Source organism: Dreissena polymorpha, unplaced genomic scaffold, assembly GCF_020536995.1.
Source record: "Dreissena polymorpha isolate Duluth1 unplaced genomic scaffold, UMN_Dpol_1.0 chrUn037, whole genome shotgun sequence".
Classification (NCBI taxonomy): Eukaryota; Metazoa; Mollusca; class Bivalvia; order Myida; family Dreissenidae; genus Dreissena; species Dreissena polymorpha.
Genome location: NW_026273351.1, coordinates 192,144 through 246,429, shown reverse-complemented (window position 1 = coordinate 246,429; position 54,286 = coordinate 192,144). Strand labels below are relative to the sequence as shown.

Below are 54,286 nucleotides of genomic sequence, written 5' to 3'. Positions count from 1 at the left end.
ATTTAAGCAATATAGTATAATACATGCAAAATGTGCTTTTACCTAAAAATATATATAAAAATATGTTTACTATTATTATAAAAAGCTCCTACAACGGTGTCATGAGATATATAAAACACTTAAAGGTTAATGCAAGTATACATAAGGTTAAATTGGCTGAATTTTAAATTTTCAAAAATAAAAAAATAATTAGTTTAGACAGTGTTATTTTTATTTTGTTGGTAGACTGCTCACTTTTCATGCTTTTATTTTTATTTTTATTTATCCCCCCCCCCAACTCAGTTTTTTTGAAAAATTTCCCGTAAAACAAATTAAATAAAAATGCTGGCCCAAAAGGTAGAGGTCCATGCAAGGTACATACATGCCAAATATGAAAGAGATCGGTTAAGTATTGAAGGTGCTATGAGAAACTGTAACAAAAGTGTGACAGAAGAATCTATTATTAGCCTCAGTGACCTTGACCCCAGTGACCTCAAACCTCATCAAAAGGTAGAGGTCCATGCAAGGTACCTACATGCGAACTAAGAAAGAGATCGGTTAAGTTTTCAAGGTGCTATGAGAAACTGCAACAAAAGTGTGACGGAAGTAAGGAAGGACAAACTGGCAACTATATGCTCCGCCGAAATTTTATTTCGGAGAGCACACAAACTAATTACTAGAGAACATTATATTTACAAAACACAACAACATTAACCTAACAGTTTTTACCATTTAACATGTAATAATACATTAATAATTAATATTCAATGCTAACACAAACCTAGTCAAACATCATGTATATTTACAAAACAAACAACATTAACTTAACAGTATTTACATGCACACAAACCCAATGAAACGCGTATACTTTTACATAACACACAACATAAACTTTCATGTAACCCATCACCCTTCAATCCCGTGAAGATGCTTTTCCGTTATCCAGCATTATCCAGCATATATTGAGAGTGAATGCATACAGTATAAAGTAATATTACAACTCAAGTAAGCGACTATCATGTAACTCATCGTTATAACCGACAAAATCATTTAATTGGTGAAATCGGAAAGAAAAATAGTTAATTCCACAAATATTTTTCCAACCAAGGTTTCAACAGGTTTCAAAGTCATTCAATATAGAACTCGCAAGCTTTATATGCTTAAATGCCGTTTAAAGTCGCTCATCGTAAGTGAGCATGCGCATAGCGGGGTACTGTAAAATTCACTCGTAAATATTTTACTACTACTTCAATTTTCCCGCGCCGGCGAAAAGAGTCACGGGAAAAACCTTCTATTATCATTAAAATACATCATTTACATAAGATGTTTAATACCTATGTCTGTGTATTTAGAAATCATTTAAAATGTTCTTTTCAATGTGTAAATATATTTCGGAAAGTAAAATGCTATACTAGCCATCGATATTGCCTTAAATATTTGTGTAAAATTCGATGCAATCTTTCTGATATAATGTATACTGAATAAGATTAGTTATGCCTCGAATAATATTCGAAACCTCTAATTAATGACAATTACACTAATCAGCAGGGCAAGTGCCACCTTAACACGCAGCTTCGACTCTAATTCCTTTAAATCAGGTGATTATATAATAAGTAGGGACATTTTTTTAATTTCTTGCTTTTCATGCTATCCAAAATGACATGGGACACATGCTATGACATCTCTGTGTACGTGGAATGCAAATTTCGCATGCTTATTTTGCTTCTAATCTCAATTGTATATATATGCAAATTCTGTTGAAACTGATTTCACTAGTAACAAATAAATGAATGTTGATGTTCGTTGACAGTATTTTTTATATTCCATTATACACATCGTTTGCGTTTTTGGTTATAAATAGTTGTTTTCAAAGAATAATATCGAACCTGTCGATGAAAAACATGTCAAATGCATCGCAGTTTGTGCATTATCCATTTTGAGTTTGGTTATTATCCACATAGATGTTATTATCAGTTTGGATTTATCCATACACTTTTTTACCCTTCCTGCAAACACATGATTTTAACACAAAAACATACTAGGTGTTAAATGTAAACTTTTAAAGGACATTCATGATATAATTTTGCATATCTCTGTTACAGTTTCGTTCGCTCTTTTGTCAATTAACTTGTAAATAATTCAACACATAGGTCGCATTTCATGAAAATAAGCTTTTCCGAAGACAAATATATCGTTTTTTACTAGAAAACTATTAAATCATTGCATAACTCAAAACGCATTTGTGTGTCAGACATTCACTAACACATGTGTAGAACAGTAAGGTCCTTATAGTTACTAAATTAGCAGAAATGATAAAATAATCACCTACCGTTCAGTTTCAGTTTCAGTTTCGGCCGAAAAAAATTTTCTTCAGTTTGAATTATCCAAATTATCGAAGTACAGGGGGTGTGCCATGTGGTTACGAATAATATTGTATCAAATGTGTTATGAATGACTCTGGGACAAGTGTGTGGTATGGAACCTCTTCACATCGGTTTACAACCCCACTGCTGTGATTTTGCCGTCAAAATATATTACCACAGAGTGTCACCGTGTGTGTGTTTATTTCGTGCTGGTAAGTCCAAAAGGCTCAATATATTTTATAAAGCATATTATTTATGTATGGTTTATTTACATAGGAGCAGATAACGGCCAGGGTCTTGATAAAGTATCACAAAGAAGGTGCGCGTGGATATTAGTTATTTGCGTAGCTATCTGCTTTGTCTTAAAAAAACAACATGTGCTTGAACTTGTGTTAATTTATACTTAACATGAAATTCAATTGATGTAACAAATGAATAATTGATAACATGAAAAACTCAAAAGAGGAATGGATATGTAATGTTGTATCATGAATATGAACTAGGATTTTTAAATATGCATTTATAATATAATATCTATTGTAGATGGCGTGTAAAGTATTATTAACTAATTTCCGTTTTATACACTATACACATGTTGGAAATAACTGAATTTTTATCTTCGTTAGTTACACAGCCTAATTTCATTTCATTGTATAATGCCAATAAGTATGTGGGAAACAATTGCAACGCTTATGTTATACTGCAGTATTTTAAAATAAATACGTCCGCTTTCCTGAGCATACATCTTATCTCGACCAATATAATCATGATGTAGAGTGCACATGAGCACGATATCATAAAACTTGTCGTTTATTTGCCAACTGGTTATCGGCAAGTCGTCTTAGCTAATAGCGGTAGACAATCGAAAGCATGTGTCATGGAGGGAATCATGTCGAACAATGAGCAAAGGACATGTGTAGAACTGATAAAATTATTAAGGTAAGATAATATTCATATGTATACGGTGCGGGGGATTGACATTAATCAGCTTCAAAACAATTTTAAAATGTTATTCAAGTATGTGGCTGGCTTTGTTAAGTCAACAGAGTGTTTAATGTGGCTTATCGAGGCCCAAACAGAACAGTAAATTTATGTGCATGTCAACATACATACTAAATTTCTTTGATGAGAACCTCGTTAAAATAAATAAAGAAAAACATTGCAAACTTATTTGCAATTCAAATGATGTCGTTTAACATGCACCGGTTCTCTCAATCCGAATGCCGTTAAATGAATCAAAGAATTGTCGGTCGATTAGTTGTTTAACTTCGTTATGTGTTTAAACAACTTTTTACATTATTTAGTGTGTGGCGTTTGTTTGTGTGGGTGCTTTGTTGTTGCGACACTGTTTGACAATGTATTGCTCAATATTTATGTATTATAACAGGTGTTAATTACTGCTGGTCCTTTCGAGCTTTTATGTTTAATTAATTTATTTATATGTATATAGATGAGTGTATAGTTTAATTATTAATATACTTGACCGATTTGCGACATAAGGTCACCGTGTCGTAATAAATATAATGTCCGTCTAGTGTCGATAAAGCCCCCTGTTTGATTCCCGCTCTTCTAAATATTTAATTTGTAGACACTAAAAAGTAAAAATAACTTAATACGTCTCAGGTAACGGAGCTGAAATAAATACTAGGCTTGTGGTTGTGCAATTGGTCGATTGGTTTCCGAAGTTAAAATAACTTTACAGGGATGTTCAACCTCATTGGCTAAAAAAGAAAAGTGGTAAATACCGATTTTTTTTTACAATAATTAGTTTATATTGATTAAAATATTACGACTGGTATATTACATTACTTGAAAGTGTTCATGCTTTTATTATATTCGGTAATAAAATTTAAGTGAGTATAACTACCAGGTAACTACCACTTAACTATAAATAACGCAAGATATATATAAATAAATATATATATATATATATATATCTCTATATATATATATATATATATATATATATATATATATATAATATACAACTCACTAACCATGAGCAATTCGAATTCCTGTGTATAACACGTGACGATGTTTATCAATCTACTCGCGTTACCGTAATAACTATATGTTTTCAGACACTTAAAAATAATTAATTTGTTTCGTGTCCGAAAACTTAGATACGAAAAATATTCACAAAATAGAGGTGTCCGAAAATTTAGCGTCGAAAATTGAAGTGTCCGAAAATAGCCTCAATTGTTTCAACGACTACCGGTAATAGCACACGCTTGTAAAATACCATGCTGTAAAGTATAAATACAGTTATATATGTTTGCACTGCATTTTAAATGCTTAATTTATTTGACAGAAAGTTACTACAAGGTGGTACTTTTACCAACGAGTTCAAAGATTAGCATGTATGTACCGATACTCGCTAGTATGAACCTGTAATTAACGCAATAACAAATTCAAACTATGAATTGTTTGTTTTTTCCTTTCCGACAGTTGTTGTCTAACACCCTCTATTGTTCGTAAAACTTGTAATAGGGTGCATCACATTGTGAAGCGTTTAGTATTTGTCACAGTTATTTTACTGAGAAGTGGTAGTACCATTGCGGTAGATAATTTAACTGTAATTTAATTGGCGCTACCCCTGCCAATTGTAATCAATTCGGGACTTTCAGTCAAGGCAGTCAGGTACCTCCGATGTGGGCATCAGAAATGATGGAGGACTTGAAGAAGATCAAAACGCAAGTATCAAAAATCGATAAAATTGAAGGGTGCATGAACAAAATGATCAAAAGAGTTGAATTTCTCGAAGAAAAAGTAAATTCCATTGAAACAAGTCTAAATATCTTTAAAGAACAATTTGAAATGACAAAGAAAACGTTAACAGAGTCGAAATACCAACTCAAAGATTTTCATGAAAAGGTGACGAAAATCGAAGATACACTACACACATATGACAAGAAAATCACCCAAATTGATGAAGCTACCGACAAACTTGAATTTCATAGCTTACGTGAAACTCTTCTGTTTCATGGTAGTGCGGAAACGTCAAGCCAAGAAAACTGTGACGAAATGATTAAAACGCTCATTAAAGAAGTTCTCCACATCGACAAAAATATCATCCTTGACAGAGTTCACAGAATAGGTCAGAGTAAACCATCTAAAACGAGACCTATTGTAGCAAAATTCCATCTTTACGAAGATCGAGAGCTCGTGCGAAAAACAGCAATTGAGCGGAGTCAAGACCTGAAAGCACTCCATCAAGGCATCGGTATCCAACAAACGAGAGGGACCCTAGAGAAAAGACGCAACAAGCAGCACTTGGTAGACCGGGAACGAGCAGCCGGTAGAACAATAAAATGGGCGGGACCAAAACTACTATCCAGAGTAGCGGACGGGAACTTCCGGGAAGTTAATATGTAGGACACTGAGAAGTTCAAAATCATCTCTTGGAATGTGAACGGACTCAATAGAAAAATAAATGACTGTGATTTTTCTACAAATAATCAGCGATTACGACCTTGTGGTATTAAGTGAAACTTGGACAAGCAAAACGCAATCATCAAAAATCGAAATTCAAAACTATCAAAGTGAACACATTTATGGACATAAATCATATGGGATTAAAAAAGGTCGTCAAGCCGGAGGTATTTCAATTTATTATAAAACAGCATTTAAAAATAAGATAACTGTTGCAGGAAAAGATAATTATGGAATAGTATGGTTGAAATTAGATCAATCACTGTTTGATTTTGATACAAATGTATACTTATGTTGTACATACATTCCACCTATCACTTCAAAAGTATTAAAAGACAAAGACTTTGATTTTTTTTGAGGAATTAGAAAAAGGCATCGAAAAATATTGTAATTTAGGCCTTACATACATTGTTGGAGATTTAAACATAAGAACTGGGAATTTATCAGACATATTAGAATATGACAAACATTTAGATGGCGATACAACTTTAAATACAAACAACTCTTACTTCACGCCCACGAGTTTTCCTAAACGCACGAGTCAAGATCACGTGATTGACATTCAAGGACGCGCTTTGATCTCCATGTGCAAAAATCACCAGTCACATAATTGCCAACAGTCGATTAGCGCAAGATAAACATGGGAATTACACGTTTAGTTCATCACGTGGCCTCAGTGTAACGGATTGTTTATTAATGCAAAATTTTACGAGCATTTCAAGATCATAAATACAAATACAATTGATGATGACCGTTTCGAAAATGATTTACACACCACGAATGACTCAAATATGTACCTTAACGCGCCACTCACTGAACATGAAATAATTAAATGCATAAATAACCTAAAAAACTCTAAAGCCTCAAGCCCTTCAGATAACATTCTTAATGAATATATTAAATCAACCAAAGAAATCCTACTACCCCTTTATTGCAAACTGTTTAACTGTATTATTGATACTGGAATTATTCCCCAAACATGGCTTGAAGGTACTATCATCCCAATTTTCAAAAACAAAGGTGACTCTAAAGATCCCAATAACTTTCGACCAATAACAATATTAAGCTGTCTTGGAAAACTGTTCACCTCTGTACTAAATCAAAGATTAACTCAATTCTTGGAAAACAACAATCTTCTAGATGAAAACCAAGCAGGATTCAGAAAAGGTTATTCTTGCAGCGACCATATTTTTACACTACACTCTTTAATAGAAATACTAAAAAAACGGAAACAAAAACTCTATTGTGCATTTATTGATTTCTCGCAGGCGTTCGATAAGGTATGGAGAGTAGGCCTCTGGCACAAGCTTCTAAAAACCTCAATAAACGGTAAATTTTTTAACATCATTTTTAGCATGTATAGTAATATTAAATCCTGTATCTCACACAATGGCACTGTCTCTCCTACATTTATTTCAGAAATTGGAGTCAGACAAGGAGAAAACCTTTCCCCACTTCTGTTTTCTTTGTTCCTGAATGATATGCAATCATCTTTAAATCTGAATGGTTCTGTCGGTGTAGAGTTAAACGACCCCTTAGACCTAACATTGTGGCTTAAACTCCTTATTTTACTCTATGCTGATGACACTATATTACTTTCCGATTGCCAAAATGACTTCCAGAATAGCCTTAACACTTTCCATGAATATTGCAACAACTGGCACCTTAATATTAATTATAACAAAACTAAAATAATAATATTCGGAGCAAGACAATTACAAAACTTCAATTTTTACATAGGTAATACACCTATTGAGATAACAGACAACTATCATTATCTTGGTCTCACTTTCTCAAGCAATGGATCATTTCTTAAAGCACGCAAACATATAGCAGAACAAGCAACCAAAGCCATGCACTTACTTTTCACAAGGGCAAACAATGCCAGCCTCCCAATCGACCTCATTATAAAGCTCTTTGACCACACTGTGCTCCCTATTCTGACCTACGGATCTGAAATATTTGGATACGAAAACATCGATATACTTGAAAGAATCCACAATAAATTTTTAAGAAAAATCACATATGCTAAAACTTCAACACCTATATCTTTCTTACACGGAGAGCTTGGAAGGTACCCAATATCAATTACAATTCAAGCAAAAATGATATCTTTCTGGACTAGAATACTTAACGGGAAACAAAATAAGTTTGCAGCGCAGATATATAACTATATGATGATTCTCCCTGACAATAACTTCAAATGGATAAATAAAATAAAAGAAATTCTCAATGCAACAGGTTTTATAGACTTATGGCACAACCAACACCAATTGAATACTACTATAAAAACAAATAAAATCATTAAAAACAAATTAATAGAGCAATATAAAGCTACATGGCAAAACAGTCTCACTACCTCAAACAAAACCAGAACATATAGAATATTCAAAGAGAACCTTGAACTGGAAAAATACCTTACACTTTTGCCTCAGCGTGAGCGAAGTAGCCTGTTCAAAATCAGAACAGCTAACCATAACCTCCCAGTCGAAACAGGTAGATACGATGGCACCCCATATGCTGAAAGAAAATGCACAAAATGTACAAATGACCAGGTTGGAAGTGAAGAACACTACATTTTATTTTGTCCCTACCTTCAAACACAAAGAGAACAGTATTTAAGTGTATTCAACACACCAACTTCAAACCTTACTCTTAAAACAGTTCTATCAACAACTTCAACAACACAACTTAAAGAAGTGTGCAAATTCTTAAACATAATCCTTCAAAGTTTTAAACAACAGTAATGTCACACCACTCCACTACCATTTCATCCCATTACTATCATACATGTATTATTGTCGCATTATATGTCCAACCCAATGCCTCCTGATCTTCCCAAGTTGACAAATGACAACCATTAACATTGTATTATATGTTTATTGCTGTTCCGTATTGCTTCTCCAGTAACGGATTCTTTATCGTTTATTTATTTCATTGTTTTATCTTTATGTCAACTTCAAGGGAGATAATTTCTTTTTCTGCTTAACAAAGACAGTTAAATAGTAGACTATTAAATGATACCGTACACCAATTTACTTACTAAGCTTAGTTAATAAATAAATTACCTGCTTACCTGGCGCTTTAACGGTACGTTCCATCCTTCAGCTTAATTTTATCCGATAATTGCTGTCACGAGTTCGTCTTCAGGTGTTCTTTTTTTTGCACTCGTTACTCTAAAGCGCGAACGAACAAATCAATTATTCCCGGAACGGGCTATACGCTACTATACTGCCTTTCTATGTTTATGTTTTTGCGGCTGTATTTAAGTTATCCTTTTTTTTCTTAGAATCAAACTGTATGTTTGCCAACATCGGATAAAAATGTACATAATAAAAATAGCTAATGTAAATAAAATGAAAGCTATCCATAAATGTCGGTGTTAATTGCTATTCACAGCAAATGTTATTTTGCAAATATGCCTCCCGACAATATACAGTATAAAAATCTGTGTTGTATTGCATTGCTCCGTGTATGTAAATTGTTTATTATGTATAGTGTACATATTATTCAAATATCGCAACGGTGGACTTTTCTCTCTCTCTCTCGAAAAATAAACTCAGGTTACACCTGACTACGACTACTAATGATTGACATTGAATTAAATCTACTTATAAAGCCCAATACCTAAAAAAGACTTCCCATTTTCTGTTTTCTTCATTGTCTGCCGGATTCGTCATCTCGATATATAACTATTGTATATATATATGTAAAGACATATCCACTCCCCCCTCCCAACAAACTAGTTAAAATTGATTGTGTTTGAACACTCCACTCAATAGTTTCCCTTTGTATTGTGTATTATAGTATTGTATTATATGTTTACATTATGCATGCTATAGCTGATCAACTTGAACCGGATAATACTGTTAAAACCTGTTTTTGTCATGTTTCCCTTATTGTATACCTTGTATACTTGGGTGAAAATAAAGAGTTGTTCTGTTCTGTTCTTCTGTATTAATGCAAAAGGATACGCTCGATCGCAATTTTGTTAAAGAATTTGAAGTTCTAGACTGGACAGAATTTTCGGACAATTCAGCTCTATATTTTAGTTTAAATATGAAAAATCACACATAAAAGACACCATTTAATATTAATTAATCTAATACAACAGAAACTATAAAAATAGTGTTTGACAAATCTAAAATTAATGAATTTAATACGTTAATAAAAAATACAATTCAAAACTTAAATACAGTGTTTGATGAAAATAAAACGGTAGATGAGAAAACTGGTATTTTGACTAAATATCTTCAAGAAAACAGTGCATGCATATTCGGCAAAGTAATAAAAATAAATTCGCACAACAGGCAAAATAAAAAACCACATTGGTTCGATTCAACCTGTAAAAATGCAAAAGACAATTTCAAACACGCAAAAAATGCTTTCAATAAAATAAAACTGATGCAAACAGACACAATTTTATTCAGCACAGAACAAAATATAACGATGTAAGACGAAAAGCAAAACACCGCTATAGAGTCGTAGAGAGAAGGGGCACGGTTAACCAATATAGCTAAAACACAGCCTAAATATTTTTGGAAAAATATTAAAAAATGTCATAAACAACATACGAGTATTCCCGACAACATCAATAAAGAAAAAATGTATGAACATTTCAATAATTTATATAGTAATGATATAAACGACATGTCCATTGAAAACATTGACAATATCCATGACAACACTAGCAACAGCAAAACAAATGATTTTCTTGACTCCCCGATAACAGAGAATGAAATACAACAAGCATTATCAACACAACACAACGGAAAATCAAGCGGGCCGGATCAGATACCAGCTGAAAAAATCAAACCTTCATACACCATCATAAAACCACATCTGACACATATATTCAATATCATATTTGAAAGTGGACATTACCCGAAAGATTGGGGACTAGGTTACATTACACCAATTTATCAAAGTGGTGACCCAAATCAAGCAGAAAACTATCGCGGAATAACCCTTAATAATATTATATCAAAGATTTATTCACAAGTGTCATTAAACCGACTAACCAAATGGTGCGAATCGAACAAATCAGTATCTGAATACCAATACGGTTATCAAAAAGGCAAAAGTACTGTAGATTGTATTTTTTATATACTTCACAGTCTAATAAATAAAGTACTCAATTCGGCCAAAAATTATACTGCATTTTCATTGATTATGCTAAATGCTATGATAGCATAAACCGTGCACTATTATGGCAAAAACTGATATCGCAAAAAATTAGTACCAAACTTGTATCCGCGTTTCAAGCTATGTATACTTCTGTTAAGGCAGCCGTTAAAATGAAATCACAAATATCCGATCATATAATATCTAATACAGGAGTAAAACAAGGAGACCCGTGTTCAAGCATACTTTTTTTAATGTTCGTCAATGAGAACATAAACTCAAACATCGAAGGAATTATAACGATTAACGACATAAAGTTTTTCTTGTTATCATACGCAGATGATCAAGTTCTATTTTCGACATCACCAGCATCATTACAATCAATGTTGAATGATATTGAAAATTACTGCATATTATCTCAACTTAAAATTAATACACGTAAAACAAAGGTCTTGATCTTTGAAAAAAGTAATCGCCATACAAATTATAACTTTATCCTCTACGGGGAATAATTAGAAATAGTGACATCTTTCAAGTACTTAGGTATAACACTATTTAGGAATGGTAACTGGTATAAAACAGCCCAAACACTAGCAGAACGCGGAAATAGATCTCTACATAAACTTTTCACTATAATTAATCAATACGAATTCTCAACACGCGACCAATTAAACCTATTTGATAAACTAGTCACCCCAACTCTACACTGTTCAGCAGAAGTATGGGGATTTACGAAAGATAAAGAAATCGAAAAAATACATACAAAACTACTTCGAACAATCTTGAAAGTAAACAAATCTACAAATCTAGCTGGTATTTACGGAGAATTAGGGCGATACCCGCTATACATAATACGCAAATTACAAATATTTCGCTATTGATTAAAAATACTTAAATCAAGTGATAACAGTATCACAAAAACAATATATACTGTGATATTTAACGATGCACAACCAAATAAAACATACAACCATTGAAATTGGGCGTCACACATAAAAAACACTATTGACGAGCTTGGGTCAAGCAATATATGGGCGGATCAAACAACTATCATAAATCAAACCGATCAAACATTCATCTACAATACAATTAAACAGCGTTTATTAGATAATTACAAACAAAGCTGGAATAGTGAAATAAATAATTCCCCTAGAAGCATGAGCTATTGTAAATTTAAAAACACTTTTGAGTTAGAACCATGTCTTGAATTTATAACAAATAAGAAATACAAAACATCACTTACACGATTTCGATTATCGTCACATAGTTTAGAAATAGAAAGAGGTCGTTATAATAACATACTACGCGAAAATAGAAAATGTAAGTTTTGTAACGGACACGCTATAGAAAACGACTATCACTTTCTACTTGTTTGTCCTTTATATAGAGAAATTAGAAAGAAACATTTGAAATCATATTTTCAAAGGTGGCCTACGTTCAATAAATTTGATTTTCTAATGCAGTCGGCAAATAACAGGGACATAATAAGCCTTGCTAAATATATTTTCAATGCTAATGAAATGCGTAATAATATAGACAATCAGTTATAATTGTTAACTTCTACAAGACATAGCCATGTTATTTTTAATTTTATTTTTTCATTGAATATGTTTGTTTAATTCAAATAATTCTACATTTTCCTCGTATTACAGTTGATGATATAATTATATTGATTAATGCTGTACAACGTTTTTTGTAAACTTCTCTTATTGAATATTGAATCAATGTATTTTTAACACACACACTGCGTAATTTTCTGTTTTGTGACAAAAAAAGCATTGTATTATGCTTATATGCTAATAAAGGTTGTTGTTGTTGTTGTAATAACGCTTATGCTATCTGGCGAAACCATGTTTTAATACCGGTTTACAAGGTTATTTATCCAATTACGCAAATATAATGGTCCGTTGCCCTCAGGCGTGCACCTGCCATGTTTTATGATGTTAAACTGGTTGTAAAACCTCATGATCAAAGTGTCATTAGATATCAAAAACAGGATAGAAATTGTGTAAAATAGCGCTGTGAAATATACTGTCCGAAAACTAAGAGACATTAATTATGGACGAAAACTCGTGTGTCCGAAAATTAAAAGTCACGAAAAATAATTATTTTTGCTAAAAAATGGTTGTCCGAAAACTTAGAGTGTCCGAAAACATAGAGTAATAACGGTATTTATAGTTAACTGGTGGTCAATATAAACTAATAATTGTAAAAAATACGGTATTCATGCACTGTCCTTTTTTCGTCAATCTGGATTACCATCCTTTTAAAAATAAGGAATGCGTCTCGCTAAATTTGGAAATAATTGCTAGATTGAGTTCTGTTTAGATGCAATTAAACGAGTTCACTGTAGTATTGTAAAGTAATATTCAAGTCTAAATGTACGTGTATTCTTTATAAAACTGACATCTGAAACTATTATTAAAAATACAATAATACTCGTATTACTATTAAAACCAGCTTTTCGCATCGATTGCAAACATCGGTCGGCGAAAACATAATTGACTATAGATAAACGTTGATAACACAGTATTGCTTTAAGATGATTATGTTATTATTCCAGGGAAATTCATCATCTAAACTCTTTTACAATGTAAATAAACGGTAAACAAAAACATGCAATTATAAGAAAATGTGTTTGATTCGGTGGATATCGATTTTATTTCACCCGTGATCATAGAAAAAATATAAACAAGGATATAAAAAGGGAAGTAAATCTTGATATGATAATCTAAAAATAGAAAAAGGAATTCCGAAAATTTGTTCTTCTCACCGGTAAAAATAACAATTGTGTTATTTTCACTGCTGTTATTTTACTTCAAATATGTCATATTTTATGATAAAGTATAAAATAAACTACAATATATGTTAATGGTAAAAAAAAACTCATACTAAGCGATGTGAGGACCCATATAATGTGATCCTCCGTAGTATATTTATTATTTACGAACAACGGTGGTTTGAATATGAGTTCACTTAATTACACGCATTTCCTGCGATGAATATGCGACTACAAGTGACATAAATCAACAACAATTATAAAATATTTGTACTTTTTTTTAAATCTTTTTTTCCAATTTTATTTCAAAGTAAGAAATAGTATATGTTAGCGTGTCCGATCTTCAAAATCACCAATAGCGATTGATCAACTGGCGATTAAAAGTGAAACTGTAAAAGAAAAAGGTGATTTTCAAAAGCTCAAGTGTTTTTCTATACATTTATCGGTATTCCCTTCTTTAAAGAAAGCGTTCGGTACCTTATTCAACGCTTAATCGCATAAAAACTCTCCATTGGGTAATACATAAGCCGCTAAAAGAAACAGCATGAAGTACGTAGCGAATAGTCAAGCCAAACTACAAAGTAAAGAATGCTGACACAGATGCGTCATGAGAAATTCTCAGGTAAATGTCTGGTCGCCAAAATATTATGTTCACCGTCAAAAGCTACAAGAATGGTTTTAAGGGGCATCATCATCATCATCAATCAGTCATCATATCATCATGCATAGCATCAGCAGCAGCACAGCAGCAGCAAGCAGCACAGCAGCATCCAGCGCAGCAGCAGCAGCACAGCATCAGTCAAGCACCCAGCAGCACAAGCTCAGCATCATCATCATCATCAGTCATCATCAAGCAGCATCACATCAATCACCGCATCAGCAGCAGCATGCATCAGCATCAGCATCATCAGCAGCATCATCAGCATCATCACCACACCACCACCACCACCACACCATCATCATCATCACATCATCATCATCATAATCATTCAACATCATATCATCATGCTCATCATCATCATCATCATCATCATCATCATCACATCATCATCATCATCATCATCATCATCATCATCATCATCATCATCATCATCATCATCATCATCATCAACATCATCATCAATCATCATCGTCGTCATCATCATCATCATCGTCGTCATAAGTATTACCATCATCATCATTAAAATCATCAGCAGCATAATAATCATTATCATCATCATCATCATCATCATCATCATCATCATCATCATCATCATCATCATCATCATCATCATCATCATCATCATCATCATCATCATCATCATCATCATTATCATCATCATCATCATCCACACTTTTGATGTAGTTTGATATTTCTACCGTAACACTTCATCGCATAATTTTGATAACACTGTTTTTTTATGGTATATAGTCAATGCATATCTTAAACTCAATCAGAAAATTCATCTGTTCGAAATAAAACCAATTTCATTTTGTAATGAAATACAACTTTACTTGAGATATGAAATTTTGAAAACAGGCGCGTGTTATGTTGTATTTATCGTGAACTCGTAAAGGACTGTGATATGTCAAATGTTATATTAACTTAATTTATTATTATTAATGTATTGCGCATATGAAAATAAAGTTACGTTAGTTCTGTGTGTAGTTATATATTTTCGACAATTTGATAAAAAAGATGTTTAAACGGGAAGGTATAAACACATGTTTTCCAGTTTGCCATCACATACTGAAGGTTCAACTTGCACACGGCACAAACATTACATTTAAACATATCCTCATTTAAATCAGTTGGTGTATAAAGCGTAAATACATCCTTTCACAAACACAGACATGACTTATTCACAAAAGAAATCACCCTTTCAAGTTTAAATTTCCTTCGGAGAATACATCTACACGAAAACTGCACACCAATGATTAAACCACAAGCGCATTATCTTTAGAATTGTTTGGTTACAAAAGACATTCAAAGCAAGTGTGTTTAATTTTTGGATCAGAGTTTATTTACAGGTCCTACCGGCCTCTTCACGAGGTCTTTGAGGTTCGACCTGGCAAGTGTGTTTAATATGCTTTAAAGTGCAATATATATTGATTTTATCTGCATGTATCGATAAGTACATGGTCTTCTAACCAAATAATTTGGAATGTAATCGATCAACCACTCAGATGTGAGTGCAATTAGTAATTAGCAATCAAAATAACCATATTTAATGCAAGGTGTTTAAATTGTGTATGAAGAATTCTCTATTCGCTTAAGCATGAAGTTTCATTAACATAAATATCGATTGTTAAAAGCTACGCGTCGTTCTACTACGGCGGAGAGTTCTCTTTTCTATTGGGCGCCCAGATAAACGCGATTTCCCATCGACCAGACGCTTGTTTAGCTTACATGACCATATCAGGTAAAACAGTTTATTTTTTTCGTCTCAAAGATTTCGTTCACCACACAAACATGCAATTTGTTATTCATTTGGCAATGCAATTTGTCCCAACGTGCGTACGTACGTCCACATATCACGTCGTATAGTACCTGTAGTTCGCAAACCCAAATTTTGCCATACATTTATAATTTGTAATACAGATTAGATTAACATGCGTTATAATGTGTAAGTATATTAACGGTTACTTAAAAATAATGTATCCAATGATGTGTATTTTGTATTTGTTTATAAAGTGCGTTCTGTAATAAAGCGAAATCTTATCAAACCAATACAATTAGTGCGGTAAGCGCAGTTCACATTGTTAATGGTTTGCTTGCGTTGTTTGTAACATTAGTGATTGACCATTCTGTATTATTATCGTTTTTATAATCCCTGATATTTAGCTGGTTGATGCAATACATCAGTGACAGCATTATCGTATATACTGGTATGCATGATAGACATTATGACATGGCACCGAGCCGTCAAAAATGTAATCAATATAAGAAAAGAGTTATTGCTATGTGCAATGCTTTCAGCTTTTACCGTATGTGACAAAAATAATTGTCGACGTTTTTTGTCGATGATAACCGGGTATTTGTACATTGTGTAGTGTCTGTGTACTGCCTTGGCCTCGAACTGACGTGTCGGTGGTTGTATAGTGTCGAGCTAGCGGGTGGGGGGTCGTGAAAGGGCCATTTTTGTCACTAGTGCTTGAAATAATGAATCATGTTGTTACCACGTGACACTGGAGTGGTATATGGTAAACACATACACTAAATACACAAAACATTAAACCTGTCTTACTCAATTGTGGCCGTTAACAATTTCACAAGTTTTAATTTAAGGCATTTAACACTAATTTATTTCACGATAAGATCGATAATATATGCTTTTATTTTTTAGTAATGATTTTAATAAATAATATTCATGTATTTACAAGTGTTTTATAACTTTTCAATTTATAAATACAATTTAATCCCATTTTATTGAACCCGTATACTGTCTGAGATTGTCTTTCTTTCTTGTTTATCTATATCGTATGCGATTCGCAATGCGTGTAAGTAAGCGCAATGCAACGCCATCATACATACATACAGTGACGTCACTTAGTTTGATATGAGCCGATTTGAACATAATTCCCTAGCAAGTGGACTTCTTCGTAAAATTCATATTAACTTACTTTCGATTTCACGCGCGACTTCATAAACAAACGCGAGTTATTGAACAGAAGATGAGCGACTCGATTATTAAACGAAAACTAAACAATTGATATTGTAATTAGCTGAAATACTTATGCAAAACAAGTCGGAAAACCCCAAACAAGTCTGCGTTTTTTTGAAATCTCCGCAAAATCTATATCAACTCATTTTCGATTGTAAATGCGTCATTGAAAATCCCCGTAAAATTCATATTTACTTACTTTCGATTTCAATTGCGACATCAACGGATTGCCACAATACATTCGAATAAACAAGAAAGTAATTATATTTCCCAGTGGGCATCATACGTTTTACGAACGTTGCTGAAACGCAATATTTAGGTCGCAATATCGGCAACCATTTCCGGACGTTGCCATAACGTTGCATACAAAACGTTACCAGAACGTTTCATCATAGCGTTTCAAGGACGTTACATAAACGTTGCCTACTAGCGCGACATTAGTCACACTACTTCCGAACGTATCTAGGTAATTGAGCCATCTTTTAGCGTCTGCAGTTTTTTTTCTTTATTTTTTCCATTGATATCAGTATCGACGCCAGTGTTTCGCTTGAATTTAGTATCGCCGCTAGGTGGAATGTATGCCCATTTTTTTTCTAATAATTATTTTGCTTGTAGGATAACATAAACATTTGTCAACTATCGATCTGTGAAAATTGAATGACATAATAATAATGAATTAAAAGAAACATTCAAACCACTTTGTTTAATCTCGCAAGGTAACGCATGCGCGAGGCGTCGATTTCAGGTCTTTGTTTTGTTTATTTGTGGATGAACTGTCGCTTTAGGCATCAAGTCCGTAATATGTTCCAAAGATCTATACGTGACGCAGGTACATAACTACTATCACATCAAATTAAAGCAATTTTGTTGAGGACTGAAGATAAACAAGATCAGTAGAGCTTGAAGTAAAACTTTTTTAAGTGCCAACAAGCTTGAGACATAACTATGGCGTCTAATACCATTTATTAATATAAAGCTTTACTGTGAATAATAGCATTCACTTTAATATTTAATAAACAACTCTGTGCCAAGTGTGAGAATTAGACCTCATTCAAACTGGTTAACAACCCCAGATACTTGTTGTGTGTGTTTTTTATTTCTTTTTGAAACGGTTGATTATCGTTTATCAAGCAGATTATTTATATATGGTTATTTTTAGAGAAGCAGATAACGACCAAGGTCTCAATAAAGTTAAAGAATCACAAGGTAGGTGCATGTTGATCTCAGTTATCCATCAACTATACGCGTACCTATCTTCTCATTCCTTAAATAAATACAATGTTTGCTTGCAATTGTGTTAATTAAGATTTGAAGTGAAATTCGATTGATCTTACAGATACATAATCTATAACAAACATACCGTTACGCATGATCTAACAGATACATAATCTATAACAAACATACCGTTACGCATGATCTAACAGATACATAATCTATAACAAACATACCGTTACGCACAAGATCTTTTTGGAGAATAATTATCTGTATAATTATGCTTTCATTTACCAATTTCATAATGCTCAGTTTTAAGTAAAAAATGGAACTCTTCGTTTATAATTTAAAAACCGTTTTTTAATGCAATAACGTTAATTATTTAAAAACATTTGAAAATGAAATAACGTTGATTACATAAGAGCATTTTTAAATTAAAAATGGCCAGATTTTTTTTAATAAAATGATTTTCGGACCCGCATTTTGACGAAAATAAATAAATAAAATCTGTTTTTTTCGGATGCCAAAAGGTGGCTTTTAAACACGAAACGCTTGCCGGGTTTTAGAAAAAGTTCAAATGAGTTATAAATCATCATAATAAACCCAGTTCTAATTACCCACATTAATACGCGAACCTCCGTCATCGTGCACATGTGCTGGAATTTACCAACAGCTAAGCTATCATTGTTTGTGCAAGAAGTTGATGAACGCTAAAACGCTTTCATCAGCAAAGTCTGCTAATTTCCCGATAATTATGCAACCGTCAAATAAAATCCTGAATGGAATCGATTTGTAAGTAAATATTTTATTATTTCTTTACAATTTTATAAATTTGATAGTATTAAAATGACTAAAAAATATTATGAAAGCAACAAGAGAAGAACGATTTTAATTTAACAGGTGCTCGAAATGCGAAACCCATTTACGCCTATCAACTTTAAACATTCCATTTTTTACGCACAAATACGGTCATATTTTAGAGAATAACATTTTATGTGTTGTTTAATGTAGTTGTAGTGACGAATTTGAGCATATAATATGTGTTTTTTCGTTATGTTCAATGGGTACGAAACTTTGGTTTTGTTCCGAACAGGTTCGTACCAAAAGTTTAAAAATCGCAAAATCAACAGTTTCTAAAACGATTTCAAACCGTGAATGTCCAAATAAAATAGTCATGTTTATGGGGGTTATTATCGAATTAACAGCTTCTTTATGACATTGAACTACCAATTATGTTATCCTGGGATAAACTGTCTCGACGATCAATAATTATAACGATTATTAGGGACGCTATTTCTTTAATCAATACCATGACAAAAACACATGTTAACTTGTTTCAACAGGCATTTGTGTTTAACAGTTCCATTATTAAAATGTTCTGGGAACGATATGTTTTAATTAAGATACCAACTATTTTAGAAATCAAAAGTAGGCCCTTCACTCGATGTAACAATTTTGGATATGTTAGAATTCGGACATATATAAAGATAGTGTCTTCTTCACTGCTGAGACTGCTGTCTTCTCCAGGATGCAGCGGATCTGACCAATCCGCTGTTTTTATCGAGAGTTCGCCTGCCCGTACCGGTCCAGAGGTCCCGTCTGTAGAGGGACGGGTACGGCGGGACAGCAAGACCACCAGTGGAAGGACATACGGGACGGACTCGGAGTTCCTTCTGCGGGGAGGGAACCCATGGACATCGAGGGGGTGGCTTTAAAGAGGGACCCCGAGGCGGCAGTACCTAGTGCGCTCAACGCGCTGGGGAAACCGTCTCGGGGATAAAGACGACAGCCGGTGACAGCGAGAGGGGCCATAAAGACAGAGCGGTGCTTGCACTCCCTTGGCGGAGGCGTACAGACAATTATTTGTCTTTGAAATGTCAACTACCAGTGTACATTAAGGTCTCATTGGCCACCGTGCACTGGTTTATTGGATCTAAATTATATCTTTGGCGAATACCCGGGAAGCCGGGGTAAATTTGACCTACTTTGGCTCAAAATTTATATTTTTCCCCTGAAAGGTCACAGGGGCAGGTCCAGCTTCAATGACCCCGTGAAGGGGCATGGGATCTGAAAATAAACTCACAACAACAACTGTGTTGATTTGTTGTATATAGTTTGTACAAATATGTTTTTTGTTATTTCAGACAACAACAATGGATGGTGGCAATTATCCTGGGTCTTTTTGTCAAGAAAAAGATGTGAAATTTTTTTTCCTTTAATTGGACTTGGAAATCAACCACCACAACTAACAGAAAACCATTTTACAAAAGGTGTTGTTTTAGAATTTGTGAAATTTGATAATACACAGAAGTTGATGTAAATCGTGTCCAAAAATGACCAAATGTATAAACTGTTTAACAATTTGAATTGATATGCTTTATTTTTTGATGTTTGATTTATTTTTCCTTTCAGATGATATATTTTTGTGTGATTCTAGGTTTTAATAAATAATTCTGAAACCTTTATGCAGCATAATGTTACATTATTGTTTACGTTATTATATTATGTTGATTATCTGGTTTATCAAGTGGAAAAAATGTTAGTTATATAAAAATAAAGCTTTTAATATTAAGACTTATGAAGGTACTTATTGTTATTTATGTTTTAACATACTTCTCAGAGTAATAAAAAAAAGTAAATGCCATTATTTATTAATGTAGTATGGTTCCTTAAATGATTGTCCTTATTGATTAAGTTTGAATAACGGTCGGTTTTCACACCGCGATAAAGTGGCAACAACATTTTTTGGGCCAGTGAAACCCCTGAAAAGCGTTTTATTATGTTATTTGTATTTGTCTGCGGTATTGATTTTTACTGGACATTAAACTATAAATGTTTCTTTTAAACCTCAATAGCTTATTGGTTGTCTGTGGAGATAAAGTTTTTTTTAATGCAACATATGGATTCGTTGTAAAAAATAAACATCAAAAAATCACCAAATAGTGTATTATAGACAAGTAAAAAGATTGCATAACTTTTGAACTTACATATATATAGTTAAGATATTTTTAAAATTCAAACTAATTTAAAAACTGCACATCAAGACCTTCAGTCTGATTATGATCATTTTGCACATCAACATGTTTGAAAAAAATCACTGTGGTTGCTTACTAAAAAGAACTTCATACCATAACATTTTTAAAATGAGTGCATATTTGGTCACCCATCTTTTTTTTCCGTCCTCCTACTCGACACTTTTAGAAAAAAAATCCGAAAATCATTTTAATAAAAAATGTTGGCCTAAAGTGTATGTCAATTCATGTTTGTGGATATGATATTTAAATATTAGCAATAATAATAAAATATATGGTTTGTATGGCGTGCACACTATTATTAACACATTTTCACTGACGTTACTTAATACAAAATATGGTTGCTCGATCTAATTGAATTTTTATCTTCGCTATTACACATTCTAACGTAATTTGTCTTTTCCTGTAAGTATGCCAATACAATTGCTACGTTCTTGTTATATTGCTGTCCTTCAGGACAAATATGTCCGCTTTTCCGTACAAAACTCTTATCTCGACCAATACAATTCTGTTGCAAATATCGCAAAAAATCGTATGATAAACCTTGTCATAAGTATGAAAATCTTCGACTCTTTATCGGCAAGTCGACATATTAAAAAGCGGTAGACGATCATTAGCATGTCTCAATGAGTAAATAATAAGACCCACGTAGCACTATAAGGAAAGGACATGTGTAGAGTCGATTAATGAATTAAGGTAAGATAATATGTATTTTATACGTTGCGAGGGATTTAAATTAATTAGCTTCAATTCAAGTTTGAACCAAATAAAAAGTTATTCACGTGTGTACTCGTAAATATGCTTAAACTTAAACAGGTATGGCATTCGCCGACTAGTTAATTTTTTGACGTGTGTACTCGAAAATAGGCTGAAACTATAATAGATTTGTCATTTGCCGCCAAGTTAATGTTTTCACGTGTGTACTCGTCAAAAGGCTTACACTAAAACAGGTATGGCATTCGCCGACAAGTTAATGTTTGTACGTGTGTACTCGTAAATAGGCTTAAACTAAAACAGGTATGGCATTCGCCGACAAGTTAATGTTTTCCAAAGAAAATTATATTTCAATGAAAGCATTCCCGTTTCAATATATGAGGTTAATGTTACTGCGCGATGCGAAAGAAGACAACATAATGTTATTTAATCAAACATGTTTTTACCCAAATATTAATATGTCCGCAGAAAGCGTTAACGATTTCCAGTTCATGTGCATTTATTGAATTTTCTTAAAATAAAGTCAACTTAAATACATGAATATCGGTTTCCGTTGCATATATACTCCATGTACCGCCGTCACTTGATTAATATGCAATTTTCTGAATATAATGATACGTACAGATAATAGCTGTTATCATTACTATTCGGTAATGCCTTGGACACATCGAGGACAAAGTGGTTGATATGTTTTTTTGTTTTATTTCATCGTGCCTCAAAAAGTGTCATATTTTTACTCTCTATGTTATCTAACCATTGAGTACTTTTACGTGGTAATAAAATAGAAATGAAAAAAAGGAATAATAATATCATATATTGTTATTTAATATGAATTGCGATGCCATGAAGTGCATAATAATTTACACTTAAATGTTATATACATACATCTGTGCCAAGTGCGAGATTTAGAGCTAATTCAAATCGATTTACAAATCAACCTCTCTGAATGGACCGTTTAACAGCGGTTATTACATATTATTATTGCTTGTGTGTTTATTGAGTGTGTCATAGTCTTCTTCTGTAGTACTACATTTATTGTTTGCCTCACTATTTGGCACTAGATACATTCCCATCAATACATGGCAACATGCTGTAATATCGTTTGTTTTGGCACTTGGTGCCTTCCCATCAATTAATGGCTACATTCTGTAATATCGTATCACTCCTTGGTTGGCACTTGGTACCTTCCCATAAATAAATTGTTACGTGCTGTAATATCGTTTCACTTCTACGTCCGTATTCATTATCCAATTGTTAGACTTATGTCTAAGGAAAGCACATATACTTAAAACTGTTACACCATTCATCAGATAGAACAGTGTGATTATGACATAAGCCCCGTTTATGCATACATCTATTTAAATTTTGAGGTTAGATCTCTTAGGTCTCAGTCTATTCTTTATACGTAAATTTAAACTTGAGTGATTACGTGCCCCGCTGCAGCTGAATTTCCACTTCATACATAGATTATAAAGAAGATATTTTCTTGTTGATTATAAATCATATATTTTCTTGTTTGTGAGGTAGTGTTTGAATTGAGTTTATCCGTATAGCTTGGTGTGCACTTTGGTCTGATATTTATTTAGTGCAATTGCCCTTTCTTACATGTTGTTCAATATCTTATGGTATATTCGTGTTATATGATGTTTATACATTCATGTAACAACTTTTCTGAAACCGTTTAAGTGTGCCCATGTATGCATTGCATTCATTTTGCAGAATGCTTGACCGGTGGTCTACGCAGGGCACTTCATAGAAAGAAACAATTGCTTGTATACGCACCTCTGATATAGGTCATCAGACGTTACTTTTCCAATCGATGAATTTAATAACAAATTCCAAACAGATGAATGCCCTTTATCGAACAGACCATTTATGTAAATGTATTTATATAGGAGCAGATAATGGCCAGTGTCGAAATTAAGTAAACGTATCACAAGGACGGTGCACGATGCAAACCGTTAGCTATCACATATGTGCGTAGCTTTCTACTTTGTCCTTAATATATCCAATGTGTGATTGCAATTATGTTAAGTTAGATTTATATTACAATCGATTTATCTAACATATTAGCAACTAATAACATGGACTAACGTAACGCGCGTGCTGTCTTTGGACAGAAATAGTATTTCTATTTTCGTTGACAGATTTCGTTTGCTAAGAAAAATACTTCTGAAACCAAAAACCGGAACAATTCGTTGATGGTGTATAAACAACATGAGAAGAAGGAAATATACATGTGTGTTCATGAATATGAACATATTTTAATTGCATGCTGAGAAATATTAAGAAACACTATCTATGGCATATGCCTTTCAAGCTATTTGTAAACCAATGAAACTGACGTCATTTTAAACAGTTAACGCTTCGTCAAAATTATATAATTTGTATCTTCTTTTATTTCAAAACCGTATGTGTCTTTATCAGTTAGTATACCAATAAGTATGCAGAAATCAATTGCTACGCTTGTGGTACATATCAGTCCTTAAAGATAAATACGTCCGCTTTCCCTTTCAGAAATCTTATCTCGATAAATAAAATGAGGTTTTAAATTTCACACGGGAACAGTATGACAAAACTTGTCGTTGATTTGCCAACTTGTTATCGTTAAGTCGTTATAGTGATATACAATCGGAAGCATGGGTCAATGAGGAAATCGTTGAAATCATGCATGTATGGCACAATAAGCAAAGGACATGTGTAAAGTCAATTAATGTATTAAGGTAAGATACTTTTTATATTTATACGGTGCGGGGTGGACATTGCAAAACAAGTTTAAAGTCAATTAATGTATTGAGGTAAGATACTATTCATATTGATACGGTGCGGGAGTGAACATTGCAAAAAAAGTTTAAACAAACTAGAAACATAATTAATATGAGTGGCCGGCTCCGTTAAATCAACAGAGTATTAAAGGAGGCTTATCATGGCTCAAACAGTACAGTAAATGTATTGGTATGTCAACATACATTCAGAATTTATATTGTGAGAACCTATTGACAATTTATACATAAAAACAATACGCACTTACTAGCAATTCCAATTATGTCGTTTAACATGCACCGGTTCTCTCAGTCCAAATGCCGTGAATGGAATCGAAGCAATGTCGGTCGATTAGTTGTTTAACTTGAATAAGTGAGTGGCGTTTGTTGTGTGTGTGTTTTGTTAAGTTCGTTTGTTGGTGCGACACTGACAATGTATCGCTCGATATTTCTGTGTTATGAAAAAAGTCCATTACTGCTGGTTCTTGAAAGATTAGTTTATATCAAAGGGAAATGTTCTCAGATTTTTAATGTATAAGATAAAAAATAATGTTCAAGACCCGCGTCATTCAAAATAGTGTATTATGCCATATGCGGTCAGTGTAGCCCAGCATGCATCTCGCAGTCTGGTAAGGAGATACCTAATGATACCATGAAACCATGCGTGATTTATAGCGAACAGCGCAGCTCTTGGCAATTTCGCAGACTGGGCTTGAGCTACTCTAGCCGAGTCGCCATTAGTCCCATTTTCGCATGACAGGGCTCTGAAAATTTTATTTGAATTTGTCAGAAGCAAATTACGTGTTAATCAAATAATAAATAGAGGATATTTGTTCATGTCAGTGTCAGATCGTTTGTTATTTCACGAGAGATCATAGAAAATATATTTTCAAGAGTGGCGCAGCCACAAGTGAAAATATTATTTTTCTATATTCACGAGTTTGAATATAAGTTCACTCAATTACACGCATTTCCCGCGATGAATATGCGACTACAAGTGACATATATCAACAACAATTTTTACAGATTTGTACTTTGTTTAAACCTATTTTTTTATTTTATTTCAAAGTAAGGAATAGTATATTTTAGCGTGTCCGATCTTCAAAATCACCAATAGCGATTGATCAACTGGCGATTAAAGTTGAAACTGTAAAAGAAAAAGGCGATTTTGAAAAGCTCAAGTGTTTTTCTATACATTTATCGTTATTCCCTTCTTTAAAGATGGAACTCGGTACCTCATCATCATCATCATCATCATCATCATCATCATCATCATCATCATCATCATCATCATCATCATCATCATCATACATCATCATCATCATCATCATCATCATCATCATCATCATCATCATCATCATCATCATCATCATCATCATCATCATCATCATCATCATCATCATCATCATCATCATCATCATCATCATCATCATCATCATCATCATCATCATCATCATCATCATCATCATCATCATCATCATCATCATCATCATCATCATCATCATCATCATCATCATCATCATCATCATCATCATCATCATCATCATCATCATCATCATCATCATCATCATCATCATCATCATAATCATCATCATCATCATCATCATCATCATCATCATCATCATCATCATCATCATCATCATCATCATCATCATCATCATCATCATCATCATCATCATCATCATCATCATCATCATCATCATCATCATCATCATCATCATCATCATCATCATCTTCATCATCATCATCATCATCATCATCATCATCATCATCATCATTATTACCATCATCGTCATTAACATCATCAGCAGCAGCATTATCATCCTCATAATCATGATCGACATAATCACAGGTATAATTATCTGCAGCTGACGAATCACTTTTGATGTAGTTTAATATTTCCACCGTTACACTTCATCGCAGATTTTTGATAACACTGTCATTTGGGGGTATTTAGTCAATGTACATCTGAAACTCAATCAGAAAATTCATCTGTATAAAAATAAAACCAAATTTCATTTTGTAATTTAACACAACTTTACTTGAGATATGAAATTTTGAAAACAGGCGCGTTTCATGTACTATTTTTCGTTAACTCGTAAAGTACTGTGATATGTCAAATGTTATATAGACATAATGTATTATTATCAATGTGGTGTACATATGAAAATAAAGTTAAGTTAGTTTTGTGTGTATTTATATGTTTTCGACAATTTGAAAAAAAATATTTTTACACGGGAAGGTATTAACACATAGTTTATTACATACATAGTACAATATTTTGGACAATATTTTTGACATAAAACGTGTTCAACGCGTTCATATTCCAAACTAACAAAGCAAGCGAAGCCTTTTAGTCTAGTCGAATGCACCTAAAATAAAAATAGATAGCGCATTTGTAATTGTAATCTCTCTAGCGTTAATGGTTTAAAACCATTACATTGTTAAGACCGTCTGATCGAGTGACTGAGAGTTTCCTGTGCATGTACATAGAGGTAAACAAAGTTTTGTGTTTACTGTGGCGCGGGTATTTCAAACCAATTAACGCTTGTAATATTCCATCGCCATATCCAGATCCATGTTGTTCGGTTGAAACGTTGTCAGATGATGACTGGCGTCGTGCGTCTTATCATTTTGCCTCTACCAAAAGTCGGAACATGCAGTTCCTTTAATCAAAATTCAGATATGCAAGTAAATTGCCATCTGTGAAAAAACTGTATACAATGGTGTGTCGGCGGGGGACCGGAAGTTGGGAGAAGCTGGGAATCATCAGTTTCGAGTTCGGCAACTGCCCTCACAATGTCGTCCCTAGCGTCACTGGATAACGGACGTCGCCGGTGAGCTGAACGTTTTCAGTTTAAACCCATTAATTTAGCTCAAATGCATCGAAAGATTACGGCTTATTAAAACGCTCTCGAGTCCGTTTCTGGGTAGAACCAGTACTTTGTATCTTTTTAAAGATTTTAAGAACGCTCCCGCGGAGGAGATAGAACCCGATACAACCTTGTCGCAAGGCGAACACCATATCCATATCGTCAAGGAGACCTTTTTTAAACTTGTTTATTAGCCGAAGTCCTACCATGTAGTAGATATATAATATTTTTTTGTTTTGTTTTGAAGATAGTCGATTAATGTTCACGAGGGAACAAAGAAATTAATATTCTTGCCAAGTTTCGCTATATTTAATGAAACCATTGATTGAGTTAAATATTAAAGTTTTGGTTATGGGGGGCCATACGTGAGTTAATGTTTACATTATTTGTTAATTAAGTTTGCAGGTTTTACATTAATTTTGCTACAATTTAAATTAGTATAGTGTGACTTATGGTCATTTATTGAAGAACATAGATTATCTAATGAAAACAACACAGTTAGTATAAGCTTATGCTTTTTCAACGTTTGTTAACGTTTTAAAAGTGTTAAACTGGAGAAATGCACGCGAATAATAACGCCATGGCGTAGGTTTCTGTAAGAAATCATTGAAATTGTTTCATAAATATATTATCTTTGTTTAAAACATTGAATTAGCAGTGGTTAATCACTGACATTTTCCCATAAACCTCATAAAAGCATACAATACATCTAATTTATCTTTAATTGGCAATAGTTTTTACAGACGTCACTGACATTTCTTCGATTTTAACTGTTCATTATTAACAAAGCACAGTTGTTAAGGTCAAGTTCGGGAACGCATGGCACAGACCAACATTGCATGTGTATTAGTTGCGAAGGCATTTGTTAATGCTATATAAGGACTCTATATGATGTACTAAACATGATTAAATCATATTTAAAACTCGGAATGCAGTTTGCTACATTTACATGTTTGCCGACCGTCGTGTATTCGATGACGTAAGATGCTTGTTTCCTATACGGATTCATATTCGTCAATTCGTCAAATGGCAAAAATGCAAAATTTCGCGACTTAAACACTCGTCATTTAACGACTGAAAAAAGAGAGGTGAAGATTTGCGCAAGTCGATTAAACGTCGAAATGTAATGTATATGAATATGTGTAAACATGTTGTTTGTATTACTTTTTCAGATGTGGTATAAGCGTGTCAACTAATACAACATCTGTAACAAAACTTTTCTTTTCAACTGACGAAATTCGGAACCCACTGCCTATTAATAATCATTAAGCCACGATCTGGAAAAAACGGAACTTAATGCATGTGCGTTAAGTGTCGTCCCATATTAGTCTGTGTAGTCCGCACATTTTAATGAGTGATGACACTTCCCGCTTTTGCATTCAACACTTGACTAAACAGGCAAATATGGGACGACACCTTTCGCACATGTATTAAACCCCGTTTTCCAAAGCGCTGCTCAATTGTATTCAATGTGCCTATACTCGTCCGATTCTTATTGTCAAACAGATATGAAAGTTTACTTGGTTTTACTACTCTTTAAAAATAAAACATTCATTGAAACATGAGCCTCGCTTTGTGAAAATAGAGTTCAGAACATATGCGTGTAGTGTCGTCCTTGATAAGCACGTGCAATCCACAAAGGCTAATCAGGGACGACACTTTCCGCCTAAACTAGATTTTCGTTAAGAAGAGGCGTCCCTGACTAGCAAAGGAAAACGGTATAGGTTGACCTGATACGACACTTTACACACATGTATAAAGCCCATTTATTCAAGAGCGAGGTTCAATTAATTTACAGAACCAGCATCTTTTATAATAGTCGTCAAGATATTTGTTCGTCAGCACATATATATTTATTGACGATGCTCAATATAATTTACCATATTTGTGTGCAAATATCTAACACGACATAACATGCCTCACCATCAACCGGTTGTATATTTATTTTATAATAAAAACTTTATTTCACGAAGATAACACATTAAGAAATAACATTTCTTTTTTACAATGTGGTCTTCAAAAACACAGTATATGTAAATATCACTCAACTATGACTAGCATACTGCAGTCAGCCTAAAAATAATTACAAAAGCAACACGTAATAAAAATAATACTACTTTTACGAGTAATAATAATAATCATAATAATAATAATGATTATGATGATGACGATGGCTATTTCATGTGTTCAGATAATTTATAGAGAAAAAAATAAGTGAATTAAAAAGTCGAATAGTACCAGATGGCTGCCCGAGTTATTGTATGGTCATTCATGCGCAAATTAATTCCTTCACCCTGTTATTAATAAAGTTTTCACTGATCAACATCAATTCTTACCACGATGACCAAGCAACTGACCAATATTCAAGCACACATGTTCTGAAAGATAAGTAAATAAACGTTTGAAAAATAAGCTTTAATAATCAAAGCGTTTTATCTGAAAACAATTACCTTAGATATAACACATCGGCTCTTAAGGTATGGGTGCGGCAATAAAGAGCATACAATTAACCACAAGGATATATGGCTATAATAAATGTAATAATTCAGCGCAAAGAAAAGGCTTGTTCACTGATTGCATACATATATTGATGCACCTTAAAATTGATATTACAATGCATCATTTAAACTCTGTTTTATAATTTCTAGGGAGTATGTTCTTAATCGTGTTCCTTTATTATCAAGCATACAGCTTCCATAATTGTCGGGGCCTCAGGATTACGGATATATAATCCTCGAATACATGGTGCTTAGGTTAGGTTTGGTATTAACTCTTTATCTTGGATAAATGGACCATTATCAATGATTGAATGTTAATCTCCAAAGGTTGACCTGTCGCGGATTAGGAGTGAGCATAAGATCACCGCGAGCACGTTGGTTCAACGAACGCTTTATAGATCATTATTACTGAAAAGTTTTCAAATATAAGTCAGTAAATTAACCGTCATGACGCATCAGTGCAATGTTTTAATCATATGAACAATTAAGAAGAATCGCACATTCTGACCACTTATTATATTATAATTTTGCGAACATTTTCCATGAAAAAAACTGCATGTTTTGAAGTTTGTCAGTAAATGCTTTAAATTGACACATGTAAACATGGGGACTAAAGAGTTCCAGCACACAACAGAAATAAAATTAAAGAAATAAGAAAAGCAATTCAAACATGGGCTCCAACCCTTAGAATAATAGTATTGCGCTCAAACCATTCGGCCACCCATGCTGAGGTAACAGTGCATGTGTTTTATTCCTAATGTAAATAATACTCGTATTTTCAAAAAATAAAACAATAGTAACATAACTTTCCAAAGTATACATTCGTTTCTCGTTTGCAACGCTTGATAGTTTTCAGGTTTTTAAATCGTCTACAAATGCATATAATGGATATATTAACGATTGGTAATTGTTTAGTATTACATATTGCTAGCAAAAAAACAATATACATACAACACACATTTGCAAATTTGAAACATTTGTTTTTCAATTTTGTCAATTTATCAAAAGGCACAAAGGTTTCTTTAATTTCTCATTAAAAATCAACGAGGTGTTACGTAATCAGTTTATCTGCGGTTTTGCATAGACGAGAAATTAAATTATTTGATTTGTTGATATTGTTTTGTAATACAAGTGTTTATATCTAGTTTTATGACCTAGATTTTGATAACATGGCAAACATTTTTTTAAGAGGTGGTGACCGACGACACGTTTTTTAATTCATAATCTGTATGAATTTTTCGGCTTAACAGTGGTGTAATTATCATAATTGAATGCAAACGCATAAAAGAAAAAAATCATTTAAAGGTACTTATTCACAGTGTTTTTTAAATATCATTAACATATTGTACTCACAAAACTGTAATATTTGGAACAGCTTTAAATTATTTATAATAAAAAAGGAAAAATTTAACATAAAAATACTCTGTTCTGCGGATAAAGCAGGTACCTATGAGACTAAGCATGAAACCATTACACCCAGAAAGTTGTCAACATGTACAGTGTTGTTCAAACCCTATGTCGACTATACACGTTTTTGCTAATCTATCGATTGTTTAGTAATTGGTGTTATTTTGTTATAACAGATATATGTGTATAGTTTGTTGAAATGTATTGGGTTGTCTTAAAATATATCGACCATCACAAACAATTAAAATACATTCGGCTTAATCATGACTTTCGCTGAGAAGAGACTTTCTTAAAACGAAAAATACCATACAAGCGGATGGTGTCGTCCCTGAACAGCCTATGCGGATTGCAATGTTATTCTGTTGCAATAATTTACGCACACGCAATAAGATCAGGAGCAGAGAAGCTTCTTATATTAAAAAACACAACCTTTAACCGATTATGTCATCTCTTGAAACACGTTGCTTAAATGTGACTTTTTTAGCACTTTATCTCGGATTTTGGAGCATAATCTATATATCACTTAGACGCATTGCAACGGAGTGCATGTTAATCTTTATTTTTAAACGATAACATGCAATTATTATGAGCTTACTTCCTGTCGGTGAGGTAAACGAACGCTTAAAAAAATCAGTTATAGTTTGTCTGCGTTCTTTCGCGGTTATCTTACCTTTCTCACTTAAAAATTGCAACCAATTGACGCAGGTTTAATAGGGATTGAAGTTGTTATTAAGCTATCAACGGACTTCCTGTGGTCTTTGGAGTTCTTTTATAAGTGTGTTATGGTCATAGTTCTTTTATTCCATGACGTAACTATATATAATAAATTCCAAACCATCTTGAAGCGCTTGTAGTCGTACCAGTCTCACATACGTCCGTTGCCATTAATTTGATGGTCTGTATTTTTACTAAATTAAAAATGATGTGCATGCCGCGCTCTATGAAAACGGGGTTTTATGTATGTGCTTTAAGTATCGTACCTGATAAGAATGTGCAGTCCGCACAGGCGTATCAGAGTCAACTTCTTCAGCCAAATCAGGGGTTGTGTCTATAAGAAACGCCCTTTAAACGACTAAAATCATACAAGCGGAAAGTGTCGTCCCTGATAAGTCTCTGCAGACTAGTATTAAAACCTTAAACAAGTCCACAACTCGACTACTATCACGCACATTTTAATATTCTGAATTAAAAAACACAAATCCTCATTATTTTTCTTCAACGTTGCTTTTCGATATAGTTAATAGTCGCTGAAATATTTACGGCCTGAAGCGGTCATGTTGTTGCTTACGGTCGACAAGAGGCTACATCTATATTTATGGCGTCTTATTTGCAATCCGTTATGAGGTAAATCATTTTGCTCTGCCCGAGGTGTTCTATTTTAGTGTAAACTTTTAATTTTGGTTCATGTCAGATGCGATGGCATTGTACTGGCTGCATTGATAGAATCATAGGCGTGCAGTTTATACTGAAACAGTGAACACTATAGTGCACATGTATGCATTAATAAAACACTGTTAATAGTGTATGAATTTAATTAAACGTTTAAGTGATCACATTAAGAAAACGTTGAGAAATAATATCTTTGTTAAACATTATTTACTATAGCTTGAATGCATTAAAAATGTTTTCTACTTATTTGAGTCCGTTTCATGCACTATAGCCAGCTGGTATTGGTGTTTTTGGGGGGAACGATCCCACAATGGGGATTGCAACCAAAGCCGAACCGAAACAGGTCGCTAGGCAGAAAACATAGCCATACCACCACGGCGACCTTGACAATAGCTTCTTTTGTCCGAGGACTATATTTAAGTGTTTGAAGATGGAGGAATGTACTTAAGCATCCGTATACAGATGACTAATGTGCGGACGTCACGTTACATATGAATTCACAATTGATTGTTAATGCAGTCGCTTCTAAATTTACCGAAATTTACAAGTCTAATGAAGCAACTCAATAAAACAAATTTATGAAACTATTTAACAATTTTCAGACTCGCTGCGTTTTTCATGTCTCGTAGATTGTTTACCGTCAAACGCACATAAACACATAGAATTCCTAAAAATGAGCAATTACATTCAGCCAAACGATATTTTTCTGTTTATCGGTGACGAAAATATTTCAATTTGTTATATTTGCAAATAAGGATACATTTTGCCTTCCGGTTATGTACATAGTCTGATCAATTTTGCGCGTGAACAAGTAATCACGATAAAGCTCTCTATAATCGTGCGAATTTTATTAGCTCATACTATGAAAACACAATATTCCAAAAACAAAGTAAAGCGATTTTAAATCAAATTGAACAAAATAACTGGAATAACTAGACGCAACACACATGGTTTCAAAGCCAATGAGCACGTGTACTGTGTTGATAATAACGTTAATGTTCCTCGGAGGAAAGGTTTTATTGTATTTTCCAAAGATTTTTATTTAAAGTTGAAACAGTGTATATACGTTTTGAATATACCGATGTGTCGAGAATGAAGTTTTTTTTTGTGTGAATTTGTCAAGCAAGCTTGTTTTTTTATTGACATTTGCATATATTTTTAAGACAATTGAGTAGACCATATTTAAATTGTGTTTACTATAAAAAATGGTTTATGCAGTATGCCATCATTAAACATATAAGACGTACATAAAACTGTTTTGCCTGTAGATAGGGACCTTCTTACAGACTGATGATTTAATTGATATATTTTCTTAAAGCGTAGAGTAATTGTTAACTTGAAGTTATTTTTAATACATTAAGAGTTTTACCATTTTGTTTTAATTGCTGAAGAATCATTTTGCAGTTTGTCAAAGTTATTGTCAAATCTATATAACATCTTTCAAAAAGTTAAATAACAAGTTAAACAAACGTAAACACACAATAAACAGCTAACACTTTTGATCTGAAACTTAAAAACAAAGACAACTTGTTAAACTTAAATAAATTTAAGATTAAAAAAATGTCTTCAAATACGCATTATTACATGCGATGACTTTACTAGATCGCTGAGAGTTTTTAAGTCAACAGTATTCGCCTGCTATTTCCAATGGGTGTTATGAAATTGAGCTGCGTTCTTGGATAACGGGGTTTAATGCATTTGCGTAGGGAAGTCATTCACGATTAGCTTGTGCTGTCCGCACAAGCAGAGACGATAATTTGTGTATGTACGTAGTTTTCGTTTAATGAAAGTCTATTCTAAGCAAAAATCCAGTCGTGGTGTTAAGTGTCGCGTCTGATGAGACTGTGCGGACTACACAGGCTGATCTTGGATGCAACATTTAACACATTCATTAAGCCTAATTGTCACATAACAAGTCTCAATTATTGATTTAATTTAAGGTCACGTGTCTGCGGATAAAGACGTCGAAGAAAGCATGACATCTTTTCTGAAGTCACTGACAAGGTATAGCATATTAATTGTCGCTTATTGTCTCTAACTATCAACACGTATTAATAGTCATACAGCGTGATATTTATGTATGTGTTGTAATAAAATAAGATACTGTACGTATAGTGTAGTTTGATACTGAAATTAAAGCGACATTTTCTCTGACAAAGCGTATCAAAGGTCATGCAATTAAAAATATGAGTCAAATCGTATCATTAATTGAAATTAATTTAAGCCTTTTTAACCTAGATGATCATCAAATTACCACAGCAAAAACAAAAAGGAATGTCCCCACATTTTCAACATTTAGTAACAGTTATTATTCGATCAAAACACGTCGTTTGCGTCATATTTTTTTCTTACTTATTCAACTCGAAATTTGCGATTTTGCCATTGAAAAAAAAATAGCATGAAGGTGATTTGTCGGATTCGCTGCGTATGAGACATGGGTGTTAAGTATAACACAAACCAATATTTTAAATGAACTATATGCAAACCGGTCTTAAGGGTGTAATAATATGGTGTCCGCGATTGGGAGGTCACGTGTTCGAGTTCCACTGTGGGCTCGTTCTTTATATCCCCGTAACACCGGACTGGCGTCCTTACTGCGTCCTTACAGCGACCTATGACTCCAAACGTGTAGGACAAATCGCCCCATTGGTGCGAAAACGTGTCATGTGACATTTAATTATAATGTCACATTTAAGTGTTTGCTCCAATAGCGCGTAATGTTAAATAAGCTTCACCTTGGTCTGTAGATACCGGATAAATTAAAGGAGAACCATTACATGCCCTTAAAGGCATTAATAACAGTGTATGTAACACTTTTATATCTGAATATTTACGGAACTCGTGACAGTTATATACGAACCAACAAGTCGAAATACACGGGAATGGACCAAACAATTACCTTACCTGCGGATGATTGTTGACGTCCTTTCCCGGTCATAGAATACCCGCACGAGGAACGCGTGAAGTCACATGACAGCGATCAGGGCCCTGTTAAGTCTATGAGCCTAAATCTTGGCTCTATGCATGTGCTTGAAGTGTCGTCGAATATTAGCCTGTGTCGTCTGCACATGTTAACCAGGGCCGAAACTTTCAGTCTTCATCGGAATTTCATTTTGAGGAGTCTTCCTTAAAACAGAAAAATCCATAAAAGCGGAAAAGGACTGCATTGGCTTAAGTGGGAAGACATATAACGCACGTGCATTAAACCCAGCTTCCCAAAAACGAGGCTCAACTAGTGCATATTATGAAATAATTGACTAAAGGGGTATTGAATGATTTGATATTCACTAGTAGGAGAGCAAATTGGCCGAAAACATGTTTTACAACAATAATCTGTGGTTGATTTACAAACGGGCCACCGTTTAGTGGATGGTCAGCAATATAACAAATTAAAGTCCTAATTAGATCAATTTTGCTGAAGGTTTTCATGAAACATACACAATCGTGTATGCGTTGACGGAACGTTACAAATTTAAAATACTGCAAACGCCCATTAAGCAATGCCGTTCTATATATTCAAATACAGCTAAGCCTCGTTCTGGGACAATAGTGTTAATGCATAAGCTTAAAGTGTCGTACCTGATTAACCTGTGCAGACCATACAAGGTCAATCAGAGACTATTATTTCCGTCTAAACTGAAAATACGCTAGGAAGATACTAACTTTAAACTAAAAATAAACCCGTAAGTTGAAAGTAACGAACCTGATTATTCTGACCAGACTGCATATTAAGCTACTTTAAGACGACACTTTACGCACATTCAGTAAACCCTGTTTTCCCAGAGCTACGCTCATCTAAATTAGGTCAAGGTCAAAGAAAAGACGAACTTGTATATTTGGAATTCAAATAGAGGGCACTACAACAAATGGAATGATGTCTGTCAGAGACTTCTTGCATTGTTTTGATACGTTTTGTTTGTTTTTTTATTCAGAAAATCCACCTCTTCAGCCGCATGCTCAACAAGTAGTTCTTAAGGCGGCGCAGTACTGTATTTTTACTATGATCGAACCAGACCCACAAGCAAGACTTTTTCAAAAACTGGGTCATTCTCGAGATAGTTGTGATATCGTTATTTCTTTTCTAAGGGATTGGATGACAACTAACGTTTTATTATTTGGTGCTTTTGCTGTCGTCATTGTTGCTGTTGTAGTAGCAGTACTACGAATATAATTGGTTCATTTTGTTTTATTCCGTCATAAAAATGACAGTTACATACACGTTCCCGTTAAAATCCATGTCGGCTCGTTTAAAATTAGTTCATGGCGTTTTCATAATGTAAAATACTGGTTTATACCATATCTAAAGTATGTCGTTATATATGATTATAAATCAAATAATGTATGCCATATAATTATTGTTTTCTTTTAATCGGATGCAGGTTTTATCAATCGTGTATCTTAATAAACTTCGCTGGCTTGGATCTAAAATATCATGTACACTTAACACTATATGTTATGAATATGAACTGATGCGCCATTGTTTAGGTAAAATCACTATATATGCATCTTTCAACCAATCCATGTTTAATTATCCATTGGGTTCATGGGGAGCTTAAAAACGCAAAAAGATCATTTCAACGATAAAGCTGATGTACCTTAGTTCAAAAACGAAAGTGAAGCTACAAGAAAGTTTATTGTGCTATTTATAGAGATCAACACACCTTTAATTCTCAATCTCCACGCATAGTTGTCGTTCCTTGCTCTCACATACGACTCTGCGAAATGCTCAGCTTGCCATTTTGTCAATAAAATAGGTAAAACCGAACAAACGCATTCAATGTATATTTGATTGGATATTTAAGATCGCATGCATTTAATTAAGAAATATGACTTTAAATGTGCGATAAATCGTGCAAAAACTTGCGAGTTTTAATGCAACTCTTTGGAACTAATGTATTGCCCATTTACGCAGATGGAATCATTCCACGCACTTCACAAATGTAAACAATTGAACCTATTTTTTTGAGTGACGTTAGGAATTACTTCGACGTGTGTATGTATGTTGGTTTCTTAACATAAAATCATATCAATTTTTTAATAATGAATTAAGACTGATATAAGATATCATGGTATGAGATGGTTTTCCAATTTATCCATCATGTAACCCAGACAGTATCAAAACACGATGCAAAATCAAAGCATTTTCGTGTCGTCTAACACACAGCTGGTAACGTCGCTGAATATTGCACAAAAGCAGCTTCATTATGAAGTTCCAGCGACTCGAAATACACAAGTATTCGCGTTCCCCACCCACTTTGACTTCGCACGTGAAGGCCTGTTTTTGGGGGAAACTGTTAACATCTCACAAGTAAACGTATACTACGGAGATGGACAAGTTGAAAAATAAATCACTCTTATCACTTCCAAATTGCGCACTACGTTAAAATCCCGTTCCATTTGATTATTGTCTTTATTACAAACGGGCCACCGTTTAGTGGATGGTCAGCACTATAACAAATTAAAGTCCTAATTAGATCAATTTTGCTGAAGGTTTTCATGAAACATACACAATCGTGTATGCGTTGACGGAACGTTACAAATTTAAAATACTGCAAACGCCCATTAATCAATGCCGTTCTATATATTCAAATACACCTAAGCCTCGTTCTGGGAAAATAGTGTTAATGCATGTGCTTAAAGTGTCGTACCTGATTAACCTGTGCAGACCATACAAGGTCATTCAGAGACTATTATTTCCGTCTAAACTGAAAATACGCTAGGAAGATACTAACTTTTAACTAAAAATAAACCCGTAAGTTGAAAGTAACGAACCTGATTATTCTGACCAGACTGCATATTAAGCTACTTTAAGACGACACTTTACGCACATTCAGTAAACCCTGTTTTCCCAGAGCTACGCTCATCTAAATTAGGTCAAGGTCAAAGAAAAGACGAACTTGTATATTTGGAATTCAAATAGAGGGCACTACAACAAATGGAATGATGTCTGTCAGAGACTTCTTGCATTGTTTTGATACGTTTTGTTTGTTTTTTTATTCAGAAAATCCACCTCTTCAGCCGCATGCTCAACAAGTAGTTCTTAAGGCGGCGCAGTACTGTATTTTTACTATGATCGAACCAGCAGCACAAGCAAGACTTTTTCAAAAACTGGGTCATTCTCGAGATAGTTGTGATATCGTTATTTCTTTTCTAAGGGATTGGATGACAACTAACGTTTTATTATTTGGTGCTTTTGCTGTCGTCATTGTTGCTGTTGTAGTAGCAGTACTAGCAAATATAATTGGTTCATTTTGTTTTATTCCGTCATAAAAATGACAGTTACATACACATTCCCGTTAAAATCCATGTCGGCTCGTTTTAAATTAGTTCATGGCGTTTTCATAATGTAAAATACTGGTTTATACCATATCTAAAGTATGTCGTTATATATGATTATTAATCATATAATGTATGCCATATAATAATTGTTTTCTTTTAATCGGATGCAGGTTTTATCAATCGTGTATCTAAATAAACTTCGCTGGCTTGGATCTAAAATATCATGTAGACTTAACACTATATGTTATGAATATGAACTGATGCGCCATTGTGTAGGTAAAATCACTATATATGCATCTTTCAACCAATCCATGTTTAATTATCCATTGGGTTCATGCGTAGCTTAAAAACGCGAAAAAGATCATTTATACGATAAAGCTGATGTACCTTAGTTCAAAAACGAAAGTGAAGCTACTAGAAAAATTATTGTGCTATTTATAGAGATCAACACACCTTTAATTCTCAATCTCCACGCATAGTTGTCGTTCCTTGCTCTCACATACGACTCTGCGAAATGCTCAGCTTGCCATTTTGTCAATAAAATAGGTAAAACCGAACAAACGCATTCAATGTATATTTGATTGGATATTTAAGATCGCATGCATTTAATTAAGAAATATGACTTTAAATGTGCGATAAATCGTGCAAAAACTTGCGAGTTTTAATGCAACTCTTTGGAACTAATGTATTGCCCATTTACGCAGATGGAATCATTCCACGCACTTCACAAATGTAAACAATTGAACCTATTTTTTTGAGTGACGTTAGGAATTACTTCGACGTGTGTATGTATGTTGGTTTCTTATTATAAAAACCTATCAATTTTATAATTATGAATTAAGACTGATATAAGATATCATGGTATGAGATGGTTTTCTTTCATGCAGTGAATGCAATGTAACCGTCGTGCAAGAGATTGTTTAGTATTATGTAACCTCAATGATGAACGCTTGGAATGATCATAACATAAATGAGACGCTTTCATAACAATAGTCCGTTCTGAGCCCAACACAGAGTTGAATGTAATGTAACCGTCGTGCAAGAGATTGCTTTAGTTCTATTTCAATTATTGGGAAAACCTATTTTCGATCTGGTTTTAATGGCAGTCGTCTAGGTACAGTATGTTGTTGGATTATTAGGTTTGTAAAAATGGTTGTACAATCCGGTTTATTTCGTGTTTGTTCTTTGGATGTTCCACTTAGACTTATCAATCATTATATCTTGTATTGAATATAATATGATAATAGGTGCTACCTAATTTACGGACAAAAGCTTATTTGATGTTTGATTAAAATAACACGGGTAATATATGTCTGCACATTATCATGCAACAAAACATTCAATTTCTTTACAAAACAATATGTAATTTAGCAAAGCAAGAAAATATAACTTGTTTAAATCTTAAACAAGTTTATGAAGCTATGCTTTTTGTATAGTAACCCCCTTGTACTGTTTTCAAACTCTCAAACATGTATTTCACTTTTTGTTTCCATTTTTCAAAACAATGTTAGAATTAAAAAAAAAAAAAATCTCGCGAAACTGTGTTTTATTGATATTTTTCCATATGCAGGGATGCCATTTATGTTTTAGGGTGATATTATTTCTAAAACGATTTTATTTAACTTAAACATAAAAAAGAAAGGTGTAGTACTTCATTATTTTGGTCCCATGTCTAAATCATCGACATCGTAAATGTATCCCCCTGCATATGTAAATGAAAAACTTTTTGTACGTAATAAATGTTAATAAATATATAAATGCAACAATGCTTGCGGGAGTGTTTGCGTATATCTTGAAAGAAGTGCATAGACCTCATTCACTGCGCAAAATTACACAGACCAGAAATATCACCTTTGGCTTTGGACACAATACTCTTTGCATATCTTCCGCACTGTTAGAGCTTATGTCATGAAATTTGGTAAACTTATTGTATTTTTCTGAATCCTCAGGAATTAACAGTTGGTAAAAACTATCGCTTATGGCATACACATATTGAACATTACTAGGTTGGTGTTAAGGAGAAAATACTAGTAGCAAAAACTTAGGTTTATGATGAAGACCCACATCATAAGCTTAGCGCTAAATATATGAGTGTACCTGTCACTTTATGTGTGAGACAAAAAATAAACAACAACATACTTATTATCACGAATTTACTGTTATCAACAAGAATTGTTTTACCAGTAAATAATTTACCAAACCATATTGAAATAAAATATAATCAAATATTTTTCACCTGAATTTAATTACATTATTTCGTTTATTTTCATTTCATTTAATTCATTTACATGTTTTGAAAGTAAAGATATTCAGTCATTATGGAATGTGGCATTAAACATGTAGACAGCAGCTGCGTATTGCATGTGAATGAGGCAGTTTCCACATGAATATGATTATTAAATAACAACCCGATTATTAAGCTGCATGTACATCCCAATTGATTTAAGTCAAGTTTTTGTGTGTTCAAGCTCATAAACAAAATAACACATTCAGTATGTTCATTTATACCCCTATCTTCTCGCCATTGTTTCTGTGCACTCAACACATGTAGTATTAGACATACTGTTATGAGTTTGCATATATTCGGTAAGTTCCTACCACGCGTTTGTTAGTTAAAAAAGACGCTCAGTCATGGCACTAAATATCAATGAGTTGACTTCATCAAAGATGTAGAACCAATAAAAATACTCCACTCATCAAGAACGCCTTCTATGAAGAAATAATAACAAGCAGTCATCAAATAAAATGAATACCGTATCCTACACTTTCGCTTCTTATATGGTCTTCAAAAGTAAGTAATCAGTGGCAATCAGAGACAGTTGACAAGACTAAACTTCTACTTTTCGCTTATTTGCATTTTTTTCAAAGTGTCAGCATAATGTGCAAAATAATAATGGTATTACACAACATGGTCTCAGGTGTGTCAAAAGAATTTTTAGGCAAGGATTATTAATTATAGGTATAAGTTCAAGTGTACAACACACTCTTTTGTAATTAAAATATTGCAAAGTGTGCTACTGGCACTGCATTATGCACATTTATATTTAAGCAAAAATTAACATTCATTTATATAATAAACAAGAAATCTGATACTTAAAAACAACTTAGTAGATATTGTTTAATGTACAATGTATTACTCAAAGTCATCATCACACAATGAGACAACACAATGGTCTCTAAACAGAGTGTGCTTTTTAATTGTGGCATACATTTTATGAATTAATACTAGTAATAGAAATACAGAAAAAAAAACGTCTAGAGCTACCTGGGAACTATCATTTTTAATATCAACAATTCATTTGACATGCCTGATTGCAAATTGTTAATTTCACTATTCTTTCACATTGTTTTTACACCTGATATTTGTTATGCTGTATATTCTTTTTGCTCACAGACATACAGAGTCTCGTCACAATAATTGCAGTTTCTTTACAGTCCACTAACGTTGAACATTACAGAGTCACAATTGCTAATGTTTCAGTCCCGGTCAAGCTTTTTAGGTCCAGAATTGCTTCGTTGTTGAGTACAAAGCTCAGCAGAGCAGAATGTTGTTGAGCAGAATGCTGCATGGAATGTGTGAAGTCCAGCATTTGACAGAGCAGCTTCTAAAAGAAAATCAAAAAGAATCCATAAAATGTACATATATAATTAGTCTATTTCCAATGTGTATGTAAGCACAGTTTGATTTTTTTACAGTTTGAAACAGTTTGGTACGAAAATGATCGAGTATGAGTCGGAGATACAATATTGTTTACAATCACAACGTAACTTAATACATCACAAAAAAACGGGTCTTGAGAATAATCACGTAGAATATACCCAAGAAATAACTCCAAAACTAAATAAAATGATAACTTTTATGTTCCATTAGTTTGACTGAATAATAATGACCTTAAATTTAAAATCGGCGAAATTTTGTATGTGCCGAAAACAGTTCCCATGCTATCAAAGGTAATCTTTAGCAATATTACATGTATATAGATTGATGTTTTATGTAATATTTTAATTGAATAATGACTTACCAATCGAGTGCATTCCATTAATTAATTCAATTTCAACAATGTAAACATCCACCAGAGTATGTCAGTTTCAATTTTTACTTCTTAATGACGTATCGACGAAAGCAGTGACGTCACACAGACATGTATAGTTGTCGACGAAAGAAACGCGGCCGTTCATGTTGTGAACAAATTCAACTTTTAAACAATTGTTTATTTATGTAAAGGGATTATATTAACTATAGAATATTGGGTTCATTGAAGAAGTTAATTCGAAACTAATCGTGTTCGGTATTGTAAACCGGAAGTACGCAAATAATTTAGACGGGTTATCTTTTTTAAGATTTTGTTAACAACATCTAGAACAATTTTCAATTTGCAATGCATTATGGGAAACAGGATGTTTCACACAGGGAGGCAAACAGACGTATTTTGATCGTAGAAAATCATAATACAATAACATAGAGTACGATTCGCTACTTAATAATTACTGCCATGCCGTATTATTTCATGAGGAATGAATCTACGTGTCATAAAGCGTTTGTCGAAGTGCCTATGTGCTCCAGCGCTCTATGATTTTCCATCGCGAAAATAGGTGACGGCAGAAATTATTTGACTTGTATCCCTATAAGGTAATGTCTCTTTGTATTTCAGAAAAGTGATACAAATAAACGGTCAACGCCCGCTTCGCGGGCTTTTGCCCGTATTAAAGCTTTTGGGAACGAGCGGTGTTATTTATTGACAAAGACATGGTTGCAAAGACATGTTTAGCGAAGTATACCTGTTTTTGAAATGTGCACCGCTACCATTCATTGGCTGCAGATGAACACAATTTAAAACAGTAATGATAAACATTTAACGTAACACAAATATACTTAACACGTTTTAAATAAAAAATGACAGATTTGATCAATTTAAAGAAGAATTTATGACAAATATTCACTTAACATCTCGTCTAAGATTATATTAAAAAATAACTAATACTTTACAAATGCTTTCCTTTTTTGTGTCGTTCTTATAAAAAGCAAGGCAAACAGGTGAATAGCATACACAATGAATTACCGTTGACAAAGTAAAATAATTAATACTTGATTGAGATGCTTTGCAAATACCTGCCATGCCTAATAATACATGACAATTTCAAATTTTAAGTGTCTGAAATCAAACTTGCACAAAACATGGTTCTATCTCCACAACCAAACAGGAAATTTGTGTAGTCAACCTGAAAATAAAATAAAGAATCCTTTAGAAAAAAACATCATCAAACACTCTTTGCACAACTGCTTTAATAATAAAAATCCAGATATATAAATTGTATTAAAATTTAAACTTTAATATGATTATAGGTGCTACCTAATTTACGGGCAAAAGCTTTTTAAGTTTTTTTGATAACCATGTATTATTATTAAATATATGGACATGATAGTGTTTAAATTATGATAATTGTTGCAATAATTTAGTAATGCATCCAAAAAAATCAATCTTAAAACGAGTTACATGTTCCAAGCTTGAAGATCTAGCATCTTATATATTTTTTTGTTTTCTAGCCACAGGAATTTATAGCTGGTTCGATGTCTGTGGTATAGTGGATGGGATGTCTGCTAACTGGCTTAGTCACTGGGAGGTCTCTGTATTGATCCTTTAAGTGGGAGCATTCTTTAGATAACCCTAAAGACATACTATGGCGTACCATTTGGGTTGAAAGTCAAGAAGACCTACACGTTAAAAAGAGAAATGTACGTCGAAGAACAATAAGTACGTCGACATGTATATAAAATACACTTCCAAGTATATATTTGTACGACTAAGTACAATTTGAACTTTGAGATACATGTTTGTACTTCTACATACACATTTTCTGAACAGCCAATCAAAACACTAGTCTCTTGAGCCGCTTTTCCTTCAGATTTATTCATAATAAATGTTTAAAACTTTAGTTGAGGACAAAATGAATAAAAATATCACAATGTCAAAATAACGTGACATAGAAGTTTCAAGTATTTAATGCATTGAAATAGATTATATACAAATTTGAAGAAGATTCAATTGTTACCTTTTTAAAATTTAAATTGTTCAGCATATTGTGCGTCTGAAATGATCATGCGGGGCGGAGTATCACGACGGTCCAGCGCATTACTGTGTTGGAAATTCCCAACGGTAACCAGTTACCAAGCATTAATGGGATAAATAATGTATTATAAACTCCCCGTTGGTGGTATTTTGTGATAACCATAACTTGCATAAGTCAGAGGTTAATTCCGCCACGCCAGGTCAATAAATACGCACAATATCTATGAGTTAGCGGTCGATAGTCGCATAATTTGGTATTAATTATAATAATAATAATGTTTCATAAATACGCACAATATCTATGAGTACGCGGTCGATTGTGGCATAATTCGGTATAAATAATAATAATAATGTTCAATGTCAAAAATCTCTAAAAGCAACAGACGTAAGGTGTCTTCTGATTGGATAACACTCAAGGGTCGGTGAAAATTGTACGTCGAAGTACATTTCTCGATCTACTTAGTAGGTCTTGCAGACTTTCGACGTCATGGTACGTCATATAGACACTAAGTACTGGTCCTACTCAGGAAACAGTTTGTTTCATCAAATGTCTCAATTCAACTTGACAGCTTGCTAAAGCAGTTGCATTTAGCATACAGAACACTGATTTAACATAATCAAAATCATGTGATGTGTCAAATCAATTTTGATTGACAAATTTGACAGGATTTTTGTTTAATCCAATAAGTTTTAGACTGTCAAATAACACACACTACGTATTGAAAGCCATACCTGGAGCTTTCGTCTGTATATCACTGACTTCATCAGAAGAATGATTTCTACTGTTGGGAAACGTTAACACCACTAATTGTCTTCTTATTTATTATCAATGTATAATTATGTGTAACAGCATAACAACATACTTGATTCGCAATTAAAATATTTAATAAATACAGGTATCTTGCAGGTTTCTAATTTTCTTTCGCAAACTATTGTTGAATAGTTTAAATTTTGTCGCCACTAAAAAACTAGCCATTTTGTAGCAATTCTAAAATCACAGTCTTAACTGCATACACTTAGCTCTATAGTTACAATATGAATGCAAATATTAGAATGGCAATGCATCATGTTATATAATCCATTTTTTTATTTAAACATTCAAATAACACATAACACAGTACATATATAAAAAGGTATGTGGTATTGTGTGGAGATACAAAACACTTCACATCATTTATTTGCACATAAAATAATAGTTACAAAATAAGTAAAACTAAAACACAATCATCAACCTACATTTCAAGAATATTTACGTATATGAAATTACTAAGTGGTGTTATTGTATTACCTTTTACAAAATTAACATTGCTGGTTTTGTACTAGCCATAAAACATTTATCATGGATTAACAAGTAACAACCAATTTATTAATTACACAATAGAATGGAAATCATATTAATTACATTATGCATTTACTAAACAAGCTATTTGCTACTGTTTAGAATTACACTATCTTACTTAAAATGATCACAGGTACTTAGTGCTTTAACATACTTGTGGTAAGTTTTGTATTACTAGTTTGACAATTATCGGCAGACACTTGTCGATATACAGACAAAATTTGCATGGGAACTTTCTTTTTTTTTTCAGCATAATTGCCTTCAAATTGTTAATTTAACAACCCTTTGAAATTGTTTGTACATCTGATCTTATTATACAATAGCTGATTTTTGTTAATAGATAGACATATATAGACTTTTCAAAGTTCCATAAAAGTTCACACATGTTCCATCCAAGTAAACAAGCAGAACCAATAAAGATCACCACAGATAATAACTGTGTGTATAGCTTGGAAATTTGATAAATCAGGAATCCCTCCTTTGTTGATTTCTGTAAACCAAAACTGTCAGTTTTGCTGGATACAATGGCTTGTATGATGCTCAGCTCTTGCCTTCGGCTTCGCAGAACAGCTTCTAAAAACGGAAAACCAACAAATATCGTAAAATGTGATCAATAATGCAGACAATTTATAAATGTCTTGTTTTTTGTTGATTTCGAATCTGGAAGATTTTTTACGTAAGATTGTAGTACGAAAATCCAACGGTATCGGATTTTGTGGTCTGAGGCCTAAACTAATTATAGTGATATGTAACCTTTCGGGATATCGGTAAAGTGCGAGCAGACGAGGTGTAAATACGTTAAAAATTAAAGCTAAAAGACTAAAAAGTTAGATCGGAATATCTTTAAATTTTGTGAATAAATGTGTTTCTGGTGGATAACAACGACAACTTACCAGAATATTGCTCATAATCACACGTACAACGTCTTTCTGAGACATTGTGTACACACCGGTCTTACTCACAATAACGAAGTGACGTCACTATCTATGTATAGAATGCTTTCTGAGAGCGAATGAAAATGCGTCACATATTCTGACAAATAAACAGTAGGGTGTCGTTATTGAAATACCGCGAGAATACTGGAAGAATAGAGATGCCAACTATAATGTTTAAAACAAATATTTTTTAACAAGCGTTTGTGATTTGTCAGGATAATAATAACAATAAGATATCGAAAAGATCAAAGCAAATAAATTCGACAGAAATCTAAGATTCGGCAATATATTTAAGACGGGTTATGTTCACTTAAATTGTGTTTGGTAAAGACTGTAACTATATGTAGTGAACCAGTCTTCGGCTCATACTCACTGAAGAAGAGCATTCAGGGGAGATAATTGAGTAATGACTTAATTCTGGAACGGTTGCGAAGAAAAACAAATAATGCGAGAATATTTAGTGCAATTCGCTACACAATTATGATGTCATTGATATAACTTTTCCTGAGGTATGTATTTACATGTGATTTAGCATATGTCAAAGTGTTTTTGATTTGTTCAAGGCCATAAATAGCATCGCGAAAATATATGTCGCGTGGCAAATTTTTTTGAGACGTATCCATATGTAGTATTCTTATGTAATTTTATGTCTAAATTCCCATATGTATGAACGGTCAACGCCCGCTTCGCGGGCTTTTGCCCGTATTAAAATAGTGACATATAGATTTATAACATGTTCAGATAAAAAAATAACATAAATACTCTCAAAAATAAATTTGTCGACACAAAAGTATTACCTTTCCGACAAATTAATTAGATGGGTTGATGTGAAGCTGTGCAGGGATGCAGTTGGGGGGGGGGGGGGAATATCTCGAGTTGGTTGAGAGGCAGAGAAAGACTCAGACCAGTGCAACTGACGAGGGTAGAACTGTGCCGCCAAGAATTTTGGTAGATATCATTACCCATGGAATGTGTGGTCGCAACTTTCTGCCAATGAAAGAAAAACATTTCATATTATAATAAAATAAAACAAATCCAACAGGAGATAACATTTCAGAATAGAGTGTATTAAAAACATTTTTATGGCACAACTTGAACAAATTACAACTTTAATACTTATAGACACAATATTATTAATACAAAATGAAAATGTATAAACTCCACTTTATATTAAAATAATTAAGAATTTATTTTAACTTAAAATATTTTTATTATGGACTCGGGGCTTTTTTTGCTTATTAAGGGAATAGGTGTTTTCCTAATTTGAGAAATTTGCGACTCAAATTTTCACAATTTAAAGAAGTTCGCGAATCAAATTTTCACAATTAAAAAAAGTTTGCAATTCATTTTTTCACAATGTTGATATGTGGGCGACACAATTTGAAACAGTTTTCGACACATGTTTTCAAAAAAGTTACACAGCGCGCAACTCATTTTTTCACAATTTTTAACAGTGAAATTTGTATGAACAGTGCGTGACTCAATTTGTTCACAATTTTGAACAGTGTGCAACTCATTTTTTTTTAAATTGTGTACAGTGCGCGACTCATTTTTTCCACCATGTTGAATGAACAGTGCGCGACTCATTTTTTCCAAATTTTGAACAGTGCGCGACTCATTTTCACAATTTGAAGAGTTTGTGACTAAATTTTTTTGTAATTTTGAATGAACAGTGCCCCACTAATTTGTCCCCCATTTTTGAACAGTGCACAAATGATTGTTAAACATTTTGTACAGCGCGTGACATGATTTTTTCACAATTTTGAAAAGTGCGCAACTCATTTTTCCACAATTTTGAATGAACAGTGCATGACTTATTTTTTTTTCCAAAAATTTGAACAGTGAGCAACTCATTTTACAAATTTTGTACAGCGCGTGACTCATTTTTTTTAATTTAATTTATGAAAAGTGTGGGACTCATTTTTCATTTTGAAATCAGAATGAACATTGGGCAACTAATGTTTCCGACAATTTTGAACAGTGCGCGACTCATTTTCTTAAATTTTGGTACAGTGCGTGTCTCATTTTTTCACAATTTCGAACAGTGCGCAACTCATTTTTCCACAATTTTGAATAAACAGTTCGCGACAGTAGAACAACTGGAACTGATCATTGGTTCATCAGCATGAGAATGGGTGTAAAAAAAGGCACAAATAATGAAACATGTGTGTTTAAGCATGTATACATAATAATGAAACTTACCAACCATTCGGCCAGGATTCAGCATGCTCTCCCACTAATATTATGCAGATCAGTGGTAAGACTGGTGGTCAATTTATGTTGGGATTTCCCAATTGTGAAGATATTAACCTCACCAATCTCCAAACAAAAACATATGTTCATTTATTGTCAGTCAAACAGCAATTTATCCATCATGTAACCCAGACAGTATCAAAACACGATGCAAAATCAAAGAATTTTCGTGTCGTCTAACACACAGCTGGTAACGTCGCTGAATATTGCACAAAAGCAGCTTCATTATAAAGTTCCAGCGACTCGAAATACACAAGTATTCGCGTTCCCCACCCACTTTGACTTCGCACGTGAAGGCCTGTTTTTGGGGGAAACTGTTAACATCTCACAAGTAAACGTATACTACGGAGATGGACAAGTTGAAAAATAAATCACTCTTATCACTTCCAAATTGCGCACTACGTTAAAATCCCGTTCCATTTGATTATTGTCTTTATTGTTTGAAATTTTCACTCTACACATTCGCTTTGAAAATAACGTTTGGTGTGTACTCTTGGAAGTACATGTCGAATGTGTTATTGTAAAAAATATTGGTTTCGTGTTTTTGTGCAGAAATTGTTCTTGTAAGTATCGATTTCTCGATTCAATTTTTGTATTTTTTTTCAAATTATGTGCGTATAAATTTGATTGTTTGTTGATTACTTGCGAACTATTTTTTATGCGTAAATATATATGCATAGACGCTAGCGCATGTAATCAGGTTGCTACTAATTTGCATATTTACTACCGTATCTACATCAATGAAATTTAGCCGTTGTTTGTTTTGTTTGTTTTTTAAATATTTTCTTATTTACTTTAAAATGTTGCATAATAAATAGAATATATGGTTGGTGACTTTTGATATCATGTGATTTAGGACTCGTACGATATGGCGTGTGAAAAGGCTCGGCAATCCTCGCCTTTTCCTACGCCATATCAGACTCGTCTTATATCACATGATATCAAAAGTCACCAACCATATATTCTCTATATATCTTATTAAACAAATATTAACGGGCATTCTATACAAATAATTAAAACAACAAAATAATGACTGCTAGCATATTCGCAATAGTAAAAAGGAAAAAATGCTGCATTTTATGCAAATAGAGCTACGAAAAAAGTGAAAATATGAAAAAAGTATCGTGCCTTACTGGATTGCACATAGGGCGAGTAACTTATGAAATCTAATAAAATTCAAATACACTATTCGTCGTGAAATCCCAGCAAGCTCACGCACGTGAATAACAACGTTTAAAATGTTGGCAAACGAGTTTGCGAAAAATAATCACAAACCTCGCCGGCAAGCAACCCCACGAACGGATTGTGACTTTTCCGGTTCGGCGGCCGCTTAACGCTGCCAGAGGCAGTACATTCTCTGCATCTCATTGCACGTGTGCGTAACTCGGTACGCAGTACCCGTAACGGTCACTCAGGAGGACATTTTCGCCGCCGGAAAGCCTGATGCAGCAGAGCGATGCGTTCGATCCGTACTCCGTATCGCGCGCGTAGCAGGAGTCGCGATCGAAGCCACATATCTGTCCTAGCTTGAAGCAGTTCTTGATGGTCGCGGTCAGCAACAGCTGGTTCCGATTCATGGTCTTGCGCTAGTGACATCTAATTTTCAACGCCCACTCGTTCGGGATTTACTCCCGCGTTCTGGTTCGCCGGACTTCCGTTGCGTTGCTGTCTTATATTCACGACGTCTTGGATGTTGACCAACTTCTTGAGGGTTTCCATGAGATGGTTTTTTTTCAAATGGGCAGGATGTTATCGAGTATGCGTTTTTCTGCGCCGAGAGCAGCTCTATCCGATCCACTGCCTACGCCGGAAATCTCGCCGGTGAAGGTTCTTGTTATACCGTCGCCATGAAGGGAACTTCCGTCTCTCAGCGAAATTGAATACATACTAGCATATTGAGATGGTTCTGTTCCTAAGTCTTGACGTGTGTTTTTAAAAGAAAATGGCAAGATGTTTTTGAATGTTTATATGCACATATTAGTTAAAACATATTCATTTTAGCTCGACTGCATAGAAAGCATAAGGCTTATTTAAAACGCTGTCATACCCGTTTTCGGGGACTAGAACCAGTACTTGGTGTATATGGTCGAAATCTAAAGAATGCTCCCAAAGTGGGTCTCGAACCCGTGACCTCCCGATCGCGGACACCGTATCAACTACACCGCTACGACTTGTATGCATATATTCAATTAAAAATATTGTAATGTGTTTTAGTTTGCACCCATGTCCCATACGCTGCGAATCGAAAAAACGCCTTAATAATATGTGAAACATTTTTGGGCGTAATCGCTCATTGTTGTTGAATAAGGCGGACCACTACCAATTTAAAACGACGAAACCGAATTGAAATGATTAAATATAAAACTATATAAAGTTTGAAAATGTGAGAAAATGCCTTCGTTTGTTTCTGTTTTTTGCAATTTGATGACCATCTTGGTATAAAAAGTCATACATTAACTTAATTTAAATTAATGATACGATTTTACTCATATTTTCTAATTGCATGACCATAAATCTCACTACGATTTATTAGAGAAAATTGCGCTTGAGTAACAGTATTAAGCTAACATAAACGTACACAATCTTGTGTTATTACATTGAATACATAAAAAGTACGCTACTTGACTATTAACACATTTTGATAATTAAAGACACGAGTGACAATCAATCTACTATACCTTGTTAGTGACTTCAGGTAAGATTTCACGCTTTCTTCGGAGTTTTTATCCGCAAACACATGGCTTTAAATGGAAAAAATATTTGAGCCTCGTTGCGTGACAACCATGCTTAATGCACGTGCGAATTGTTTCACCCAAGATCAGCCTGTGTAGTCCGCACAGTCTCCTCATCAGACACGACACTTAACACTATGACTGCATTTTCGTTTGGAAGAGACTTACAAACAAAAAGTGTAGTCCCTTATTAGCCAGTGCGGAAAACACAAGTTAAGCTTATACGACTCGATAACGCAAATGCATTAAGCCCCGTTTTCCCAGAACGCAGCTCAGTTTCACACAACACGCACAGGAACTATCAGGCAAATACGGTGGAATTCTAAACACTTATCAATCAATTAGAGTCATCGCATTAAGTAATGGGTATTAAACAACATTTGTTTAATCTTTGATGGCTTTTATTAAGTGTAGCAAGTTGTATTTGTTTATTCAGTTCCAGAACATAAGTGTTACAGTTGGTAATTGTGTGTTTAAAGTTCTTTAACTTTTTATTAGTCAATTCGAATGAGGTAACATAGGTTTGACAATAACACTTTGACCATCTTCAAAAGGAGTTTATTTTAATTAATCAAATATAAAAATGGTGAAACTTAAAAACAAAACTGTCTTGCCTGCCTGGTTAGCCTGTGCGGGCAACACAAGCTAATCTTTGACGACTCCCTTACGCAAATGCATAAAACCCTGATTTCACAGAACGCAGCTCAATTTCAAATCATGCATAGGAAAAATCAGGCAAATAGCCAAATACTGTTCAATTCAAAACTCAAAGCAATCTAATAAAGTCATCGCATGTAATTATGCGTTTTTAAAGACATGTGTTTAATCTTAAATGTATTTTAGTTTAACACGTTGTCTTTTTTTAGTTTCAGAACAAAAGTGTTTATTGTGTGTTTAAAGATTTTTTACTTTTGTTATTTAACTTTTCGAATGATGTGACATAGATTCGACAATAACTTTGACAAACTGCAAAATGGTTTTTCAGTAATAAAAAAAATGGAAAAAACTCTTCATGGATGAAAAATAACTACAGGCTCAAAATAACGTTAAGCTTTAATGCAAAGCTATCAATTAAATTATCAGTCTGTATGAAGGTCCCTATCTACTAGTAAAACAGTTGTGTTTACATTGTATATGTTTGCTGTTGGCATACTTCATAAACCATTTTTTATAATTGACAAAACTTAAATATGGTATACTCAATCGTTTAAAAATAAATGCTTATGTCAACAGAAATAATAGATTGCTTCATAAATAACCTAAACACTTTTCTCAATATTCACAAAAAAATAATTATACATTCTCGACATATCGGTATATTCGAAAGGTCTGCATACACTGTTTCAACTTGAAATTACAATAAATCCTTACCTCCGAAGAACATTAACGTTATTATAAACACAGAACACGTACTCATTGGCTTAAAAAACTTTTTTTGCGCCTGATAATCAAATATTTCAATTAAATTTGAT

The 54,286-nt window shown here is 33.6% G+C and overlaps 2 long non-coding RNA genes across 3 annotated transcripts; one reads left to right on the top strand and one right to left on the bottom strand.

Moving 5' to 3' along the window:
• The first annotated feature begins 3,080 nt into the window (after positions 1-3,080).
• Positions 3,081-39,856, top strand: LOC127863784 (uncharacterized). The gene is made up of 3 exons (XR_008041180.1): positions 3,081-3,281; positions 35,149-35,212; positions 39,210-39,856. It is a non-coding gene; the product is annotated as an uncharacterized LOC127863784 (long non-coding RNA).
• LOC127863785 (uncharacterized) lies at positions 6,827-9,048 on the bottom strand. Of its 2 annotated transcripts, none has more exons than XR_008041181.1 (3): positions 8,851-9,048; positions 8,192-8,294; positions 6,827-7,727 (listed from the first exon to the last, which is right to left on the bottom strand). It is a non-coding gene; the product is annotated as an uncharacterized LOC127863785 (long non-coding RNA). The 2 variants fall into 2 exon arrangements; XR_008041182.1 differs by having other exon boundaries at positions 8,197-8,294; positions 8,851-9,041.
• Positions 39,857-54,286: the final 14,430 nt, after the last annotated feature.